General features: G+C 43.9%; 1 protein-coding gene across 2 annotated transcripts; it reads right to left on the bottom strand.

Annotated features, from left to right (window-relative positions):
* Window positions 1–4,307: 4,307 nt before the first annotated feature.
* Window positions 4,308–51,432, bottom strand: TEX9 (testis expressed 9). Of its 2 annotated transcripts, XM_056572383.1 has the most exons (12): window positions 51,308–51,432; window positions 51,048–51,139; window positions 46,498–46,561; window positions 41,036–41,115; window positions 40,367–40,412; window positions 31,334–31,413; window positions 31,072–31,250; window positions 28,297–28,379; window positions 27,992–28,165; window positions 13,834–13,968; window positions 12,080–12,214; window positions 4,308–5,816 (listed from the first exon to the last, which is right to left on the bottom strand). In XM_056572383.1, exons 1-12 carry the CDS (start codon window positions 51,344–51,346, stop codon window positions 5,739–5,741), a joined length of 1,185 nt encoding a protein of 394 aa, XP_056428358.1. In that variant the 5' UTR covers window positions 51,347–51,432; the 3' UTR covers window positions 4,308–5,738. The 2 variants fall into 2 exon arrangements, with proteins under 2 accessions (XP_056428358.1, XP_056428359.1); XM_056572384.1 differs by lacking the exons at window positions 31,072–31,250; window positions 31,334–31,413; window positions 46,498–46,561; window positions 51,048–51,139; window positions 51,308–51,432 and having other exon boundaries at window positions 41,036–41,103.
* Window positions 51,433–59,901: the final 8,469 nt, after the last annotated feature.

Raw genomic sequence — 59,901 nt, 5'->3', positions numbered from 1 at the left:
ATAACGCATGGCAACTAGAGATGAGCGAACTTACAGTAAATTCGATTTGTCACGAACTTCTCGGCTCGGCAGTTGATGGCTTTTCCTGCCTAGATTAGTTCAGCTTTCCGGTGGGCTGGAAAAGGTGGATACAGTCCTAGGAGACTCTTTCCTAGGAATGTATCCACCTTTTCCAGTCCACCGGAGCACCTGAAGGCTGAACTAATTTACATAGGATAAGTCATCAACTGCCAAGCCGAGAAGTTCGTGACGAATCAAATTTACTGTAAGTTCGCTCATCTCTAGTGGCAACACATTTTACACACTCGCATATACCAAAAAAGAGACATAACCCACAATTTTCAAGTTGGAATTCCATAATAGGGTATTTAAAATGTATATTATAATCTCAGACAATACCTATATAATGAAGTTATTTGAGTTTTAATAATCTTTGTGTATCAGTTCTTCATTACTTCCATTCATCTGTCCCCCTCATATGATTTAAAGCAGTGGTCTCCAAAGTGTAGCTGTTGCAAAACTACAACTCCCAGCATGCCCGGACATGTTTTGCAACAGCTATTAATAAAAGTCTGGTAGCAGCTTTTTTGTCTCTCTATTTAGAACACATGTACAAAAGTGCATATGCATTGGGAGGGAGAATAAGATTGCTACTGAAAGCTACCTCACCCTATGTATATGGACCACTATAAATTTGTGCAACCAACAAAAACTCCATCAAGCGTCTCCATCTTTACACTGTAGATGCCAGTACAGTAGCTACATCAGTGAGTGCAATGATGTCCGCCTGTAAACCCCCCAGATGCCATGATCATGAATATGCAGCACTTTAAATGGATGATCGGATCTCCAGCGGCACAGCCACAGGGATCCGATCATCCAACATGGCGGCTGGAGGTCCCCTCACCTGCTCCGGCCATCATTTTAAGGTCTCTGGTCTGACATCGAGCAGACCGGAGAAGATCACCGATAATACTGATCATAATCATGCATAGTAATGATCAGTATCATAGTCCCCTATGGGGACATAAACAGTGTAAAAAATAAATGTGAAAGCCACAATAAAGTGTATCCCCAAAAAGCATGAAAAAAATAATCAATAAACATATTGTAATTGCTTTGCTTTGGTCACATCACATTCCCCAAAAAAATAATAATAAAATGCGATCAGATACTCAGAAATATGCAAAAGTGGTAAAAAAATAAAATAAAATACAGATCACAGCGAAATAAATGAGCCCCCATACAGCCCCGTATACAGAAATTTTTTTTTTTAAAGCAGAACAATAGAAAATTATGTAATCATTGGTATCATTTTATTCGTATTGACTCACAGAATAAAGAAAACATGTCCTTTTTACCGTACAGTGTACAGCGTAAAAATGAAACCCTCCAAAAATTTCACACCATTTCTCCCACAAATAATAATTTTTTGGGTTTGCTGTCCATTTTATGGTAAAATGAGGTGTCATTACAAAGTACAATTAGTCACCCAAAACCCCCTCATGGGTCTGTGGATGGAAATATAAAAGAGTTATGATTTTAATAACGGAAATGCAAAGGAGGAAAAAATGGAAATACAAAAATAAAATTGGCTCGTCCTCAAGGCTAAAATGATCTGTGTCCTTAAGGGGTTAACACGAAAAACTTCAATTCTCGAAAAAGTGAGACATCTAATTGTAAGACATCTAACACATACAACATAACAGACCCGAGTGTATCAATCTGAGGACAAAAGCTGTCAGATTTGCCCACAGCTCAGTGTTCATTTTGCCAAAGCAATCTGAGAAATTAAAGCTGACAAAATGGTTGCTATGGACAAAATACGGGATAAATCTGGGCCATTGTCTTGAGGCTAGAATTCCACTGAGGCCTTTCATGCGAAAATGCCGATAAAAATGCCCATTTTGCCGCACAGCGTTTTAATGTTCGCTGCAAGTCAATAGTGAACTGCAAAATGCCAGATCCACTTGGCGTTTATTAATCCTTTGAGCGTTTTTAAGCTCTTTTGGGCTCAGAGGCTGGTTTTAAAAATGTCCTCAAATTAAGAGTATGGCGTTTTTTTGGGGAAACTCTTGGCGCTTTCCTCCCATAGAATTCTATGAGAGTGAAAAAAATTTCAAAAAAACGCCATGTGGGTTTTAACTTTGGCATTTTTGCAGGCGGTTTTTATTCATTTTTTGGACTTAAGCGATCCAAAAAAGTGATGAAGATACCTTTTTTTGTTACATTTCGTAGGATACCATTAAAAAAAATTTAAAAAAAGATACAGTAGTGATGGAAAAAATTGTATTTAATGAAATTTATATTTTTAGAACAATATTTTTTACAAATTTTTAAACAGGCATCAATTTATGTGGGAGGGCAGAGAACTAAAAATCTAGCACACTTCTCCGCTCCACTGCCCGGCACTATACTCCGCTGTGATGTGAAGTTCTCGGCACTTCACTGATTCATATTTCCCGCTGAGAGCTGTGATTGGCCAGATTGTGTTGGCCACTCACAGCTCTCAGCGGCATATATGTATCTGTGATGTGAAGAACCTCACATCACAGCGGAGTATAGTGTCGGGTAGGGGACCAGAAAAGTGCGGCTGCTGCCCGCTTCTATAGCTTATACCAGAGGATCACAGCGGGTGTCAGGAGTGACACCCTCTGTGATCTGACCTTAACTGCAGGTACTACTACTCCCAACATGGAGCACACTCTGCTTCATGCTGGGAGCTGTAGTACCTGCATTAATAGACAGATTGCAATGGGTGTCAGAAGTGACACCCGGCCATCTGTCTATTAGGACAGATACTACAGTTCCCAGCATGAAGCAGAGTGTGCTCCATGTTGTGAGTAGTAGTACCTGCAGTAAGGGACAGATCGCAGCAAGTGTCACTACTGACACCTGTTGCGATCGTCCTGATGTGAATTTCAGGACTCAGCTGTGCCCACGGCTACAGAGCCGGAAGAACAGCTGATGCTGAGCAGTAGATATAAGTCGTATATCTACTGCCCAGCAAGAACTTACAGTGAGTCTGCAATGTGTATACATTATAAACATTGCTGGCTCACTTAACCCCTTGCTGAGCTGTACACTATGTGCCAGCCTAGCAAGGAAAGAGTTGACTTACACTGCTGGACAGTGTAGGTTAACCCTTTGGGCGGTATACACTATATACAGCTATCTATAGATAGCTGTAAATAGTGTATACAGAAGATTAAGAAGTCCCCTTACCTCCGTCCAGTCCTGGCTGGGTCTGTGTAGCTCCACCCTTAGTGATGATGTCATTAGGGGGTGAAGCTACATACGGAAGCCAGGCTGGTAAGGGTGTGAGGCTCTGTTCACAGACAAGGAGACTCCAGCTGTTCCTAAACTACAACTCCCAGCATGCCCAGACAGCCAAAGGGTGTCTGGGCATGCTGGGAGTTGTAGTTTTGCACCAATTGGAGGCTCCCTGTTTGGGAAGACATTGCAATGTGGGCACTCTCCCCAATGTGTTTTTATTTTTCTCTTTTCAGATCCATATATGCAGAGGATTATGGCAGATTCGGAGGACTACTGCAGATGAACTGGATTTTTTTTTCTTTTAATAAAATGGATAACAAGGGCTGTTGGGGAGTGTTTTTTGAAATAAAATATTTTTTATAATGTGTCCTGTTTTTTTTTTTAAATGGAATTTTCAGGCTTAGTAGTGGAAGCAGTCTTATTGACGGAATCCATTGCTAAGCCAGGGCTTAGCGTTAGCCCCAAAAACAGCTAGCGCTAACCCTCAGTTATTACCGCGGTACCCACCACCACAGGGGTGCCGGAAAGAGACAAATTATTAAGGTCAGGGAGGGCCAGTAAAAATGGTCCTTGCCCACCCTGGTAATGTCAGGCTGTTGCTGCTTGGTTGGTATCTGGCTGTGAATAAAAATACGGTGAACCCTATGAGTTTTTTTCCCCATGAGTAAATAAATAAAAAGAATGCATAGGGCTTCCACTAGTAAGGCCTCTTTCACACTATGAAATAGTTCCGTTTAAGAACTTCCGTCACCAGTTCCTTTACTATATCGGCGAAACCCGGCCGTTACAAAACCCCTGACGGCCGTGACTAAATCGCATTGCAGCCTATGGGGTTTGGTAACTGCCCGTACTGCATGCAGTAATTTTTCTGCCACGATGTCCCGTCACTGTATAACGCCCGTAATGAATTGCGGGCATATACGGGTGCAAACGGGCAGTTACAAAACCCCATAGGCTGCAATGCGATTTAGTCACGGCCATCAGGGGTTTTATAACGGCCGGGTTTCGCTGATATAGTGACGGAACTGGTGATGGAAGTTCCTAAACGGAACTATTTCATAGTGTGAAAGAGGCCGAAGCCTAAAAATTCAATTGAAAAAAATAAAAATTGGAAACATTTTATTTTAAAAAACAAACAGCCCTCGTAAGCCATTTTATTAAAAGAAAAAAAAAATCCAGTTCATCCACAGTAATCCTCTGAATCCACCGTAATCCTCTGCATACACGGATCTAAAACAAGAAGAAAAAAAAAACCACAAAAAATTGTTTAGGACATTTTTGGCACTCTCCGCTGGGGAAAGTGCCCATAATGCAGTGTTTTCCCAAACAGAGAGCCTCCAATTGTTGCAAAACTACAACTCCCAGCATGCCCAGACAGCCTTTGGCTGTCTGGGCATGCTAGGAGTTGTAATATAGCAACAGCTGGAGTCTCCCTGTCTGAGAGGACACTGCCAGAAGGGTCTGTTCACATTATACAAAATGGACAATGTGAACAGAGACTCACACCCTTACCAGCCTGGCTCCCGTCTGTAGCTCCGCCCTAATGATGTCATCACTAGGGGGCAGAGCTGCATGGACCCAGGAGGGACAGGGAGTGAGGGAGGTAAGTGGACCTCATCTTCTGTATACACTTTATACAGATATCTATAGATAGCTGTATATACTGTATACCGCCCAAAGGGGCTATAGGAGCAGGGAGTCCTGTCAGTCTGGTGACAGGATTCCCGGCTTCTGTATAGTATACACGGGTACACTATGCCCCCCTGTATACTATACGGCCAGGGGAGCTGAGTAGTGATGCTATACATCACTCCTCATCTCCTTACACTCTGTGCACTGGGCGCTCAGCATCCAACCCACAGAGTGGTACCTGAAGACAGTGAGAAAACTGCCACAGGGGACAAATTTGGCTGTTTCCATACACATGAAAAACACCAGTAAAACTGCCAAAATGCAGGAAGAAGCTGTGGCAGTTTTTCCTGGCATTTTTGCTGGTGGGAAAAAAACCTCAGTGGAATCCTAGCCTTATGCTGAGCATCGAATTGAAAATTCTTTACAACTTTAAAGGAATAGTGCAGTGAAATATAACTTATCCCCTATCCAAAGGATAGGGGATAGGTTATAGATCAACGTGGTCCAACCACTGGGACCCCCCGTGATCTCCTGAACGGGGCCTTGGCAGTCTGTTGTTCCGACCCACCACAGGAGGCCGAGGCCGATACGCCCCTTCTGTGTATCTCTATGGGATACATGGAGAGAGTGTGTCGGCCACCGCTCCGTGCGGGCGTTGGCACGCACCCTTCCAGCAGACTGCCGGGCCCAGTTCAGGAGATCGCAGGAGGGTCCCAGTAGTCTGCCCCCCCCCATCTATCCTTTGGATAGGGGATAAGTTATATTTCACTACAAAACTCCTTTGAACAAATATGTTATGTACAGTTCAAACATTTCTATGTGCTCAGACTTCAGGAGACCCCCCACTCTAGTGCCTTCATGAACTCTTCTTCTGTAAAAGACAGCATCTTGGCTGATTCAATGTGCATCTGTAAAAGACAAATGAGAAAAATATATAATATAATTCAGTAACATATAAGGGATAAGCTTAATTGTAAGCCAATATCTAGCAAAATGAAAGGTTCCCATTCAAGTATATGTGACATCATTTGAGAAATAAACACGGCCCAGCTACTGGACTCTTGACAGCTGACTATATGTTTTTGGGGCTTCTTTTTTCTTCAGTCTGAAGCTTTTAATACTCAATTCTGCCTCTGTTCACATGAAACAAACATTTAGACATGTAGCAGGGCTGTAAAATGATCAGTGTGTAAAATGTGGTTTACAACTCGATTATTCCGGTCCATAGAGCAGCATAAAACCAAAGTTATTTTAGGTTTCAGAGACCTCTGGGATTTGGTTAGGAGAGCAAAATGCCTCATGGACCAACTTGTTTGTAAAAGATATATTTAGTGGACGATAGCAGTAAATGCATAATGCACCTGAAATTTAACAGGGCCTTTTACTTTCTCAGCCTCATTTCTAGCAGGTGTTACTTAACTTAAAAGGCCTCAAGGGGGAAATCAGTCGCCAGCCATATTAAATTAAACTATCCAAGAAAGAAATCTACACAGCCTCTAACTGGACTGTGACAAATAGGTAATTGATAACATTTAGGAACACTTCACAATACATATGTTGATTTTACACTCTGAGGTGGTCAGTCTGTTATAGAATAGGTACCTTTGTACCTTGGAGTTCCTGGGTCCACGCACACAGCAGTATCCTCCAAGTGCCCTTAAAGGGGTACTCCGGTGCGCCAACATTCTGAACATTTTGTTCAGAACACTCGGAGCCAGAGCCTGTGATCGTGATGACGTCGCAGCCACACACCCTCGTGACGTCACCCCCCCATTCATGTCTATGGGAGGGGGCGTGTCAGCAGACACGCCCCCTCCTATAGACATGAATGGAGGGGCGTGGTCTTGACGTCACAACCACTGCCGCAGGAACCCAGCGTTTGTTTAGAATATCAGGTGCTGCAGGAGATCGACGGGAACCCCCGCGATCAGACATATTATTCCCTAAACAAGTGAGTGATCCAGCTCACCTTCCCTGATGTACGGTGCTCGGACCGATGCCCGGCAAGGCATCCAATATTGAAAAAAAGGAGATTTTTTAACACTTACCGTAAAATCTCTTTCTCGAAGGATCCATTGGGGGACACAGACCGTGGGTGCATGCTGCTGTCTCTAGGAGATGTGACACTATGGCAACAAAAACAGTTGGCTCCTCCCAGAAGGATATACCCGCCTTCAGGCTCTGAGCCAATCAGTTTAAGTTCCAGATCAATAGGAGGAGACTAACAGGTCAAGAAAAACCCCAAACTGTCCGAGAACCAGAAGAAAAAACATAACTGAACACACCCTCGGACAGAGAACCAAGGAAAATCCCAAAAGGGTGGGAGCTGTGTCCCCCAATGGATCCTTCGAGAAAGAGATTTTACGGTAAGTGTTAAAAAATCTCCTTTTCTCTATCGGCTCCATTGGGGGACACAGACCGTTGGACGTACCAAAGCCGTCCCTTGGGTGGGCAGATAAGCAGTCAGGCAGAAGGCCGTTCCACTGCCGCCTGCAACACTTTACGGCCAAGACTAGCATCAGCCGATGCGAAGGTATGAACTCGGTAGAACCTCAAGAAAGTGTGCAAAGACGACCAGATAGCCGCCTTGCAAATCTGCGAGGCCGAGGCTCTATTCTGGAGAGCCCAGGATGCCCCAACAGAACGGGTAGAATGAGCCACAACCCTGAAAGGAGGAATCTTCCCCTTACAGCGATAGGCCTCCGAAATGGCAGACCGAATCCACCGAGAAATGGTGGCCTTGGAAGCAGGTTGTCCCTTGCGACGGCCTTCCGTAAGGACGAAAAAGGAATCACACTGACGAAACGAAGAAGTGATGGAGAGATAAGATCGAACAGCCCGAACTACATCCAGCTTGTGTAGTAAGCGCTCCTTAGGATGAGAAGAAGCAGGACAAAAAGATGGGAGGACAATGTCCTCATTGAGATGAAAGGCCGAAACCACCTTAGGCAAAAAGGAGGGATCTGGCCGGAAAACAACCTTGTCTTGGTGGATCACCAGAAACGGAGAACAGCAGGAGAGAGCTGCCAATTCAGACACCCTCTGGATGGTGGTGATAGCAACAAGAAACGCCACTTTCCAAGAAAGGAGGCGGAGAGACACCTCTCTAAGGGGCTCAAAGGGTGCACCCTGGAGGGCACTCAGAACCAGATTCAAGTCCCAAGGGGGAGAGGGTGACCGATAAGGAGGAACAGCATGCGTCACCCCTTGAAGGAAAGTCCGGACATGAGAATTAGAAGCCAGGGGCCGCTGGAAAAGAACAGTAAGGGCCGAAACCTGACCTTTAAGGGAACTGAGAGATAACCCAAGTTCCAACCCCGACTGCAAAAAGGAGAGAAGACGGGGAACCGAGAAGGTTACCGGGAAGAAGTCTTGAGCTTCACACCAACGAAAATAAGACCGCCAAGAACGGTGGTAAATTCTTGCAGAGGAGTACTTACGAGCCTTGAGCATTGTGTGAATGACTTGGGAAGAGAACCCGCGGGCCCTCAAAACCGCGGTCTCAACCGCCACGCCGTCAAATGCAGCGACTATAAATTGGGGTGGCAAAGAGGACCCTGAGAGAGCAGGTCCGGACGGAGCGGAAGGCTCAGTGGAGTGTCGTCCAGGAGCCTGACTACATTGGCGTACCACAACCTTCGGGGCCAATCTGGAGCTACCAAAATGGCGGGGACGTCCTCTGCCTTGAGCTTCCTCAGTACCCTGGGAAGGAGCGGAAGAGGAGGGAACAGATAGGGTAGGGCAAACCCGCCCAAGGAATCACTAGGGCGTCCACGGCCAGAGCCTGAGGGTCCCGGGACTTGGACACAAAAGGAAGGATCTTCCGATTGTGCCAGGATGCAAAGAGGTCCACGTCCGGAATGCCCCAGAGGTCGCAGAGTTGTGCGAAGACCTCTGGATGTAGAGACCACTCGCCGGGGTCGGGTGAGGTCCGACTGAGGAAGTACGCTTCCCAGTTGAGCATCCCGGAATATGAATCGCCGAAATGGCCGGAACCTTGCTCTCCGCCCAGGTGAGGTCCAAAATTGGACGCACAGAACCGTCTCTCTTGGGAACCACAAAAAGATTTGAATAGAAACCCCGAAACCGTTCCCCTGGAGGAACGGGAACAATAACCCCCTGAAGAAGCAGAGACTGGAGAGCCGCTCGAAATTGCTTCGCCAGAGGAGGAGACCGGGGGGCCCGGGAGCGAAAAAAAAGCGATCCCTCGGAAGGGAGGCGAATTCGATCCGGTACCCGTCGGACACCACATCCCTGACCCAAGAGTCCTGAATGTGAGAGGTCCAAATGTCTCGAAAAAACGAGACGACCTCCCACCCGAGAAGAAACCGCGGGTGGGGGCCTCACTTCATGCAGAAGTGGGCTTGCGGTTGCCTGATTTGGGTGCAAAGTGGCCGGACCGGTTGGAGTCAGACTTCCAAGATGGGCGTGGCCGGAACAAGGGAGCCTTCCTGTCCCGCGAGGGCGCCTGCCCGGACCTTTGCTGGAGCCAGAGGTCCGAAAGGACCGAAAGGAAAAGGGCTTCCTTTGGGAAGTAGGGCGAGCCTTATTTTGAGGTAACAAGGAACTCTTACCTCCCGTTGCCTTAGAGATAATTTCATCAAGACGTTTGCCAAAAAGACGGCCGCCCGTAAAGGGAAGCTCAGTGAGAGACTTTTTGGAAGCGGCATCCGCATTCCAAGCTTTAAGCCACATAGAGCGGCGGAGAGCCGCTAGGTGACCCACAGCAAAAGCAGAACAACGGGCTGCCTGCATGGAAGGTGTGCACAGGAAGTCCCCAGATTTAGAGCATTGGAGAGCCAGAGCAGATAGATTCTCCGGGGGGGGGATTCCGCTAAGATATCCTGATGGAGCTTTTGGAAGCCTCGTCCACCAGTTCACCAGGGGAATGTGAATGAGTAGAGGCAGTCCTGGAGGGGGGCGACCCTGACCGAGTACGCGGCTCTGGCGTGGCAGAGCGGCGACTCCGAGAACGTCCTCTAGAGGAACAACGTTTGTGCCCAGATGACCGGGGGGGGGGGGGGGGGGGTCGGGACCCACGAGGGGAACGCTCACATCTATCTGAAGACTCAATGGAAGAGTCAGACGAGGCACCCCTAGGACGCTTGTGAGAGCGTGAAGCATGTGAAGACGAGGAACGGGCCCTTCCAGAGGTCCTGCGCAGGGAAGACCCCTTCAAGGCGGACACCACTTCCCGGGAGGCCTCAGCCACCGAACGGGAGACTTTGGTCAAGTCAGCCATGTACTGGGACAGGGAAGAAACCCAGGCTGGTGGAGAGGCTGAACCCACCGGGACCGAAGGGACATCAGGGGGTACCAGGGGGTCTGGGGGAGCAGTGGAGCAGGCAGGGCAAGTGGTCTCAGCAGAGCCAGACATCTTGGTATTACAGTGCTTACAGAGATAGTAAGTCACGGAAGTTCCAGGTTTCTGTTTAGAGGAAGGAAGAGCTCTGGATACGGACATAATGTAGAAAGAAAAAAGGAGATAGGAACTTTCACCACCCTAGTCTGTGTCCCCTGTCAGCTGCAGTGAGGAGAACTCGCTCTGAGCAGCTAGAAAGAGAGTGAACAGGCCAGCCAATAGGAAGAGAGGGGCGTGCCTGAAGCAAGGCCCTCACTAACTGACCCCTTCTAACTGAAAATCGCGCCCACGCCGCTTATTGGAGGCTGCTTAGCGCCTCTGAGAGCTCCTAGCCCTGTGGACGGAGCTATAGACGACCTTAAAGAACTGTCATGGCACCCGCTCCTTGTCCCAAGCGCACCTGACGGCCGTTTATGTGCCCAGGGGAAGAGAATGGGCGGACAAAGCGCCGGCAGAGGCTGCCGGTGAAAGAGAAAGTAAGCCGGCACTGAAGCGCCCGGCTCACGGCAGCGCAGCGGCTATCAGCCGCATATAAGGCACTGCCAACAAAACGAAAGTAAACCGGCGCTGAGAGCGTCCGGCCCGATACAGCGCCGCGGCTGACAGCCGCATATAAGGTGCTGACATGGTAGAACAAGCACACACACACGCACACACACATAAGTGAAGTGCACGAAGCACACACACAAACACACATAAGTGTAGTGCCCCATAAAAAATGCCCCCCCAGGTGCCACTGCTCCCCCAGAATAAAGTACAGCCCTTGCATAGGCTAGCCCATAAAGTGTAGGTGGGCCAAAACAGGGGTCTCCAGAGGTTGCGAGTTCGTACCTATGGAGAAAAAAGGGGGGAAAGTACTTAGCTCAGTCAGAAGAACTTACCTAAAGGAGTCTTCAGTGAAGTCTTCAGTCAGCTTTAGTTACCTGCATCACACCTGGCTGCTATGCACGAGCGAGGCGAGCAGGTAAATAGGGGGACCCGGACCCATGAGGTACCACCCAAGCGCTGACCGTTGGCGAGGGGGGGTTAAAAGCGCATATACGCAATGTCTGTGCCCCCTCACTCGCAATGGGGAAACTGGGAACCGCAGTCCCTGAGTCCCCACCTGAAAACAGAAAAGAAAAGGAATAAAAAACTAACACGTCCCTAACTAGGAAAACAAAAAAACAGAAGACTTGGTCTGGAGCAGTCCAGATCATGTCCACCTCCTTCAGACACTAAGCTTAAACTGATTGGCTCAGAGCCTGAAGGCAGGTATATCCTGCTGGGAGGAGCAAACTGTTTTTGTTGCCATAGTGTCACATCTCCTAGAGACAGCAGCATACACCCACGGTCTGTGTCCCCCAATGGAGCCGATAGAGAAAGAATGTACGGAGGGTCCAGCACTTCGTTGCAAGCAGCTTTATTGAAGATACATCACACCATAAAAACGACAGTCAGTCAGACATGTTTCGAGTGCAAGCGCTCTGCCTCGGTGACCACCTGGTTACCGAGGAAGAGTGCTTGCGCTCAAAACATTTCTGACTGACTGTCGTTTTTATGGTGTGATGTATCTTCAATAAAGCTGCTTGCAATGAAAAGCTGGACCCTCCGTACATTCTTTCATCTTATTCCCTATCCATAAGATGCCTAGTAATGGAGTAGGGCTTTAAATTGTTTTAGATAGGTGTAATGCAGCCACATTTTATCATTCACCGCCACACAGGACATCTAGGTCAAAATGCAGATGCTAACGCATGTTCACATTATGGACAACTAAAACCAAAATGTAGAGCTGCTTTCTATCTAGTATGGTTTTACATTGCATACCTTTTGCCTTTTTAAAATATCAATAAGCTTGAGTTGTTTTTTAAATCCAGCCATCAATTCTGCTTTCTGCTTCTCAAGCTTCTTATTTTCAAGTTTCAATTCTTCAATCTTTTTCCTCTCTTGGTTAGCGATATCCTAGTACAAAGTCAGAAGCATTCGCTGTATTACTTTTATATCAATCGATTCTCTTCAACAAAACATAAACCAGACACCCACACATGAGACATAATGAGAATGTTCTTGATATATGGTTATTTGATATGATCTAGCCCAATCAGCAGTCACATTAACCCCTTAAAGTAGTATTCTCATGTGAAGAAATTACCCCTATGCATAAGATAGAGGATAACAAGGCGATTGGTGGAAGTCCAACTACTGGAACTCCCCCTGATTCAGAGAACAGTGACAAAATTGTCTCTGGAATGAACAGAGCATGCCATAAGTGTGTGGCCAGCACTCCATTCATCCTCTGTGGGGCTTCCAAACATTGCCAAATCCCACCAATCATGTGAATAGGGGCTATATTCCTTTTACTGCATAACAAAACAAAAAAAAAGTGAATGTGAAATGTGGAAGAAAAAAAATGCAAATTTAAAAACTTGGGGGTGGGGGCTATGTTTTTATGCTGTTTACCACGTGGAAAACCTGACATGTTCTCTTTATTTTGCAGGTGAGTATGATTACAATAACAACTTAAAAGGCCTCAGAAAAAATAGAGAAACAATCTGATTGGTTGCTATAGGCAAGTGGTCAACTTTTTCTCTACACAGGCTTTAAATGGGCACTGTCAGATACAAAAACTTTTGATATGCTGTAAAGCATGCAAAACCAATAGGTTTTTCAATTGCTTTAATTAGAAAATTTCAGTATTTCATACTGAAAAAGCCAGTCAAACAACTGCCCCCCCCTGCCTGCTTGGACACATACTTGTCCTGCTGTGTCCATGAGTCATCACCTATGTCATGGACACACTTCCTTGATTGACCGCTGAGCGCAGGGCTCACAGCTGGAGGAAAAATCCTCCCACTGTCAGCTTGTGTTCCGCTACTGTCAGTGAGGACAAGCTGGGAGTTGTAGTTTTGCTAATGCTAGGGGAGATGTGAGCAGACCGCATACTGAGGGAGGGGGCGGAGACCTGCACAGTGAGGCCACGCCCCCTGACTTTGAGAGGAATTCAGACTAGTGAGCTAAATTAAAAGTGTAATAAAAAAATAAATAAAGGTGCTAGACACATAAAAATTAGATGTACACGGTCAGGATTAGGTACTGGGTGATATATATATATATATATATATATATAAAAAAAAATTTGTAGGATCTGACAGGTACGCTTTAATGAATCTCTCTATGTAGTGTAGAATCTGCATGTTTGCTGCAGACTTAGTAACAAGTTTTCTACCCGGTGTAGCAAACCCATTGCCCATTGGATGTGACACCTGTCAATGTACCTTTAGAATGCACCGTATTTTACATAGATCAGTCTGCTATCTGCGCATGATTTGCATTTTGCCAGGATACACTATTATGTAAGTGTGAACAGAGCCTTAGGTCACAGAGTCACTGGGTTGTTCTAAATTGTATGCACATACAATTAGAAAGATGCTAAAGTTTACATTATACAACAGTACATAAAACTCTTTAAAAACATGGTGTGCAATTCAAGATATTGTCCTAATACATATTATATTATGCTACCTAAAAAACAATTTCCATGATGTGTGCGGAAATGAAAAGCCCAAATTCAGTTAAAATACCTTGTTACTTTGTTTAAGTTTATTGAGTTCCATTTTGTATTTATCTGCTTCCTCCATGGCTCTGTTCAGGCGAACCTCGGTTGCACTTTGATTGCTCGCAGACTGTTTCTGTATTCTTTTAACATTTTCCAGTTCCTAAATCAGATAGAAACATGATTAGTCTGTAATTGGCTTATGACAAAGAAACCCAGGTACAGTGGTGCTCTACCTTTGGTCAAGTCCCACTTTTGATTAATCTATGTGGAGAGAATACAGACTCGGCTCGGCATTGCATGATTTGGTGTTTTGTGCATGTCTTGCTGGTGAGTGGTGAGTGGAGGAGCAATAGAATGTAACGGTGGATGGGGGTGCTCTTACTTAGAACAAAAATATGCACTGTCATGAAATCAAAAAATTGATATGTTGTAGTACTTAAGTACTACAACATATGTCTAATATACTTAAATTAAAAAAGTGATTTTAAAACAGTTTAAAATCCCTTTTAAATTCGGCCACTAGGGGTCGCCCTCCTAGTGGCCGAATGCATTCGGCAGTGACGTCACTAATGAATTTCGACTCGTTGAAGCCTGGCAACGAGTCAGAATCAGACAGGCGGGAGCGAGCACTTTGAAGGAAGAGGACGTGCGCAGGCTCCCTGGCCTCGCACGCCGGCCCCGGCGACAGGTAAAATTACTGTTCTCAATGCTTATGCTTTTGCGGGGGGAGTAGTGGGTTTAGCGGCGCAGCAGGGCCAGGGGGGTTGCGGGCTGCGCGGTGGGATGTGCGGCCATCACGGTGTTCACCTATACAGTATGCCTCCAGTTGTTTCCCCACTACAACTCCCAGCATGCCCTGACAGCCAATAGATGTCAGGGCAAGCTGGGAGTTGCAGTGGGGAAACAGCTGGAGGCGCCCTGTATAGGTGAACTACGGGCAGAAGTGTCGGCCCCAGCAGGCATCAGTGACGTGGTGCCTGCTGGGGAAGTCTGCCTGGTAGTGAGCACACTACCAGGCAGACAAAAAGGCATTTTTAATATGTAAAAAAAAAAAAATTAAAGGCAGGGAGGGGGTTAGGGATAGATGGGTAATAGGCAGGGACAGAAAAAAGAAAAAAAAAGTGATGGTGGGAGCTACCCTTTAAGTGAAGTCACACTTTTGATTAACATTAGTTAGAATATAAAGCTACCACAAAAACATAAAGTAGCTTGAAAAAAGGAGATTTTGTTTCTGCAATATATATATATATATATATATATAAATAGATATATATATATATATATATATATACACACACATATAAAACTCTGTGTGTCTTCCAGAATCACGTCCAAACGTCTACACGTTACTTATATGTCAACAACAAATATAGGATAGGTAATTTAACTCTTACCCACCCCCCATTTGCCAGGGTAGGGGTTTTTGTTTAAAGTCCCATACAAGTCAGTGGAAATATATGTTACTGCATAACTTCCAAACGGCTGGAGATATTTCAATAATACTTGGTCACGTTACTTATATTGTCCACTTAAAATATAGGTTACCGTAGTTTATTTAACCTTAACTACCCATTTGTGAAGGTCAGGGTTTTTGTTTAAAATACACATATTACGGGTCGGGATAGGCGGTCTAGATATTATGAGGACGGGATAGGAGGTCGGGATAGGAGGACAGGAAATGAGGTTGAGATAGGAAGTCGGGATAGGAGGGTGGGATATAAAGTCTGGATATGAGGACTGGATATGAAGTCGAAATAGGAGGTCGGGATAGGAGGTCAGGATATGGGGACTGGATAGGAGGTCAAGATATGAGATCGGGATAAGAGGACAGGATATGAGGTTGAGATAGGAGGATGGGATATGAGGTCAAGATAGGAGGTCGGGATATGAGTACAGGATAGGAGGTCGAGATAGGAGGACAGGATAGGAGGTCGAGATAGGATGACGGGATAGGAGGTCAGAATATGAGGTTGAGATAAGAGGACAGAATATGAGGTCGAGATAGGAGGATGGGATAGGAGGACGGGTTATGAGAATGGGATATGGGGTTGGGATATGGGGTTGGGATATGACAACAACATACGAGGACGGGATATGAACTCAAAAGCTTCATCCTTTGTTGATTTTCCTCCCCAACAAGGATTAGGAAGGAAAAACTGGGCAACGCTGGGTACTCAGCTAGTTTAAACTTTAAAATGAAGAATACATAACATGAGGACAGAATATGAGGTCCAGATAGGAGGATGGGATAGGAGGACGGGTTATGAGAATGGGATATGGGGTTGGGATATGACAACAACATATGAGGACGGGATATGAAGTCAAAAGCTTCCTCCTTTGTTGATTTTCCTCCCCAACAAGGATTAGGAAGGAAAAACTGGGCAACGCTGGGTACTCAGCTAGTTTAAACTTTAAAATGAAGAATACATAACATGATGCTACATTTTACACTGGTAGACTAGATAGTCAATCCTCTTTTTAAAATAGTGGAGCTAGTACGTTAATCCACTACTCTTCGGGGAATGCAACATTTTACTCCACATTCATTTTAAAACTGCATTATTAAATTAACCCTTTAGAGTGGTGGCAAAGTGATTTTTAGGCTCTCACTGCTGTAAGAGAACCAATAAGAGTCCCCTCAATTGTGCACAGCTATTTCTAATTCTCTCTGGTTCAGGTGTCAGGAACAAAGCTGGAATGTTTGCTAGTAGTACATACACATGACTTCCTCACTTACTTGTCTGGCTAATGAGGAGAGTACAGCACCTAGTCTTTACTGCTATGCCATGACATAGTGCTGGTGAAAGTGCACTGGACTGAACAGGCTAGTACTATGGTGGTTGATGATTTACAATACACACTTGGAGGAAGCAAGGGTTAAGGATGCACTGGCTTTGCAAGGAGCTATTTGACCAGAAATAAAAGAAACAGCAGCAGCACAGCAAGGAGGGGCTATGATGATGGGTGGGAAGGGAATATTACATTTAATACATACAATAGTAGGAACACAAGGACAGCTGCCCAGAACATGACGGGTGGCCAGACATGAGAGGAAAACCATAATTTACCTTTAAGACATAATGTGGACTCTCTGGAGGAGGCATGCAAGCTAACAGCCAGCCTCCCACATTCTAAAAACATACTGAGATTAGATTGTGAGCCCCAAAATGGATAGAAAAGGATGCGATCTCTGTACTGCGCTGCAAAATAGGTTAGCATTATGTAAATAAAATTAATAAAAATAATAGCATACAATAACAAATCCACTGACAGCACTCCTGGATTTACAAAATTTACCATTAACAGCATTATTCATTTTGGGGAATACAGTCACTTCTACCAAATTAAATCAGCCGGTAGTCTTCTGTGGAAAACTTTGTTCTAGGTCATGAATTACAGACTTCCATTTGTAAAGAGTGACTCCTATTATAACTTTTCTTGCATCAATGCGATCATCAATCAAGGTTTTCCTCTCCTCACTCCTGGAAAAAGCCGCTCCTGGGGCAACGCGTCGGAGTTGTGGTGTGGGGCTGGGGTGAGTCCTGTGGTTATTGTACGAGCCTGCTCTTCTACTATCCATCTTCCTCACCTATTGTAGATTTTATCTGCTGCTAGTTTTGAGAAACTTGCTGCTAGTTGCACCAGCACTTTCTTCCCTTGTGTTTTGCAGATTTACATATATTGTCACTCGTTTCTCATTAATTTTTTGGCACAACATTGCACTTTATCTATTTGATTTTTGTTATGTTATCTCTCATAGAGGGCACTGCATTTGATTTGTTTGCTTCGCACGGTTGTTGTTTACACTTGTATTTGCTGCTATTTCATAGCACTTTCCCCTTATTTGCACTAGCACTTTATATGAGTTTAAGTCAGGATCCTTGCTTTATCTCCCTTGACCTATTATTTTATATTTTTATACCCCCTGCTCACACAGGATCTCTCACCCCAGTACCCCTCTTGTTTTTACAATTTTTTTTAACATTATTTACCTATTGATATTATTATGAATTTAATGAATTGAATAAAACAATATTTTTAACTATATATTGTAGTTGGTTTTACCTTGCTCTGGGGTTTTCACATGTTTGGTGTGGTCTACACACCTTTAGGTGTTATCCTAAATGAGACATAAGTCAGGTCTCCCACGTTACTGATGAGTTTTAGAATACCTGTATGTGCTGACAGCATGTACTAAATACAATATTATCTGACACAATATAGTCCAAATTTAGCGATCTGTCTGAAACAGAAAAAAAAAAAAGTGCCCAATTTTTGGTTCAGACAAACAGCACCAAATCACCGCTCAGCTTTCTTTTTACCAGAGCAATTTTAGAGAAGTGAAAGCTGAGCTGTGACTTGTTGCTATCAGACACATTTTTGCCTTGATAAATCTGGGCCAATATGTGAAATAAGGCACTCCACATTTACAATATTGAAAAGGAGGCCACAAATACCCTCTAAGTTTACACAGCGTAACAAATGTGTGCATATTTTATTTATAAATGTTCAGTCTTTTTATGCTGTAATTGGTCTACTAATCATGTAAAAAAATGACATCAAAATTATAGCTGAAAATTTGAGCAAAAATAAAATATGCACGCATTTATTACACTTTGTAAACCTGGCCTAAGGCATCCTCAATTTGTGCAAACAATACATATAAAACTTTCCTCTTTTTCTCATTTGCGTTTCACACGGCAGAATTTCTGCTCTGATTTCTGCATGAAAAATCTGCAGTAAGTTATGCAGAAATTAATTTTCCATTCACTTCAATTCCTTCAGCAGAAATTCTGCTGTGTAAATGGGACAGAGGAATCCCATCAAAGTATCTTTGCTATATATTATTCAGATTTTTTTTATGCGGAATTCCATGAAGAAATTCTGGTGTGTCAACATAGCCTAATAACTCTAAATGTTTGTTACCACGGTATACTCATTGGCTGACATTTATCATTGTCTTTAGACAGTTTTTTGTGTCTCGAAAAGGCTCAAAAAAGGCTAAAGCAGGGTTTATTTGTGCCTTTTTTGAGCCTTTTGGTTTACACATTTCTGCTGATTTTGAGTTGCAATCCACTGATTGTGGCAATACACGTGATATGGAAGGGATTTATCAACTGCGCCTTTTCGTGAAAAGGTGCAAAATAGGCGCAAAGCCACTGAAAATTCTCTAAAATGACACCAGCCCAGACTTAGCTTAGCTTTTTGGTGTATGTGAAGAGAGAAATTTCAGAAAAAATGTGACCTGCACAAAATTTATCATATGCTCTGAGACCATTTAATAGATTTGGTGCTCCTACACATAACCAGCACACAAAAAAGGTGTAGAAAAATGCTTCACTTACACCTACAATGATGAATGCCGGCCATTGTGCCATCAGAAAACTACCTGTTGCTTAAATCAGGTTTTTATGGCAACCATTTTTATTTTATTTTTTACAGAATTTGTGGTGATGTTTTTTCTAGTTTTTCATTTTTCTATCTATATTTTATAGTAATCCTAAAATCTTGCAGTTTTCATTTTGGCTAAAACTCAACTGTACAGATAATTTCCTAGTAAAGACCTTCTTTACAGCACAGACAGAATTACTGTAAAAGGTGACACCAGTAAAGAGATATTCATAATTGACAGCAGAGATCAGCATCCCTCCTCCCCTGTAGATTGACCTGAATGGGACAGGCCCTGTCCATTGTCGTTTATTTCCATGGGTCCTGCTGTAAAGCATATCGCAAAATGCTGTTAAGAACAGCTCTGGCAAGCCCGGGTCATAGACAGGGTCAATTTGATTCTATTGAACGAGAAATTAGCTGCTATTCGGGATGACTACTATTTATCGCTTTACTATTTTGTGGACTCCTTGGATGTCATCTTCCCATTACTCTCCACTACAACATTGTATGTCTCTCTATTAGTTGAGCACTGGTTCTTTTGTGGCGAGGGGTGACCATCCATGCCCCCTTTTTTTTTTTTTTTTTACACTGTCAAACAATGTTTTTGATGTACTCAGTCTTCTATTGACATTTTTTTGCCTCTATGCTTTACGCCCGTGTGACGGGCTATTTTTATTGTTCAGTGTCCTCCTTACTTTTTTGGGATGTGTGGCGGCCCATAAGGGCACAGTTTCAACTTTTTACTCTGGTTTCTTGTAATGCTACTTACAGCTCCAATAAAAGCTTCATGGTTTGACTATTAAAAAAAAGCTCTGCAGAAAAGCTTCTTAATGCAGAGTTTCTGTGCTCTCTTTTATTTAGATTGCTCAGTCCCTTGGTGCCATTTTGGGAGACATTTTAACCAGGCCCATTTAAGGCAGCTGTAACATAAGTGCAGTTCTCATTGCTAATTTTAATAACTATCTAATAACTATCTGTGTAACTGGCATTGCCCAATCTTCCTACCTAATCCTTGTGGGGGAGGAAAAGCAACAATGACACTCTTGTCCTCATATCTCAGGGGTGTGGAAATGTGATTAAAAAAAAACTACTTGTCCACAGGACTAAAACGGAGCAAAATCTAATTGTCCTTCATGACGATCCACTTGTCCGGGCCAATTTTCAGTTTTACACTCTCGTTTTTTCCCCCCTCGCCCTATAATAGTCATAAATACCTACTATAATGATACCTTTTAATTTTTCAATAACATATGCTCCGAATCAAAAAAAAATAATAATTATATATAAATTTAAATAGTAAAAGATAATTTAATTTTCCATGTCTGCACAAAGAAAGAACACGTTCATTCATTGTGGGAGTCCGCATGGAATGCATAGCTGCTGTTTGCAGAATGTCGTGTGAACATAGCCTTATAGTGCACGTGAACCGGATTAAAACTATACAGAGTGTATTAGCTTCTGTTGCTAATATGTACATGCAGATTTCCACTTCCAGCAGAGTCCCATTGTTTTAAATAGGGTTTTGCTGCTCTGTGCAAACTGTGGAATTACTGCAGTGAAATTCTGCCAGCAGAACAGACGTCTGCTTACGGAATGAACATGTTCATTCTTTGGCCAGGAGTCCGCCAGACTGAGGCACATGTTTATGCGGTCCTACTGCCGGTGATGTGTGTAGCGCCTGCTGCAAGCAGACATTTAGCCAACGGACTGGTAGGTTGCTCAACCCATCTAATTATTAACTGTGCAGAAAATATGAACCAAATCAATTATATTTATTCATACAAACTGGAATTTTTTTTGTTTATTCAAAATAAAAGAAATTTGACATCAACTGATTGCAATTTTATTATGTGTTCTTAATATGAAAGCTTATGAGTGAATTGTATATATTCACTCTATATATCTATTTTCATAAGAGGTCTGTGTCTGTTTACAAAGAGGTTAGCACTTCTCTTTTCCATTGTACAACTGATTATTTACTATGCCTATGTTATATTTATATTTACCATTTTTGTACAATACCAGGAGATAGCATAACAACTGCCACAGAGATGTCCCCTGACACCAAATCTCCTAATCCACCCACCAATCCTAATACTTGTCTATACAACAACATGTATCTTTTTTTTTTTACACTGCTTTAATAACCCCTTAAAGACCAAGCCCGTTTTCAACTTAAGGACCAGGCCAATTTTATTTTTGCATTTTTGTTTTTTCCTCCTCGCCTTCTAAAATCTATAACTTTTTATATTTCCATCCCCAGACCCATATCAGAGCTTGTTTTTTGAGTGACCAATTGTACTTTGTAATGACACCTCTCATTTTTCCATAAAATGTATGGAACCCCCAAAAATTCTTTTTTTAGGGAGGAAATTTTAATGAAAACCACAATTTAGCAAATTTTGGAGGGTTTAGTTTTCACACTGTACACTTTACCGTAAAAATTACATATTTTCTTTATTCTGTGGGTCAAAAAGATTAAAATGATACCCATGGTTACATACTTTTCTATTATTGTACCGCTTAAAAAAAAAAATCGCAAACTTTTTGTTCAAAATCAGTATGTTTAAAATCACCCTATTTTGACCACCTATAGCTTTTTCAATTTCCGTATATAGGGCAATATGAGGGCTCGTTTTTTGTGCTGTGATCTGTACTTTTTTTTTTGATACCACATTTTCTTATATAAAACTTATAAATCACTTTTTATAAAATTTTTGGGGAATAAAATGTTACAAAAAAGCAGCAATTTTGGACTTATTTTTATTTTTTACCTTTACGCCATTCACCGTACGGGATCATTAACATTATATTTTGATAGTTCGGACATTTATGCACGCGGTGATACCAAATATGTTTATAAATGATTTTTCTTTTTTACGCTTTTTGGGGGTAAAATGGGAAAAAGGGACAATTTCCATTTTAATTGGGGGAGGGGATTTTTCATAGCACTGATCAGTGTTATCGGCGATCTTCTGCTCTGGTCTGCTCGATCAGAGCAGAAGACCCCAGGAGACGGCCGGAGGCAAGTGGGGGGACCTTCGGTCGCCATCTTAGATAGGCGAGCCGATCATCTATTTAAACGTGCGCATTGCCGCAGATGCCGTGATCTGTATTGATCATGGCATCTGAGGGGTTAATGGTGAACATCGGCGTGATCGCTGATGTTCGCCATTACCGGCGGGGCTCCGGCTGCTGATAGCAGCCGGGACCTGCAGTGCATGATGCGAGCACCGCTCCGATGCTTGCGGTCATGTACAGGAGGTAGATGTACATCCTGGTGCGCGAAGTACCTCCGCAAAAGGACGCATATTTACATCCATGGTCGTTAAGGGGTTAAAGGGGTTCTCCGGTGCTCCCTCGTTCTGAACATTTTGTTCAGAACGCTGGAGCTGGAGGCAGTGATGGTGACGCCAAGGCCACGCCCCCTCATGATGTCACATCACGCCCCCTCCATTCATGTCTACGGGAGGGGGCGTGTCAATGACACGCCCCCTCTCATAGACCTGAATGGAGGACATGGCGTAAAGTCACGAGGGGTGTGGTCGTGACGTCACGAACACTGCCGCAGAAACCCCGTGTTTGTTTAGAACGCCAGGTGTTGTGGGAGATTGTGGGAGGCCCTAGCAGCGGGACCACCACAATCAGACATCTTATCCCCTAGGATAGGGGATAAGATGTCTGGGGCGGAGAAACCCTTTAAAAATGTTCTTTATAAAGAATATATATTAGGCTGTAAAAAGAAAGCTCTCACAGTTTATATCAGAAGCTCTGTGCAAAGACTTGGCTACAAACTGCCTAATCTTCCATCCTGCGGTATAGAATAGTTTTAATGTCCTCCACCGGCACTGTCTCTGTGTACTACAGTTTCCTCAAAACACCCAAAATATTCACTGTTAAATTAGCCTCCTATGATAATAGCGACAGAGCCTTAGTGCTTGCAATTAGACTGTAAGGCCTGCTGGGAGGCACTTTCTGTATAGTGCATCAATAGTTGCTGGTGCCATATAAATAATGGGTAATAAATACTGCGAGAGTAAAAGCTGATATAGAAACCAAGAAGAGGGGTATTTCTAAAATCTGAAGATAACAATTTCCACCTCCCCGACAAAATGACTTCCACCAATCTGTATTCGCTGCATGTTCCCTAGGTACTGCAAGAACATTGTGGACATTATTACATCATCCCTTATTAGCAAGTCCTACAGAGTCTCTTCCAAGGTCCTACCTTGGCTAATATTTCAAAAGCAAGAAAATAGAAAATGACCTCATATCCCTCCTCACCCCCATCCCTGAGGGAATGCATTGCTTTTAACCTTCATCTGTATTGTGATATTTAACTTCTTCAACAGTACATGGCGCTATCAGTGCTGGAAATGAAATATGAAGGTTAACCCTTTGTACCCAGCAGCTGGCGTGAAAGGGAAAAATTTCACAATTAGGGTACAAACATTTCTAGCAAAGACATGGCAATGTACAGTAAATGATTCCGGGCTGTTCTTCTTAACATTAAGACATCATTGTTACCTGAGCATTTTTCTTCTTCATATGTCCTCCATTGCCAAACAATATCATTGCAATAGAATGTGAATGTAAATTTATATTATATAATACATTATTTTATAGCAGGAGCTGAGAGTAACCAAACACATTCTTAAAATACTATATACTGGATATGCTTTAACATAATAAACATTATGCTATACCTAGTCTAAATAGATCACAAGAGCATAGAGATAGAGCATAAAAGTAAGCCACCCAACCAAAAGCAGTGACTAGATTCATGTATTATTAGATACAGAATTACATTGTTTTTTTTTGCTTAGCACTTAGGAACCAAAAGGTTTCCATTCACTGCTATGTATGTTTTTATTCATCACATTGAAAAAAACAGGCCAGTCTTTTCTCATTTTGCTATTAGGAGTCCAGTGGGCAGTCTTAACATTGACTATTGTGTAGGACAGCCCACTGCACTCCTAAGCCCAAGATAAACAAAGTTTTAGATGAATTATTTACTAGTTTATTTTAATCTCTTCCCAAGAAAATACATATCTGTTTACTCATTTCTGGATTTTGTTTAAACACTAACTGCTTTCCAACAAATTTATAATCTGGCCTATGGTCTCCCCAATGTGCTCTCAATACTGTCTTGTCCCCTTGAAAAAGCATGTGATACGTGAGCTAAACCGGCAGAATGATTCCCCATGTAAAAGACCCAACGATCAGCTGACACATGAGCAATCACTTGTTCGTCAGCTGACCGCTGGGAAGGTGCGGCCCTAAAATATTTGTTGGCCAGCAGCACATCTCTGTGTAAACAGGGGTTGTTCTGCTGACATAGATGGCGTTCAATCATTAAGGCGTTAAAAGGCTCATTAAACAAGCTCAGATCTGCTAGATCAGTGCATGTATCAGGCATGGATCTGCCCGTATAGGACGCTTACTCATACACTCACTTTCCGTTACTACATACTGTGTATTATTTATAGGTTGTAATCCAATTATTCCCTTAATATTTCTTCACCATATGTGTGGATTTATAACATACCGAATCTGCATTTTATACATTGATTTATTGCTGCCAGGCAACATTTATGGAAATGAGCATGAAGATCTAAGACGCATTGTGATCAGTGTGTACACGCTCATTTGACCCTTTATGGTGACCTCATTAAAAGTAGGTCCCTATACTCATAGAAGTAGCCCAGTAACCCAACTGCACCCCAACTACTGAATCTTTTCCCACAAAACTATATATAAATTTGGAATCTTAGCTTTACTTTCTCCGGGGAATGGGTATCTTTTTGTTATTTATTTATTTATTTTTTATGCTCCTTCACTTGGTGTTTTAAGTGGCCTAAATGCTTTATTTTTGTTATTTATTATGCCCTCTACATTATAATTTAACCACATTGGTTTTCTTCTGTTCCTGACCCTTTTATTCCCATAAGGTATGTATCACTCACAGTAAGAATTTAAGATACTTTTAAAAATATCTTATGTCTTGTTTTTGAGGACGATTTCCCAATGGCTTCTGTAAGCTGATCAAACTTTGTATTCATGAAGTTCAATGTTTTTGTGGCTCCTGACCTCTACTTGTGTAATTGCCCTCCCCCAGTACCTTTAAATACTCATCTAACCCTCTTGCCATCTTCTCCCCGAGTTCAGCTGCATTCTCCCAATATAGGTGCAACCTGTCCCTACTGTAGAGCCTGTAGCAGACAGAGAAGTTTTCCATTAATCCAAACCTCTCCTTCCTACACCAGTATTTTAGCTTTTTGTTTACCTCCTCAATATCCCGCTGTCTCTCTGACGTGGCACGTGGCATAGGTAGTATTACTTACTGCCTAAGTCTCTGAAATAATTTTAAGGGCCTACCTCTAACTTTGTAATTGGTGCCAATGGCACCATGACCACTAGGTCTTTACCAGACAACTTACTCTGCAGTGCTGTACAGAGATTGCCATTGCTCACACTGGTCCCTGTCCCCATTGCGCAGGGCCCACAATCAAAATACCAAATTTACTACTATATGATAGTGGGAATGTGGGATAAAACCAATGCAAACACAGGGATAACATACAAATTGCATGCAGATGTTGTTCTTGCTGGGATTTGATCCCTAGACTTCAGTGCAAGGCAACAGTGCAAACCACTGAGCCACCACCCGCATGGTAATTATCAGCCCCTGGTCTCCTCCACATCATGCTGCTCTTAGTGCTGCAGCTTCCATTGTACTCATATGTTAGCTCCACCTTGGGGGGCGGAGGTAAATCCATGTGAAATTCCAGCCAGCCCATTAGAGGGATGCCTGCCCCCATCCATCCTGTGACATCACATTCACTGGAAGGTATAGGAAGTAAGAGCAAATGTGACATCACAGGAAATAGAGAAATTTGAAGCAGATCAGCTTTGTGATCCAGCACAAGAACAAATGAGGAGTTCTGGGAATAAAAAATGAAAATGTGTATACAATATACAACACCCACAGAAGTCCCAGACAACCCCTTTAAGCGTGTATTTGCATGTACAGTATCCTGTGCATCCTTGATCTGCAGGATTTAAAGCTGAACACAGCATCAAATCTGCAGCTTCAAAACCTGTACATCAAATATGCGTGAATACACCCTAAGGGTACGTTCACACGTGCAGGATCTGTTGCATATTTTCTGCAGCTGATTTTGTTACCCATTGAAGTTAATGGGTATCAAAATCAGATGCACAAAATATGCAGCACATCCTGTATGTGTGAACATACCCTAAAGTAGTATATACACAGAAACAACATAGCCTTCATCTACAGATCATGCACAAATGTTTATAGATGCATTGTTTTGCACCCTGATAGAAATCACACATTATGTATGGAATGCCTTACATCCTAAAGCTTTAATGCATTTTGCTGGTAACATACAACATGCTCAATAGAAACCTAACATCAATTTCTATTTTGTAAAGTGCAGACACATTCTACCAACTGTAGCTACCTCAAGGGTAAAACCATCATATCTCCCACTTCTGTAAGGCAACTGCTCACAACCATTATATAAATGACAAAATCATCTAGCATAATACCCCACATCCCTGAGGGTTAATGTCATAGCCTGTGACACAAGGTAAAGCTCTAATGTCATCTAAAGAGGATTTACTTTCTAGGAAAAGAACAAATGGTTCTAAATGGTTAGTGAAGGAAGACAGATTATGTTGCATTGCTCATATGAGTTGAAGAGAATCACCAGCCTATATTATGACCAACTAACTAATAAAACAAGCATTACAAACATTACTTCCATCAAGAAGAAGATGTTAGCAGAACAGCAATAGTAAAATATGGGCATTATGCAATGCTATATTTGTCCTTTCAATGATGAAATTGCATAGATAAGACAAAAAAACTAAAACAAACAAACATGGCTGCTCTTTGGATATGAGAAGCTTTGTAGTTTAGATATTTATAAATACATGTCGAACGTACCCATAATTCTATTGGTCAATGCAGCAACACCTATTTTTAGACTTTATTCTGTCACTTACAATTTTATGTTTATATATTAAAAGTAAAATTTTGGGGGAATCTTGGGATCTCTGGCTTAGCTCTTGGGGTATTTGTGAGATTACTTTCTAATGGTACACTCACACAGTCGGATTACCTGCAGAATTTCCGCAACATATTTGCTGCGGAAAATCTGCAGCGAATTTTGCTACCATCGAGTTCAATGGGTCCAAAGGAAAATCTACAAATCTGCCCCTATTGAGGATTTTCTGCTGACCCATTGAAGTCAATGGGAGCAAAATCCGCTGCAGGTAATCCACCAGTGTTAATGTACCCTAAAACATGACATTTTAAATGGGCATTGTCAGAAACAATAACTTTTGATATGTTATAAAGCATGTAAAAACTAAAAAATGGCCACTAGGGGTCCCCCTGCCTCCTTGGTCACATACCAGTCCTGCAGTGTCCAGTGGTCATCGACATGTCATGGACACCATAAGTGATTGACAGGGCTGCAGGCAGGTCCAGGGCCCTCTGAGTCAGAGCAGAGTGAAGGAGGGGGAGGAGTTATCACAGTGAGGAGAAGAGAGGGACACGCCCCATTGCCTCTGCATGAACAGATTCCTCACTGAGCAATGATGGCAAGTAAATAAAGGTAATTCTGAGAGAAATATAGGTCGTACACACATAATTAGATGTACGTGATCAGGATGAGGTACTGAGCAACACATTACATTTTTTTTGGGGGGGGGGGATTTGACAGGTACCCTTTAAGAAAAAGCAGGAGCATGCAACACACCTTCTCTAATGCGGAAAGTTGGTGTTGTAAGCCATCACTCTTCTTATTAGCTTCTTCAAATAGAGCTTTATATTTGTCTGCCTGGGTCTGCTGTATATTGGCTGTTCTCTGTAGCCTCACACGCTCCTCTTCAAGGTCTTTTACCCGAGACGTAAGGCTGCGGTTTTCATCGTCCTGTCAATTACAAAAAACATTAAACGTGCCCATCGGTTTGTGGAAAAATAAGTGAACAAGGGACAAAGTGGACTGAAATTCCTCAGAGTTGCTCCTTAATGAAAGTAAAAAATAAATAAATCAGGTTTTACCTTCTTATTGCATTCATGAGTAACGCTGTCCAGCTCTTCCTGCATTACTCGTAACTTTGCTTTCAGAAATCTGATCTGAGCCTCTGCAGAATACAGAAAACCTGTTATAGCTATTCATAGTAAAACAGTGCAGTGTAGTACATCCTGCTAAAAAGAAGTTCCCAGTTTACGATTTTATCTCACTAGAAAATGAGGTAGGAAAATACACACTAGATATGAAAGGGACGTATAACACAGATATCACTCAGTATAAATAAGTATGGGATTACACATTAGACCAAAAACATGACTGCTAATTCAAAACTAAAGAGCTGTTGCTGAACAATATGTATCTGTATTTTTGGCAGACAAACAGCAGCTTGATATGGAGTGATCCCCTTAATGTCATTGTATATTGTCATATACATCCCATTTTTTTTCTTTTTATTGCCATACTTTCTGCCATGTATAGTGAATTTTCTGTCAGCAGAGAACACTGTGGTCAGGCAGAAAAGAAATTAAAAAAAGAAAATAACTTTCTCTGTAGTATACAGCAGCTGATAAGTACTGGAAGGATAAAGATTATTTAATAGAAGTAATTTACAAATCTGTTTAACTTTCTTGCACCAGTTGATTTAAAATAAATAGTTATTCACCGGAGTAACCCTTTAAGAAAGTCAATCGGCCTATTTTCCATTATTATATGTATATACTTCCCTTTATTTTACATTGTCACATCTTTGGACTTACAAATATCCCATATTGCTACTCTTTTGGCTATGTGACATACTGCATGAAACATTTATTTCCGCTGTACTTACTTGTGATGACATTTTGTTCAGGACAATCCCACTATAAAATCTTTAAAATATACTTACTAGAACGTTTTACTTAAATAGAAATGCTTGTTTGTGGAAATAGTGACAACTACTCTAATCATTTTACAGAAATTCAAAAGCAACAATAAAAGGGTTAAACGTTCTAAATATCATATTTTTCTATTTGGCCGCTATTAAACCTCAGTAAGATACTTATGGTGGATATGTCACCAACCCTTGAGGCTTTTACAAAAATAAATGAAAAAGTGTGCGTATAATGCTTCCCTTACAACTCATAATGCCTGTACAATGTGTCAAATATGTGACGCTTGACTCAATGTGACAAGCATGCAGAGCTGCGGTAGAAAAAAAGGATGAGTGTCAGCAACCAACAGGACAGTCAGACCTAAGCCAGAATTAGATATGACAGAATATCATGACCTAATATTACTTTCTGGCATAAAACAGACTTTTAAAAACCTGAACTTATTACAGACTAATGCTTTTAGTGAAATATTTCCTTGATCACTGTTCCGACACAAAAGCAGAGTATTATATGCATCATTTGCCAGCATTGTCGGCTCTAGGTCTGAGGTTCATGGTCTCACTGGCTCATACCCAATGCTGACACTGTAGCTCAATATCAAGGGAGCAAAGAAGTAGTGGAGGTGACAGACATCCTTTGGATGAAGCAAATACATTACTCGCACTCTGACAATTCACAGCCGCATGGGCTTTGCCTTAATGTTGTCAAAAAACTTCACACCTTTAGCACAAATGCTACACCGGTCACCCACCGTCATACCTGTTAATTTCACTCCAGTCAAAGAAAACTGCATAGTTAAAACTCTACAATGACCCACAAGAGGAAAAATGTTAGAAAATTAAAGGGGTACTCCGCACCTAGACATCTTATCCCCTATCCAAAGGATAGGGGATAAGATGTCTGATCGCGGGGGTCCCACCGCTGGGGACCCCCGCAATCTCCCTGCTGCACACAGCATTAGTTTAGAGCATCAGGTGCAGCGCCTCCATTGAGGGGACGTGACCGTGACATCACGAGCGGGCGTGACTGTGATGTCACAAGCCTCCGCCCCGCTTCGCCAGTCATCCGGCACTGAGCGAAGTTCGATCCGTGCACCGGATGTCTGGGGTGCCGCAGCCGAGATCGCGGGGTCCCCGGTGGCGGGACCCCCACTATCAGACATCTTATCCCCTATCCTTTGGATAGGGGATAAGATGTCTAGGGGCAGGGTACCCCTTTAAGATAATATCTGGTCACTTGTAAAATGGAAAAAAAAACATCTCTAGAGTTATTATTGCTTGCTCTCTTAATAAGTGCTGTATACTGCAGGTATGCACTATATGGCAAAACATTTAAAAATGTAAAGTCTGAAAAAGAATATACACAAACTGAAATGAAAGAAATTTTTACAATTTTTATTTTTACATTCTATTTTATTTATAGCATTTTGGGGTAGCAATCTTCTCAAAGTTCCTGCAACACTAGCTGGGAAATTGACTTATATGAGAGTTATAAGCATGCTCTGTGGCATGTGCAGATTGCAAGAAGGAGGAGGTGTTGTATTGTTAGTGGTAGATCCTTTGTTACCTATATTCTGGTGTCATCTTTTATTGTAATCCTGCACATGATGATAATGATGAGAGTGTTGAAAAGTTTTCTACAGAAAGTGTCAGATTATTATTAGGCTCAGTGGCCATTCCCAAGCACCTCTTGTAAATGGTGGAACCTGTGTTAAGTTTTGTTTTCAGAACTAAAGAGGTGGATTTTTGTAAAACTTAGCTGCTGGATTTTTGCAGCAGTAATATTATGGAAGATATCTGATTGGTTGGTTACTTTAAATAGAAGCACAGCACTGCCTAGAGGACACAACAACATATATTACTAAATTTATGTTGCAACATTTTCTACAAGAATAAACTAAGATGCATCCTGGCTAATTGAGGACTAAAATACCTGCTCCAATTTCATTGTTTATTCCTGGAATGACGTCATCTTCAGCGTTTTCAGGCAGTTCGCCCTCAGCCAGTTTGCTTTCAATCTTGCTAATGGTTTTTGCAAGAGAGAAGTCTGCAATATCTGCTGGGATTGCAACGTCATTGGCAATACGTGTGTCGGCTGTTTTAGGTCGAGGCCTTGAATTAAATAAGATATATTCTAGATCACAGGGAACTAAATCAATAAAATGTTTACTGTGTCAATTTATCTGTAGAATTACCTTGGTACTTGTTTTTTTGCAGAGGTTGCAGTATGTGGTCTGTTCCGCGCTGAAGGTTTTGTGTCTGTTTTACCATCAGTCTGTAAAATTAAAACCTTTAGTTTAGATACACAATAAGTGACTTGTAAAATGGAGGCACAATCACACCCCCTTAGCAATTCATATCTGCCATAGTCTCTACAGAATGCCCCTATAAACCATGGTGCAATTTATCTTCAAGCCAGTCTAAGTTCTGGGCTAAAGTGACAAGCCATATGGGTGTCATTTGTCCACCCACTGGATTTATCACAAAAACTAAGGAGCTCTAAGTCAAGGTAATATTCCACCCAGCACTTTTTCAGTACTTTAAGAAATTGAAGCAATAATTTTTTTTTATTAAACTAACTTTCATTGGTTTTAATCTTTGGAAAAGCAGAGGGAAACAATTATCATTGCTTTTTCTTTTCTACTGCATTCCCAGTACATTTTTTGCACTCTATTGTTACATTAAAGAAGTTTTCCAGGTTAACAATTAAAGCGTTACTGTTGTTAGAAAGAACTTTTTTTATTTAATACTTCATTAAAAACTAAGCATTTGGACTTCCGGTTCCGTACTGGCCGCCACAAGGGGTGCTTACCTCCCCATCTTGCAGCCAGAGGTTCAGGAGAGTGTCGGGAGGACCGGAGGCCAGCATCCCCGTTCCGCCGGAGGCGGCAGCAATAACACCTCAGTGGTCTCTCACAGCTTCCCCCTGAGGGCCGCTATCTTCTGCATGAGCTCGGACACATACACCCGCAAAAAGCACCGAGGTACCAGACGGGGGCTCTCACAGGAGTCGGGGGCAGCTTTTTCAGTGACAGGCAGCCCCAGAGCTTATAAGGGGCTGCCATTAAACACGCTACCGCTCCGGCCATGCCACAGAGAAGACGGGGCACACCTCCTGCACGGCCTCCTCACGCTCTGCACCCCCCATCTGTCTCCATAACTGCCTGAGTGACAGACTGCACCCCTACCATACAGTGCTCATAGGCACTGAGAGGATTTGGGGGCCCCGCTACCTCTCCATCCACGTTCCTGTTAACAGCGATTGTTTGCAATTTTAGCTGGCCCTGCCTCATGGACCGGTATCTCAGTAAAGGGTCCCAACACGGGGGTTCTCCAGCCATAGCGTCGCTTTTCACTCAAATACCGGCTCCAGCTTCTACCTCAGCGCCTTTCAAGGGCGCACAGAACCCGCGTGTAGAAATGGATGTTGTCAGCAGCCAGTTGCTGTTTGCACCTCAGGAGGGTACCCCTGAGCCACATGCGCCCCTTCAGCTCCCTCCCTTGGGGGGCGCCTCGGAGGTCTCCTTTTCCTCACCTATGGATCTTCAGACACTGGCGGCAGCCCTGGTAGAGCTTATTATACCTACTATACAGTCGACCTTGAAAACACCATGCGCTCCACGTTAACACAACTTCAGACCGATTTGGGCATTCAAACGGTCCGTCTTTAGGCGGAACAGCGCATTATAGCTATGGAAGATGAAAATAGCAGTCTTGCTACCAGACTTAGCCAACCTGAAACGGATATTGGAAGACATGAAAAACAGGTCATGCCAGAACAATCTGCGCTTAGTGGGGCTCAGCGAATCTCTCCTTCCTTCTGATTTGCAAGACTTTTGCCCAAGGCACATGGACTTGCACACAAATGCAGAGTGGAAAGAACTCATCGTGTGGGCTGGCCCCTAACTACCTCCTCTCAGCCGCAGCAAGCTGACACCTCCCGCCCCAGGCAAGTTATTTTCAAACTGTTGGACTACAATGATAAAGTGCAGCTCCTGAGGGCCTATCATAAACGTTCATCCCCCACTTACTTTTCGCAATAAGAAGCTATTGATTTTTGTGGACATTTCTGCTGATGTAGCCAAACGTCGGAGAGCCTATGGCAAAATTTCCACCGATGGAAGGCTCCTTTTCTACCTACACAAATCCGGCAGCAGCAGAAGCTACAGCAAATCTCGAGGGAGCCTATTCGTCACCCACGATCTCCTCGTCATTTTCCGTCTCTCTCATGGAATCCTGTCTTCTCACTCATCGAGGCGCAGGAGCAGACACACGAGATCTCCAGGTGATTCCAGGAAACGCCGCAAGTCAGCTGGAAGACGTAGCAGGAGTAGAAGCAGCCGATCCTCTTCTCCAGACTGAGTATTGTTTTTATGCCTATCTATTGCTGTTCACAGAACTAGTGGAGATGTATTGTCTCTCCGTTGTTTCCGTTGCTCTTGACCTGTAGGGTTATTCTTCTATTCGTGTTTGGGGGTCAGTCCATGTTGTTTACCTTATGGAGTGACTACCCCTTCTGATGGGATTACCATTACTGTTCTAATATGTAATTGAGCCTTCTCTGTTCTCCTTCTTATGTTTCCCTTCCTCCCAAGTTGTAGCCGGGGACGGGTACAAGTTGTATTTTAGTACTACTATTGAGCCATTTCCACAGATTAGCTCAACTATACTGAACATTGCTAGGTTTCTCACTTGGATTAGCGGGTGGGGGTTCGGGGCTTATCTCTCATTTATTGTTTTCCTAATCGTTCCTATGTAGTGTACAAGGGGCTCCCCTCCCTGTCATTGGCTGACCGGTAGTTCCTCTAGGTGTCTTGCTGTTTCCAGAGGGCCTGATTATTGTCTTTTGCTATTCCGGGCTCCAGTGCCTTACTCCCCAGCTGTATAGGAGGTCCAGGGTGGGAGTTCTGACAGCCCACATGCCTGAAAAAAGTGAAGTCCCTTACCCACTAGACGGCCGTCCTTTTTCTATACTAGGGATCGGCCTGTCCTGGGCTTTTTACGTTGATGATTTTGTTCGACTTCTGGAATATTTTCTACCGTTCCATGTGTTGGTTGCCCTCCCCGGGTCGCATATGCAACACGCAGTCCACATGTATTTCGGTCTCCTAGGTTGTGGCTGTTTCCTAAGATGGCACCTCCTCTCCCTTTCTTACTATTCTGTTTGTGTCCCTTTGGCTCCTTTCTTTGTACCATCTCCTATACGTACTCTATCCAGTCTTGTCCACTCCTCCTTGCCCCCAGGGGTTTATTTGGCAAATATGTGTAAGATTGTGACATGGAATGTTAAGGGACTACGCTTCCCTCAAAAACGCATGAAAGTTCTGCATTTTCTGAAGCGCCTGCATCCGGACGTGGTCTTGCTCCAGGAGACCAACCTTACGCAAAAGGACTTTCAGAGAATGCAGAAGTTATGGATGGGTAAGGTGGTGGGCAACTCAGCAGTGAAAGGCAAATCTGGAGTATTGACATTAATCAATAAATCTTTCGCTCACCGCATTCTCTAACATGACCAGGAAGAGGAGGGTATTTTCACAACTACAGCTGCTCCACGATGGCAACACTTATATTTACAATGTTTATGCTCCCAATCTTGATAACTCCTCCTTTTTCCACTCTCTAGCAGATACAGTTATTGGTCCGTTTACCATCCTGGGTGGAGACTTGAATTCGGTGGTAGACCAGCTAGTGGATCGTAGACGAATGACCCCTCCGACTACCTCTCTGCATCAGAGTGATAGAGTCCTTCCCCCTTTTCTGACGCAAACGGGGCTATTAGATTCTTGGCGGCACCTACATCCGGAAGGGGCGTGAGTACACACACTTGTACACATGTACACGTTTCTTGGTCTCGCATCAACTATTTCCTGGTTAGTCCCCTGCTGTGCTCCCGCTTGGGGGCAATGGACATACAGGATCTGGTCATTTCGGACCATGCTCCGGATGTTCTGGAGCTTCTACCATCGTGCCCCAAGGGCTCTGATTTCTTATGGTGGTTTCCGTCTTATCTAACAAAAGATGAATCCTTTCTCAGTCTTCTCAGGGGTTGGTGGCTGGAATTCCAGACCGACATTGCATCTCATATAGATAATCCCTCCCTCTATTGGGAAACCGCGAAGGTGGTCCTTAGGGGTAAGATCATGTATTATAGTAAAACGGTTAAGTGCAAAACTCTGGAAAGTCATGCAAAGCCAAGCGCATCCCTGTCAGAGGCATATTCCTGTTTTCTAGACTCCCCCACTACAGCCCATAAATTTCTGTGGCAGAAAGCGAAGACCTCATATGAACTCTGGCTAGACAGAAAAGAAAGGGTCTATAGGTCTCATTTTGAGGCGGACTTGTTTTGGCTTCTTGCGCGAATGGCACACATTCTAGATTTGCGCAATTCGACGAGGCACATAACGCACGAACCGCATTTGATCAACTCTGTCTTGGGATCCAATTACGCTGCTCTTTATTCCTCAACCCCTACTCCTACTGACGAGGGGGCAAGGTTTCTGGAGGGAATGGCACTTACCATCCTTATCCGATGAACAGAGTCAGGAGCTCAATGCAGATGTGACAGTGGAGGAGGTGGCAGCTGGCATCCACTCCCTAGCCAACAGGAAGGCGCCGGGACCAGATGGTTACCCCAGTAAATTTTACAAACTCCTTCTGGATCAGGTGGTACCCTCTCTGACAGCATACTTTAATGAAATATTGCTCACGGGCGTACTATCTCCAGCATCGAAACTAGCTTACATTAACCCCTTAAGGACGCAGCCTTTTTTCACCTTAAGGACTGAACCCTTTTTCGCAATTCTGACCACCGTCACTTTACAAATTAATAACGCGAAAACGCTTTTACCGAATATTCTGATTCTGAGATTGTTTTTTCGTGACATATTCTACTTTATTTTGGTGGTAAATTTTCGGCGTTAATTGCATCCTTTTTTGGTGAAAAATCCCAAAATTTCATGAAAATTTTGCATTTTTCTAACTTTGAAGCTCTCTGCTTGTAAGGAAAATGGATATTCCAAATAAATTTTATTTTTCTTCACAAACACAATATGTCCACTTTATGTTGACATCATAAAATGGACATACTTTTGCTTTTTGAAAAAATTAGAGGGCTTCAAAGCAGAGCAGCAATTTTCAAAAATGTCATGAAAATTGCTAAATCTGAAGGGACAGATGTTACAGAACTACAACTCCCAGCATGCCTGGGCAGTCGAGGCATGCTGAGAGTTGTAGTTTGGCAACATCTGGAGGGCTACTGTTTGGGCACCACTGTAACAGTGGTCTCCAAACTGTGACCCTCCAGATGTTGCAAAACTACAACTCCCAGCATGCCCAGACAGCCTTTGGCTCTCTGGGCATGCTGGGAGTTGCAGTTTGGCCCCCCTAGTGGTTGCCACAGTAAAGATCGATTTACTTTCACATTCAATTCCCCCCCCACTGTCGATTCCCTAACTGATCAGGATCCTGCAGGCTCCAGCGAAGATCTCAGGTCCCCAGGCATCTTCTCCTGCAGGTACGGCCTCCATCTTCTTCCCAGAGCCCCTCGACATCCAGGGGCGGGCAGAACGGGGGTTGCCATGGCAACCCCCTGTCCTGCGCTGCCATTGGTCAGAACTCCGTTCTGAGTAATGGCAGGGGATAGGAGTAGATCGCAGCTTTGCAATCTCACTCCAATCCTTTAGGCTGATCGGGGGTGTTGCTGACAACTCCGATCAGCCCTATTTTCCGGGTGATCGGGTCACCAGAGACCCGATCAGCCCGGAATTGGAGAAAATCGCATGTCTGAATTGACATGCGATTTTCTCCGATCGCCAACATGGGGGGGTCTCAGGACCCCCCTGGGCGATGTGCCAGGGTGCCTGCTCAATGATTTCAGCAGGCATCCGGCTCCGGTCCCCAACCGGCTAGGGTGGGGACCGGATTTCCCACGGGTGTATGGATACGCCCTCGGTCCTTAAGGACTCGGAATGCAGGGCGTATCCATACGCCCTGCGTCCTGAAGAGGTTAAAGGTAATTCCCAAGCCTGATAAGAGCCCCTTAGATTCTGTGTTTTATATCCTCTACAAACACTCCCGCTCCTGCATGCTGATATTACGAGCCTCAACTCTGCCTTCCAACGCTTCCTGTAGAAAGGCAAGCTCCCGCGTGTAGCCTTGCAGAAACTAATGCTTGGTAAAGCGGAGGGGAGAGTAAATTTTCCCAGTATCAGAAGTTATAACATAGCATGTCTTTTTCGCCATAGCTTGATTGGCTCCACTAATTTCTCTAATTTAGCGGGGGAAGAGGCTCTAGCTTCCCCTTGGTCGCTGCCGGTACTACTTCACACCTCTTATGCCAAGCTTCCAACCGGGATCAAGTGCGTGACACTATAGAAACCTGGAAGGAGGTACAGAAGGAATCTGGACTTCCGTTCCTTTTATCCAAACGGATGCCCTTGCTCGACCATCCAAAATTCGGTTTCTACATTGGTGCCAGTAGAATTTTTTTATCAGGCTCGCAAGCTGATTGCACAACATTGGCTGAGGTCCTCTACACCTACTCTATCTGAGCTCATAACGAAATTGAACCATATTATTAGGTTGGAGAAGGGTGTCTATCTTAAACGGAAAGCATTGCAAAAATTTGAGCTTATCTGGGGACCCTGGATAGATACTCCAGGTCTGCCTTCCACATACCTGCGTAGGACCCCTATGGTAGTGTTGTTGGGGGAGTGAGATAATCTGTCGGCCTGTCTTGTCTGCTGTCTTCCCGGTGTTACTTTTGTCCTATTTGTCTTGTGGCCCTGTGTTCGTCCAGTGCCGTTGTTTGTTTTGCAGTTGTGAGACTTTTTCACAGCTTCTGAGTAGGGCCCTACCTGTGTTCTTTTTTTGTCATCCCTTATGGGTATGCTCACCCATACCTGCTGCGGACTCCCTAGAGTGGTGAACATACATGCTCTACTACTGTAGATAACTTATTCTTGTTAAGTTGTGATTGTACAATATCTCTGAAATCTTTGAACGGTTCATACATTGTCTTGCACTATTTTTCCATTTTTGAAGTTTTGCCTTAATCCTTTTGGGAGGATATGACACGGGACTTATGGGGGGGGGGGGTTGTTTCTGTGGGTGTGGGGGAGGGGCGGGATGTATGGTTTTGTAATGTTTGTTTGTTTGTAAACTGCAAAATGTTTATGACTATCTATCTCCGATTTATATGTAGCCTTCTGAGGGCGCTTTCTCAAATATGACTCAAAGCGTGTATTCTGTACATGGGAAAGGTGGACTGGGGACACTGACATGGGGGGGGGGGACCGTTTTATATTTTGTTTCTTGTTTTCTGAAAACTTGTTTAATAAAAATAAATATATATATATATATAAAAATAAAAAAAACACTTTCCTTATTATACTTCATTAAAAAAATTTATTGCTAAAGATGTGAGGGGTCTCTGTCTCTTTAATTTTACAAACAAACCATGGTTACCAAGTAATTTTTGGTCCTTGCAACTAGTTATTTTAAACCATTCTGAGGAGTGAGGGAAGGATGTGTGGTTATCTCCCTGCTGTGCCTAAGTGTAGTGTATAATCTAGCTTTCATTAATGTGAGCAGAACACCTGTCTTTTCAGTAAAGGAGCTTTTCCATGCACACTGACAAGCAATACAAGGTTCTAAATTACTATTTATAAGCAAAATTATTTCTCTTTGGTCATTTTATGAACTTATTTCTTGTGTATCTGGACCATATAGGTTTCACATGGCTGAATTAGTGTTATAAAAAGCATGCACTTTAGGCACAAAGATTTGCAAATGTAAAAATGTTTGTGTAGCCCTCACAGTAGTATTTTACTACTTTAACAATTATAACCTTTTTGTAAGAAAATTATTATGCTTACAATTGTCCTGTTTGGACCCCTGGAACTAAGCCCCAAGGGTAATATTTTGCACCATGATCTGTAGTTTTTATCCATGCTATCAGTTTGTTTCGATTGTTTATTTATTTATTTTTTATTATTTATGATAAAAGAAGTGACCAAAAATCAGCAATTCTAGACTTTGATATTTTTAAACATTTACACCATTCACCATGTGGTTTCAATAACGTTATATTTTAATAGTTCGGACATTTCCACAAGCCGTGATACCAAATGTTTATTTTAATATACATTTTATAATTAGAAAAATGGGAAAAGTCGGGTGATTTAAACTTTTATTAGGGTATATGTTATTTACATTATTTTTTTCACATTATATTAGTCTCTATAGGGGATTATTATATGCAATCTTTTGATTTAAGGACTGTTGCCACAGGCATAACATTGATTAGTGTTATCTGCACTCACTTGTTCAGGTGGCTGAGACTGTCTGCACATTTAGAGCTCCGATGGGGCAGCACAGAGGCAGGTAGAGACCCTCCTGCCGTCATCCCAGCTGATCGTGACCCCATGATTACCAAGCAGTGGTCATGAACAGCTCCCGATCGCTGCTGCTTGGCATAAGAGGGGAGTCCTGGCTGCCTATAGCAGCCATTTCTCATACTCTATGAAGCAAACACTGCTCCAGGGCTCACCGTTTTAAGGGGGAAAAATTCCATTACAATACCTTTTCGCATAGTATAACCCTCCCCCAACAGGAATTTTAGCCATGTTTGTAACTCCTCTATTCTAAGAGCTGTAACTTTTACTTTTTCACATACAGAGTCACATGGACTTGTTTTTTGTGGGACCAATGGTACTTTTTAAAGACACCTTTTATTTTACCATAAAATGCACTACAAAATGAAAAGAAATTTGGTCCAAGATGAATAAAAAACGCTGCGCCGCTAAAAATCTTATAAAACAATTATAAGATTCTTTTTACAATTAACTGACAAATCTGCAATATTCTTGTGCAGCCTGCTTGAGACAGCCTGTGAAAGAAGATCCTCCTATGGCAGGTAAGGAGAACTTTAGAAGGCCTTTTGCTGCCATGGTAATCTATCGGTACCCCATGATTGTCTCGCAGGAGTGCCAATCAGACCCCTTACAGGTATTTACATTCTGCATGCTGCGATCACTATGGATCACAGCATGGAGGGGGTTAAACTGCTTGGGTCAGCCTAAAGACAGATGCCAACAGTTGCAGGCTGGTGTTAGCTGCTGACAACTGCTGCATCTAGAGCTTTATATTCAATTACCGCTGTAAAAAGGGGTGTTGACGGTATTAAGAGGTTACGTTTTACAAAATTACCTCCTATACAATCTAATTACCTTACAGGGAAGGGTTAAAGTTGGTACTTCTGGAAAGATCAGTTTTCTAGAAGGAAGGAATGGGGAAAAAAATTAAAACAACCATATAGATAAAAATATCAACAACAGTCAGATATTTTTGGGATCTCATTAACATGGTGATGGCAATCAGAAAACTGATGGAAAAAAATGGAAATGGGTGTTCTTGGTTTGACAGCAAGTGAGCAATGGTCATTTAACTACAATGTATAGTTAAAAGAAATCTGATAGATGGATCACCCACACTAAACCAAATACACAGGGTTATAGGGGGAGATTTATCAAAACCTGTGTAGAGAAAAAGTTGCCCAGTTGCCCATAGGAACCAAGCAGATCGCTTCTTTCATTTTTCAGAGGCCTTGTTAAAAATGAAAGAAGTGATCTGATCAGTTGCTATGGGCAACTAGTAAACACAGGTTTTGATGAATCTCCCCCAAAGTGCACATAAACTTGCTTAAAACAAGGTATAATATAGATCTGTGGTCCCTATGCTGAGATATAGCTAGTATTGCTTATATGTTAAATTTCCTCACGCAATGGAGGCAAGAGCTGGCATTCCGAGCGTCATTGCCAAAAATGTTTGCTTATCCGTGTGCATGTGATTTACTACATAAAAATATTTGTGAAATAGTTACTTTAGAAAAAAAATACCTTAAACTTTCCTCCTCGTCTTCATCAAAAAGCTTAACCTGCGACAGTGCTGGTCGTGATATGATCTTTTGCTGCTCTCTCTGTTGTAGTAAAAAGTCTTAGATGTAAAATTCACCACACACATATAGCACTAAATAATTCATACAATCAACAATAACTGAAGTCAGTTTGTCCACTATTAACAAATATAAATAAGGGAGCAGATCACAAACTTAAAGGGGTACTCCAGTGGAATTTTTTTTTTTTTTTTTTTAATCAACTGGTGCCAGAAAGTTAAATAGATTTGTAAATTACTTCTCAATTGAGTAGTTCTTTTCAGTCTGACCAGAGAGCTCTCTGCTGACACTTCTGTTCATGTCAGGAACTGTCCAGAACAGGAGCAAATTCCCATAGCAAACCTATCCTGCTCTGGACAGTTCCTGACATGGACAGAGTTGTCAGCAGAGAGCACCATGGTCAGACAAAAACACAAATTTAAAAAGAGCATAGAGCAGCTGATCAGTACTGGAAGGATTAAGTTTTTTAATAGAAGTCATTTACAAATCTGTTTAAATTTCTGGCACCAGTTGATTTAAAAAAAAAAAAATTGTTTTCCACCAGAGTACCCCTTTTAACCCCTTAACGACGCAGGATGTAAATGTACGTCCTGGTGCGGGGGTACTTAACGCACCAGGACATACATTTACGTCCTATACATGACCGCGAGCATCGGAGCGATGCTAGGAACATGCGCGGCAGGTCCCGGCTGCTATTAGCAGCCAGGGACCCGTCGGAAATGGCCAACATACGCGATTGCCATTAACCCCTCAGATGCCATGATCAATACAGATCACGGCATCTGCAGTGCTGCTGTCACTAAAATGGATGATCGGATCGCCTGCAGCGCTGACGCAGAGATCCGATCATTCAGAACGGCAGACGGAGGGCCCCTCACCTGCCTCCGCTGCCTTCTACGGGTCTTCTGCTCTGGTTTGAGATCGAGCAGACCAGAGCAGATGATGACCGATAACACTGATCAGTGCTATGCCCTATGCATAGCACTGAACAGTATTAGCAATTGAATGATTGCTAAAAATAGTCCCCTATGGGGACTATTAAAGAGTAAAATGAAAAGTAAAAAAAGTAAAAGTTAAAAAAATGTGAAAAATCCCCTCCCCAATAAATATGTAAATTGTCAGTTTTCCCCCCATTTTACACGCCCCCTCCCATAGGTTTGCATTGAGGGGGGCGGAAGCGTGATCGACAGTAATCAGACCCGGAACGAACACGCTCCGGGGACTGATTATAACCGGGTGCGGCATGCAAGATCGCGGGGGTCCCGCCGCTGGATAGGGTATAAGATGTCTAAGCGCCGGAGAACCCCTTTAAGGCCCAAAAGGGCTGAGTCCTTAAGGGGTTAAATGCTGTCTAACTTCACTTTTAATATGTTTTCCTCCCTTTCTAGCCAATGGATAGACAAAATATTATAGAGAAATCCGGCAAAAATAAACTTATCAGCAGCTGATCCTCAGTGAGGAGTGCGTGCCACCTGCAGCATTAATTTCTATGGGAGCTCCGAAAAGACCCGGGTACAGAACTCCGGCATCATCGGCGCTCTCATCGAAATGAATGGAGGGCGTGCCATCTACTAGTAGACTGAGAAAGCCTGGGCCCTGTCCCGAAGATCGCGGAGGGTCCCAGCGGACGGACCCCTCTCGATCAGATACTTATCCCCTATCCTGTGGATAGAGGATAAGTTTACTTTAGCCGGAGTTCTCCTTTAAGCCAGTCAGGTCACTCTATAAGCCAATATGACTGTTTTATGGCCCATCAGCAAGAATATTTTACTTATGTTGCCTTTTCACTTTTGACCCCTCTCCCTTAACAATAAAGTTCTCAGTTTACAGGAAGGGGGATCCAGAGAAGGTAACACCAAGCTCTACTCAAATGTCCATCACCATAGAAAGAATATCCTAAACTCTTTTATTCTGAGGTATCACAATCGTCTACTATAGACAAAGTGGGAAAAAAACGATTTCTTTATGTAAAAGAGACCATGTAGGTTAATATAAGACAGATAGGAGGGATTAAAACTGCACAATTAAAGTATACAGGGTTTTTAGTCTGTATCTGTGGAAGTCTGCATAAAAGCTGCATACACACAACCAAATGATATTTTAATTAAGACTATTTAAAAAATAGCTTTTTAGATTTTAGATGCAACAGAGCTATAGAAAAGGGTGTACATAACAATGAAATGTAATTACAAACACTTACATCCTAAACTAATCAAACCTTTTATAGTGGAGTTCGCAATGAGTCACTTGAGATTTCTTAAAGGCTTATTTTACTCAATCTTACAAAATCATGGCACTCTAAATTGTGCCACCACTTTATGAAGAGAGGTCCCGCTCCTTGGGATGCCATTCATTCAGTAAATGAAGGGTCCTGCCTCACCTCCTAACCAGGACTGCAGCTCCTTCATTATCAGGTTTAATTATAAGTGTCAATACATTATTTTACATGGTATTTAAAGGGATATCCTCATCTTACAAAATGATCGCTTTTGCTAGGATATGCATTACCTTATGACTGATGAGGGTCTAAACTCTAGGACCCCCATTTATCTTAGGAAGGAGCTGATTTAAGGAGAAGCAGCATTACATTTAAATAAAATAAATATTATTTACTTTATTTGATGGAGTTTCCAGAGGTATAAAAGGTTGCTTAAAGAGTACCTGCCATCACACCATATTTTCTAAACTAACTCAGATTATATTCCCTAACTACTCCTAACACCCCTTCTGCCCTTAAGTTTTTTTCCGAGCTTTAACCCCTTAAGGACCAGGGGTTTTTCCGTTTTTGTAAATTTTTTCCTCCTTACCTTTCAAAAATCCTAACTCTTTCAATTTTGCACCTAAAAATCCATATGATGGCATTTTTTCATTATATGAAAAGTGACCAAAAATACACTATTTTGGATTTTTTTTGCGCGTACGCCATTGACCGTGCGGATCAATTAATGATATATTTTTATAATTCAAACATTTCCGCAAGCAGCGATACTACATATTTTTTAAATGGGAAAAGGGGGGTGATTCAAACTTTTATTAGGGAAGGGGTTAAATGATCTATATTCACTTTTATTTTTTTGCAATGTTATAGCTCCCATAGGGGGCTATAACACTGCACTAACTGATCTTTTACATTGATCAATGGTTTCTCATAGGAAACCATTGATCGATGAGTCTGACGCTTGACTGCTCATGCCTGGATCTCAGGCATTGAGCAGTCATTTGGCGATCTGACACCAGGAGGCAGGTAACGGGACCCTCCTGCTGTTCTAGATGCCGCGATTTCACCGCGGCGATCCCGAACAGCCCGCTGAGCTAGCCGGGGGTAGTTTAGTTTCACTTTAGACGCGGCAATCAACTTTGAACGCCGCGTCTAAAGGCACGGCACCGCGATCAGTGCCGCGCTATTAGCCACGGTCCCGGCCATTGTTAGAGGCCGGGCCCGACCCGCTATGACGCCATGGCCCGATGTTATAGAACGGGAGCAGACTCGGGGCGTACAGGTACGCCCTTGGTCCTTAAGGGGTTAAAGGGGTACTCCAGTGGAAAACTTTTTTTCTAATCAACTGGTGCCAGAAAGTTAAACAGATTTGTAAATTACTTCTATTAACCCCTTAAGGACCAGGGTTTTTTCCATTTTTGCACTTTCATTTTTTCCTACTTACCTTTAAAAAATAATTTTGCACCTAAAAATCCAAATGATGGCTTATTGCGCCACCAATTCTACTTTATAATGACATCCATCATATTACCCAAAAATTTACGACGAAACTGAAAAAAAAAATCATTGTGCGACAAGATTGAAGAAAAAACACAATTTTGTAACTTTGGGGGGCTTCCGTTTCTACGCAGAACATTTTTTGGTAAAAATGACACCTTCTCTTTATTCTGTAGGTCCATACGGTTAAAATAATAAAATACTTATATAGGTTTGATTTTGTCGTACTTCTGGAAAAAATCATAACTACATGCAGGAAAATTTATACGTTTAAAATTGTCATCTTCTGACCCCTATAACTTTTTTATTTTTATGAGGGCTAATTTTTTGCGCCGTGATCTGAAGTTTTTAGCGGTACCATTTTTGTATTGATCTGACTTTTTGATCGCTTTTTATTCATTTTTTCATGATATATATGATAAAAAGTGACCAAAAATACACTATTTTTTTTTTTCGCGTACGCCATTGACCGTGCGGTTTAATTAACGATATATTTTTATAATTCGGACATTTCCGCACGCGGCGATACCACATATGTTTATTTTAATTTACACAGTTTTTTTTTTTAATGGGAAAAGGGGGGTGATTCAAACTTTTATTAGGGTTTTATTAGGGTTAATAGCGCACGATTAGCTACGGGTCCCGGCCGTTGCTAGAGGCCGGGCCCGACACACCGTGGCCCCGCTATATAGAAATGGAAATGACTCAGGACGTACCGGTACGTCCTTGGTCCTTAACAGGTTAAAAAATCTTAATCCTTCTAGCTGCTGAATACTACATAGGAAATTATTTTCTTTTTGGAACACAGTGCTCTCTGCTGACATCTCTGTCCATTTTAAGAACTGTTCAGAGTAGAACAAAATCCCCATAGCAAACATATGCTGCTTTGGACAGTTCCTAAAATGGACAGAGGTGTCAGCAGAGAGCACTGTGCTCGCGATGTCAGCAGAGAGCACTGTGTTCCAAAAAGAATTCCCTCTGTAGTATGAAGCAGTTAATAAGTACTGGAAGGATTAAGATTTTTTTAATAGAAGTAATTTACAAATCTGTTTAACTTTCTGGCACCAGTTGATTTAAAAAAAAAAAAAAAGTTTTCCACCGGAGTACCCCTTTAAAAAGCTCTGTATCATGCCTTTCTTCTTGCTCACATTGTGTGAGCTCCCGGCAGGAGAAAGTGGGCGTTCCCCAGCAGTCATGACGTCACTGAAGCCTGCGAGAGCTGTGCCCCGCACGCACTTCCTGGGTTTGGTCTCCTACCAGGCCGAGAGGAGACCAAACTAACTGTTTGACTTGTGCAGGGAACAGAACAGAGCCACCTAGTGGCCATTTTTTAAATCACATTAAAAACATATAAAGATTGAGAATTTTAACAGCAAGTAAATAGCAAAGTCTCTTATAATTGCATAAGGAACAATATATTAAAAGTTTAGTTTGGTGACAGGTACTCTTTAAGAAAGGATGCCATACAATGGGAACAGCCCTTTAAACATATCATAGGAGGTAAAGATGCAAACTATAGAATGTACTGAATAGAATGAATAATGAACAGTTCTTCTATATCCATTTCTAATACTGCAGATATTTCAGAAGTAAATTACATAAATCCTGAAAAATCTTCCTTTCTGGTTATCTAAGGAATTTGTTTTGTACACATTGTTCCACAGAAAACAACACCTGTCTAGCTTCCTCACCATCATCTCTTCAGCTTCACGGACCAGCACAGCTGTTTTTGCTTCTAGTTCAGCATTTAGTCGCCTAAATAAATAAAATACACAAAAAAACAGACAAGATTAGGACCACATGTCTCTGAACAGAATTGTATTGTAAATGAACAAAACTTTTTAAAGGGTTGGTAAAATGAAGCAACAACCTGGCCTACTGGTACCTACATTTTAGGCTTTCCTGAGGATGTTCTTCTGATTTACAATCTGATCTGACCCAAACAGTATTTATACAATAAATATAAAGCCAATAATGCGGCTGTAGAAACTGCGCCCAAAACTACTTTAAGAAAAAACCCTGACTGTTACCTATAACACCCCCCCCCTCCATAAAAAACTAGTATACTAGTTGCAAATGCAGATTCCGAATCAGAGTGTTTAAACCTATTTATAGCCCCTTTAAAGGTTTTTTTGCAGGCCAATATGGTTGATGGCCTATCCTCAAGCCATTATTTGTTGATCAGCTGGGTACCAACACCCAGGACCCCTACCATCCAGCTGTTTTCGTAATTTATTGTTTAGTGGGGGCCCCACATTTCTGCAGAGGAGTTCTAAATGAAGTGAATTGAAGCTGAGCTGCAGCAACACAGTGACACCATTACACAACAAATGACACATGGCTTCCAGCCCCATTCAATGTGTAGTACATGACAACAGACAGCTGATTGGTGGGAGTGCTGAGTGTTGGCACCCTACTGATCAGCGGTTGATGACCTATAATGAGCTTGCTGCTGGATTCTGTATGTAGCTTTCTCTTTCAGTCTCTCCTTACAGTGAACCAGACAGCTGTTTCATGCTGCCTGAATCGGGGGCAGCATGAAACAGAGTCAAGGTTCGGTAATGCAACTATGGACTTACTCTAAAATGCTTGGGCTTTCAGAGAAAACATAGTTTTAGGAGCTGCCATGAACAGGGTAACTAGTCATAGTTGCTGGATACCAAAGCTTTTTCCCACAGGTTGGAGTGACAATGTACCCCCAATACACATATAGAGACATGTGTGGCTCGATGCTAGCAGGTCAGAACGCAGCCACCGGGACACTGCACCAAGTAAATAGTTACCCTGTTTCAGGAGGCATTTGAAACTATGATTCCTCTGAAATGCCCAAGCATTTCACAGTAACCCATAGCTTGCTGTATTACCGAACCCATGGTTCGGGCAGCATAAACAGCTGTCTGGTTGCCTTTAATGCGAGACTGATACAGCTTGTTGCTGAAAGCTGTATGCAACTTTCTGTATGTATGTGCATATACAGCCTCTGCCATCAGAGCTTACATTATGAGGGGGTAGGAGTACAAATGCAGGGGGTATAAATGGGTGGCCAAGCTGTGATTTTTGAGAGAGGATGGGCTGGGGGCGATTATGGTCATAACGGCACCAGGATGAGCTGGAAGAGATGCTTTAACCACTTAGGGACCAAGGGCGTACAGGTACATGGTAGTTAAGGTACCGTGGGAATTCCGGTCCCCACCGCTCGCTGGGATGCCTGCTGAAATCATTCGTGACAACGCCTGGGGGGGGGGGTCTTGAGACTGGAGGCGAATCTGCGGCGATTCCAGACATACGGGTCAAGTGAACCGGAATTAGAAGGTGATCGGCGGTTTACTATACACCTCCAATCACCACCTGTTTCTGGGGGAAGGTGGTGATCACTTCACCTCCCCAGATGTGCTGCTATTGCCCTAATAAGTCCTCAAGGGTCTGCCACACATTTTGCAGCGCTGCATTTGGCCACTTTTTTTTTTTTTATAACGGTGGTTGATACTTTATCACACACCGTTATTTAAAGTTCGCACCAAGCACACACACATACACACTTCCCCGCCCCCATATTCCATATTCAGTGGAGGAGGCATATGGTTTATACTGCCTCCGACTCTAAATCTGCCAGTGAGGACAAGGAAGATCCTACTTTTCTGTGTTCTTCCTTGTCCTCCTCATCATCTAGTTCTGATGATGAGCCCCCTGCACGGCGGCGGAGACATAGCCAGGCGAGCCCCCCCCATGATAGCGACCTAGTTCCCGATACTAGTACAAGTGGCCAAGCCGCTCGTAATAGGAGTCCGACCCCCCAGACAAGCGTATCGGAGCTCCCTTCCAGTGAACCTATCTGGAGCCTGTCGGGGTTAATAACTCATTTATGAATTATGAATTATTAACTATGGTCCAAAAAATATTAACAATTTTATAACCGTTATGAATTGCCAAAAATATACAAACAAAGTAATTCACCATATCTGGGCCCAACTATTTTCCCAGATATGAGTTCTTTGAAGTAGTGGTAGAAGTAACTTTTGCAATATAATAAAATAATAACGCAGTTATTATAAAAATGATATGTACATTTATCGGTTACAATTGATTAACATTAAAGAGCAATAAAACCAGACCACAATATAAATGAAAATATATAACGAATATCAATGACATAAGGTGAGATATAAATCAATGATGTATTAGTATGTTATTTAACAATATTAAACTTAGTCACAGAAGTAGGTTAGTTCAGATATCAATAGATTACTATGTATAGAGATCATCACATCAAATGATATCAAATGGGTATTTCATATATATATAAAATGGGAGTAAACCCCACCTATTTCTAACCACAACTATCTCTGGTAAGATAAGTAACTGTACTAAATATATAATTTATAGTACGCTACTAATTAGGAAGACTTATATTAAGTTTCCTTAATATCTTATGTGGGGGAGCAGAAGAAAATCCCATTTAGACTATGCTAATATGCAATATGCTCATTGCATTGATCCCCATAAGGCTGCATTCACACCACGTTTTTGCAATACAGTTCCCATATCAGGTTCTTGAGGAAAAACGGATTCCTCAAAACCTGACTAAACTGTATCAAAATGTGTGTACAAATTTTTACCCGTATACAGTTAAAAACCGTATACGGTTTTAAAAATGACATCCGGTTGCATCCGTTTTTTAAGAAAAAAAACGCATACGTTTTTAACTTTTCACTCCATTTTGAATAAAGTTTTACTTGTTTGATTGAAATTCCAAGGAAAAAAACTGTGCAAAGTCAAAAACCGTATAGTGAAAACCAGATGGAACTGTATGCACATACAGTTCTGTACGGTTCCCATTGACTCCCATGTTAAAAAAAAAGTATACGGTTTAATGCAGTTTTTCAACCAGACCTAAAACCGTGGTAGACTACGGTTTTGGGTACAGGAAAAAAAACCTGACAAAACCGTACAGGATGCAAAACGGACACAACCTGATGCATCTTTTGGCACACGGTTTTCAATGGAGAGTCAATGCATACGGTTTTCAATGCGGTTCCATACGGTTTTCACATAGAAAACGTATACGGGAACTGTATTGCAAAAACGTAGTGTGAATGCACCCTAAGACGTGCCCCGTTCATCTGCAGTACAAGGGGTGTGGCTTATAAACTACTATTACCATCTCATAATTGAGGTTATCTATAAGCCAGGTCTGCTCGATTTTTTCTTCGATTTTGTCACACAATTTTTTTTTCCGTTTCGCCGTGAATTTTTTGGGTAAAATGACTAATGTCACTGCAAAGTAGAATTGGTGGCACAAAAAATAAGCCATAATATGGATTTTTAGGTGGAAAATTGAAAGGGTTATGATTTTCAAAAGGTAAGGAGGAAAAAAACGAAAGTGCAAAAACTGAAAAACCCTGAGTCCTTAAGGGGTTAACTGCTATCCGACAGCGCAAAAAAGCTGCTGTCGGATAGCAGTTTAAGCATCCCGGATAGGTTCACTTACCTATCCCCGCTGCTCCGGGTCCACTTCGCGATCCTCCAGCGTTTTCTGCATCTTCTCCGGGGTCCGGGCCTCGCTTTCCGGTGTCGTTATTACGTCGCTGCACCCTCCGTCCCGATGCCGCAACGTAATAACGTCACCAGAAAGCGAGGCCCGGACACCGGAGAAGATGCGGAAAAAGCCGGAGGATCCCGAAGAAGACTCCGGAGCAGCGGGACAGCATCGGGAGCGGTGAGGACGCGGTCCGGAGCGGCGGGGACAGGTGAGTATAACTTCCTATACTTTACATTGCGCAAATCCCTCAACATACGATGGATTCGACAAACGATGGGTCGTATGTTGAGGGTACCATCGTATGTTGAGGGTCCACTGTATTAAAAATAGGGGTCTGTCTATTACTTTACTTAACTGCCTTAGAACACGGGGGTGAATACCATTCGTTGCACATGGGCGAGCAGGCAGCCTCCATCTGGAATTTCCCCAGCGGATTCCAAAGCGGAACTGGAAAACCACATCAAACGGACAGCAGATGTGGAATTTTCATAGTGGTTTTAGCTTGTGTGAACAAGACCTTAGAATAGTGGTCAACAAACTGTGGCTCTCTAGCTGTTGCAAAACCGAGTTGTAGTTTTGCAACATCTGGAGGGCCACAGTTGGGAGTCCACTGCCTTAGAGGTATATATCAGAAGTTCCATCACAGGCCCCAAACCCCATGTGAACAGAGCCTTAGCCCTGGTTCACCTACTTAATACCTACTTGTATTCTTCTTCTTTAGCCAGCAGATCATCTTGAGTGGTCTTTTTCACTGTGCCCACTGTAGGGGGTCCAACTCCTTTGTTTTTCTTTACCTATAATAATGACACTGGGTTATATTATATTACACAGCAAAACGCACGTCTGATTTCCTATTCCCAGCTGCACCTAACATCTGATCAGGAGTCTGTGCACGGAGACTGGCAGCTTGGCACAGAACACTAGCGTGTGCCAGGCGTTGTATAAGCCGGTTGTGCCATTACCTTGCTGGACATAGCCGCGGATCTCCGGCTCTCCGCCATCGGACGGGCTTCAGGTTACGTTAAGGCGCCGCATTCTGTTGCTAAGCAACAAAGATTCAGGCTACCGCGAGACCTGCACAAGGCGGTTGATCACGTGACCGCTGTTGTGTTGTTGCACGCTTGTGTCTTGTATTGTATAAGATACAAATGACCTGGTCCTATACCGACATATCAGTACAGTGTTTCCTAACAAGAGTGCCTCCAGCTGTTTTAAAACTACAATTCCCAGCATGCACTGATAAACCGTACATGCTGGGAGTTTCAGTTTTGCAACAGCTGGAGGCACACTAGTTGCAAAACACTGAGTTCAGTAACAAACTCCCAGTGTTTTGCAACCAGTGTGCCTCCAGCTGTTGCATAACTACAACCCCCAGCATGCACAGGCAGCCAAAGGGCATGCTGGGGTTTTTATTAGTATGCCTCCAGCTGTTGCATAACTACAAGTCCTAGCATGCCCTTCGGCTGTCACTGCATGCTGAGAGTTGTAGCTTTTGCAACAACTGAAGGCACACTGGTTGCAAAACACTGAGTTTGTTACCTTACTCAGTGTTTCGCAACCAGTGTGCCTACAGCTGTTGGAAACTGCAACTCCCTGCATGCACTGATAGACCGTACATGCTGGGAGTTGTAGTTTTGCCACAGCGGGAGGCACATTGGTTGCGAAACACTGAGTTAAGTAACAAATGCTCAGTGTTTTGCAACAAGTGTGCCTCCAGCTGTTGCATAACTACAACCCCCAGCATGCATGGACAGCCAAAGGGCAAGCTGGGAGTTGTAGTTTTCACAATGTACATTCACACGGGCGGGGGTTTACAGTGAGTTTCTCGCTGCAAGTTTGAAATGCAGCAAATTTTCCGCTTCAGCTCAAACTTCCAGCAAGAAACCTGCTGTAAACCCCCACCGTGTGAATTTATCCTAAAAACACTACACAAAATAAAAAGTTAAACACTATATATACACATACCCCTACACAGTTAAATGAAAAACGTCTCGTAAGGCACTGTTTCCAAAACGGAGCCTTCAGCTGTTGCAAAACTACAACTCCCAGTATTGCCAGACAGCCATTGACTGTCCAGGCATGCTGGGAGTTTTGCAACAGCTGGAGGCACCCTGTTTGGGAAACCCCACGGTGGGTAGTTTTGGTATCGGAGGCAAGTGTAATTCTTGCATCCAGGTCCGTCCCTATGCAAATCTCTAATTTAGGCCTCAAATGCCCATGGCGCTCTCTTACTTCGGAGACCTGTCGTATTTCAAGGCAACAGTTTAGTTACACATATGGGGTATTGCCATACTCGGGAGAAATTGCCTAACAATTTTTGGGTGGCTTTTTCTCCTTTTACCCCTCACGAAAAGGTAAAGTTGGGGTTTACACCAGCATGTTATTGTAATTTTTATTTTATTTTTTTACACTAACATGCTGGTGTTGCCCCATACTTTTCATTTTCATTAGAGGTAAAAGGAAAAACAGACCCTTAAAATTTGTAAAGAAAAATTCTCCTCAGTACAAAAATACCCATTATGTGGGTGTAAAATGCTCTGAAGGCGCACAACAGGGCTCAGGATGGAGTGTGCACTATGTACATTTGAGGCCTAAATTGGTTATTTACACAGGGGTGGCTGATTTTACAGCGGTTCTGACAAAAATAAATAACCAAATGTGACCTCATTTTGGAGACTACACCCCTCACAGAACGTAACAAGGGGTATAGTGAGCCTTAACACCCCACAGGTGTTTGACGAATTTCCGTTAAAGTTGGATGGGAAAATTAAGAAAAAAAATTTTTTTCACTAAAATGCTGGTGTTACCCTAAATTTTTCATTTTCACAAGGGAAAATAGGAAAAAAGCCCCCTAAACTGTGTAACCCCATTTCTTCTGAGTAAGAACATACCCCACATGTGGATGTAAAGTGCTCTGTGTGCGCAAACTACAATGCTCAGGAGAGAAGGAGAGCCATTGGGCTTTTGGAGAGATAATTTGTCCGGAATTGAAGGCCACGTGCATTTACAAATCCCCCATGGTGCCAGAACAATGGACCCCCCCCCCCCCCCACATGTGACCCATTTTGGAAACTACACCCCTCACATAATGTAACAAGGGGTGCAGTGAGCATTTACGCCCCACAGGTGTCTGACAGATTTTTAGAACAGTGGTCCATGAAAATGAACAAAGTAATTTTTCATTTGCACAGCCCACTGTTCCAAAGATCTGTCAAAGCCAGTGGGGTGTAAATGCTCATTGCGCCCCTTATTAAATGCTGTGAGGGATCTAGTTTCCAAAATGGGGTCACATGTGGGGGGGGGGGGGTCCACTGTTCTGGCACCATGGGGGATTTGTAAACGCACATGGCCCCTGACTTCCATTCCAAACAACTTCTCTCTCCAAAAGCTCAATGGCGCTCCTTCTCTTCTGAGCATTGTAATTCGCCCGCAGAGCACTTTACATACACATATGGGGTATTTCCATACTAGAAATGGGGTTAAAAATTAGGGGGGCATTTTCTCCTATTACCCCTTGTAAAAATATAAAATTTGGGGAAAAAACTGCATTTTTGTGAAAAAAAAATTCCATTTACACATCCGACTTTAAGGAAAAGTCATCAAACACCTGTGGGGTGTTAAGGCTCATTATACCTTGTTACGTTCCTTGAGGGGTGTAGCTTCCAAAATAGTATGCCATGTGTTATTTATTTATTTATTTATTTTGCTGTTCTGTCACCATAGGGGCTTCCATATGCGAAATGCCCCCCAAAAACCATTTCAGCAAAATTTGCTTTCCAAAAGCCAAATGAGGTATTTTGTCCTGAAAAAATACTGCTATGTCAGGGCCAAACACAAAGAGGCAGACGCCCATAAACATTCTTAACTATAATGCAGAAAATACACAAGCAATTTGACATTTCTGATAGTTACTTGATATCTGAATTGTTTCTTATACAGGAAAGAGTGACACAATAAACTTACGGTGCCGTCACATATATACAGTAATAAGAGTGTGAAGTAATTATGGCCAGTTGTTGCTCTTTCATTTTGTCTAATGGATTTGCAGACACATGGGGAAAATGTATCAACCCAATGCATGGCAATATTCTGGTATAAAAACTAACATTACGGTAAAACTAACGTGTTTTTTGATGGTTTGTGCCTGTTTTGCATTTTTCTTGTCACTTTTTAAAAGGGGCAAAAAATTGGGTGGGGCATTGTCACTTCTGCTAGAAATTGTATACATCTACGGCTGCTCATAGCGTATGTTTCTTGGCACATTCTACTCCAGTGTAGTTAGGATTATGACTGGCCTTCCCAGAGTACAGGATGCTATAGCCACAAAAGGAGCACAATTTCATGTAATGTCCATACTTTTAGACTATTCTTGGACAAGCTTCTGTCAGTGCACACACTGTTTAACCCCTTAAAGGGGTGCAAAACAAATATTTTTTAATCAACTGGTGCCAGAAAGTTTTACAGATTTGAAAATTGTTTCTATTTAAAATTCTTAATCCTTCCAGTACTTATCAGCTGCTGTATGGTTGTGGAGTTCTTTCCAGTCTGACCACAGACTGTAATACTTGATACCTCTGTCCGTGTAAGGAACTGTCCAAAGCAGGAGCAAATCCCCATAGCAAACCTTTCTTGCTTTGGACAGTTCCTGACATGGACAGAGGTGTCAGCAGAGAGCACTGTAATCAGACTGGAAAGAACTACATAACTTCCTCTGGCGCATATAGCAGCTGATAAGTACTGGAAGTCTTAAGATTCCAATTTTGAAACTTTTTCACAGTGCACTTTTGTTTTTACACAGTGCCCTGACATTTTATCTATATTCTGTGGGTCAAAGGATTAAAACAATATTGTATTAAAAAAAAAAAAAAAAAAAAAAAGTTTTTTTAAAGCCCCTATAGGGCCCCCATAGTCATTAGATTGCAGGCATCGGACCCCCACATACAGTATATGTGTTAGGGGTTCAGGCAGGGGGCTTGCAAAGTGGCTCTTAAGTGCAGTGATCCCTATTGATGATGGCACTTAACGGATTATTAATTAAGTGATTCCGCCCAGTGGCGTACCAAGGGGGGGGTGGGAGTCTGGGCGGCCCGCCCCGGGTGCCACTCTCAAGGGGGGTGCCAGGGGCGGACTGACCCGCCACCGCCGCTGCTGAGGTCCGGGACACTCGTCCCAGATCCCCAGCAGACAGCGGTGCCTTCTCCTGTATGTGCGATACACGCACATACAGGAGAAGGCGTCCCCCCTGTGTGAGCTACATCTGCAGCTACACAGAGGAGACGTGACCTCCTCCCCCACGCAGCACGCAGTACAGGCGCCGGTGACGTCACTCATCGGCGCCTGTACTGTGGAGGGGAGAAGACGCGGGCCCTGCAGCTGAGGAGATCGCTGCGTGGGAAATCAGGTGAGCATCCTTTTTTCTTTATTTTTTTTGCTCTACATTTACCTATGGGGAAGGGGGGTTGCTCGGCATTTACCTATAGGGAAGGGGGGGGGAGAGGGGGGGTGCTCTGCATTTACCTATAGGGAAGGGGGGGAGAGGGAGGGGGTGCTCTGCATTTACCTATAGGGAAGGGGGGGGAGAGGGAGGGGGTGCTCTGCATTTACCTATAGGGAAGGGGGGGAGAGGGGGGGGTGCTCTGCATTTACCTATAGGGAAGGGGGAGAGAGGGGGGGGTGTGTGCTCTGCATTTACCTATAGGGAAGGGGGGGGGGGGGTGCTCCTGCATTTACCTATAGGGGAGGGGGAGGGGGGGTGCTCTGCATTTACCTATAGGGAAGGGGGGGGGTGCTCTGCATTTACCTATAGGGAAGGGGGGGAGAGGGAGGGGGGGTGCTCTGAATTTACCTATAGGGAAGGGGGGGGAGGGAGGGGGGGTGCTCTGCATTTACCTATAGGGAAGGGGGGGAGAGGGGGGGGTGCTCTGCATTTACCTATAGGGGGGATGGGGTGCTCTGCATTTACCTATAGGGGAGGGGGGGTGCTCTGCATTTACCTATAGGGGAGGGGGTGCTCTGCATTTACCTATAGGGAAGGGGGGTGCTCTGCATTTACCTATAGGGAAGGGGGGGAGAGGGAGGGGGTGCTCTGCATTTACCTATAGGGAAGGGGGGAGAGGGAGGGGGGGGTGCTCTGCATTTACCTATAGGGAAGGGGGGAGAGGGGGGGTGCTCTGCATTTACCTATAGGGGAGGGGGGGGTGCTCTGCATTTACCTATAGGGGAGGGGGGGGTGCTCTGCATTTACCTATAGGGGAGGGGGAGGGGGGTGCTCTGCATTTACCTATAGGGGAGGGGGTGCTCTGCATTCACCTATAGGGAAGGGGGGAGAGGGGGGGTGCTCTGCATTTACCTATAGGGAAGGGGGAGAGAGGGAGGGGGGGTGCTCTGCATTTACCTATAGGGAAGGGGGGAGAGGGGGGGTGCTCTGCATTTACCTATAGGGAAGGGGGAGAGAGGGAGGGGGGGTGCTCTGCATTTACCTATAGGGAAGGGGGGGAGAGGGGGGGTGCTCTGCATTTACCTATAGGGAAGGGGGAGAGAGGGGGGGGTGCTCTGCATTTACCTATAGGGAAGGGGGGGAGAGGGAGGGGGTGCTCTGCATTTACCTATAGGGAAGGGGGGGAGAGGGGGGGGTGCTCTGCATTTACCTATAGGGAAGGGGGAGAGTGGGGGGTGTGTGCTCTGCATTTACCTATAGGGAAGGGGGGGGGTGCTCCTGCATTTACCTATAGGGGAGGGGGAGGGGGGGTGCTCTGCATTTACCTATAGGGAAGGGGGGGGTGCTCTGCATTTACCTATAGGGAAGGGGGGAGAGGGAGGGGGGGGTGCTCTGCATTTACCTATAGGGAAGGGGGGGAGAGGGAGGGGGAGTGCTCTGCATTTACCTATAGGGAAGGGGGAGAGAGGGAGGGGGGGTGCTCTGCATTTACCTATAGGGAAGGGGGGGAGAGGGGGGGTGCTCTGCATTTACCTATAGGGAAGGGGGAGAGAGGGGGGGGTGCTCTGCATTTACCTATAGGGAAGGGGGGGGAGAGGGAGGGGGTGCTCTGCATTTACCTATAGGGAAGGGGGGGGAGAGGGGGGGGTGCTCTGCATTTACCTATAGGGAAGGGGGAGAGTGGGGGGTGTGTTGCTCTGCATTTACCTATAGGGAAGGGGGGGGTGCTCCTTGCATTTACCTATAGGGGAGGGGGAGGGGGGGGGTGCTCTGCATTTACCTATAGGGAAGGGGGGGGTGCTCTGCATTTACCTATAGGGAAGGGGGGAGAGGGAGGGGGGGGTGCTCTGGCATTTACCTATAGGGAAGGGGGGGGAGAGGGAGGGGGAGTGCTCTGCATTTACCTATAGGGAAGGTGGGGGTGCTCTGCATTTACCTATAGGGGAGGGGGAGGGGGGGGTGCTCTGCATTTACCAATAGGGGAGGGGGGAGGGGGGTGCTCTGCATTTACCTATAGGGGAGGGGGAGGGGGGTGCTCTGCATTTACCTATAGGGAAGGGGGGAGAGGGGGGTGCTCTGCATTTACCTATAGGGAAGGGGGGAGAGAGGGAGGGGGGGTTGCTCTGCATTTACCTATAGGGAAGGGGGTGAGAGGGGGGGGTGCTCTGCATTTACCTATAGGGAAGGGGGAGAGAGGAAGGGGGGTGCTCTGCATTAACCTATAGGGAAGGGGGGGGGGAGAGGGGGGGTGCTCTGCATTTACCTATAGGGAAGGGGGTGAGAGGGAGGGTGCCCTGCATTTAACTATAGGGAAGATGGGGGAAAGGGGGTGCTCTGCATTTACCTATAGGGAAGGGGGGAGAGGGAGGGGGAGGGGGTGCTCTGCATTTACCTATAGGGAAGGGGGGAGAGGAGGAGGGTGCTCTGCCCTATACCTCTAGGGAAGGGGGAAGAGGGGGGGGTGCTCTGCATATACCTAGGGCTGGGCGGTATGACCATATATGTGTATCACGGTATTTTTTAACTTACGGTGGCTCCACGGTATATAACGATAATTTCCCCCCCCCCCCCCACAAAATCAATTGACCCGCCAGCGCTGTTCAGCCCCCCCCCCTGCCCCTATCATGTGACCCCGCGACGCGGTGTTCGACTTCTCCACCCCCCCCCCCCCCCCCAAAATCATGTGACCCGCCAGCACTGTTCTGCTCCCCCCAATTAATGATCAGCCCCAGCGGGGTACTGCTCACGTATGTCAAGCACTGCTGCCCTCCTCCTCTTTGTTGGGGGGCCCGCCAGCGATGGAACTCACTGTACGCCAGTGGTCTCCAACCTGCGGACCTCCAGTTGTTGCAAAACTACAACTCCCAACATGCCCCGGGACAGCCAACGGCTGTCCGGGCATGCTGGGAGTTTGTAGTTTTGCAACAGCTGGAGGTCCGCAGGTTTTGAGACCACTACTGTACGCTGTATACGGCTTCATATATGACAGTGGGCTCAGCCTATCACTGGCAGGGCCATCGCTCTGGCTGGTGATAGGCTGACGGCTGTCCGGCGTTCCTGTCCCCAGCGACGTGGGTGAGTTAAAAGTTTATTTTCTGTATCTTTTGCAGCCCGGGCATAGGTATACAGCGTACAGCAGTGGTCTCAAACCTGCGGACCTCCATCTGTTGCAAAACTACAACTCCCAGTTTGCTGTTCGGGCATGCTGGGAGTTGTAGTTTTGCAACAACTGGAGGTCCGCAGGGTGGAGACCACTGGCGTACAGAGAGTTCCATCGCCGGCTGTTCGGGCATGCTGGGAGTTGTACTTTTGCAACAACTGGAGGTCCGCAGGTTGGAGACCACTGGCGTACAGAGAGTTCCATCGCCGGCTGTCCGGGCATGCTGGGAGTTGTAGTTTTGCAACATCTGGAGGTCTGCAGGTTGGAGACCACTGGCGTAAAGTATAGAGTTCCAGCGCCCGGCGGCCCCCAACAAAGAGGAGGAGGGCAGTGCTTGACATATGTGAGTAGTACCCAGCTGGGCTGATCATTAATTGGGGGGAGCAGAACAGTGCTGGGGGATAACATAGGATTAGTTCCCCGATGTGGGGACAGCGCTGTGCTAGGCTGATAATACATTCCCGAGGGGGAGGGGCCCAACCGGTATTGCAGTATGGGGGAAAATCCATATTGTGCAGCCCAAAAAATGTGGTATTCGGTATGAACCGGTATACCGCCCAGCCCTAGATATACCTATGGGAATGAGGGGGGGGGGGGTGTAGCTCTGCATATACCTATGGGAAAGAGGGGGGGTGTAGCTCTACATATACCTATGGGGAAGAGGTGGTGGGGGGTTTAGCTCTGCATATACCTATGGGAAAGAGGTGGGGGTGTAACTGCATATAACTATGGGAAAGAGGGGGGGGGGTGTAGTGTAGCTCTGCATATACCTATGGGAAAGAGAGGGGGTGTAACTCTGCATATACCTATGGGAAAGAGGGGGTTACCTGGCTACCTACCTACCTGCCCTTTTACTGTGCAGGACACCAAGGAGGGCATTATTACAGTTTGTGGGCCTATAGATGGGAAGATTGTGTAGAGGAAGGGAGGGCACTGAAAATATGCAGAGTCTGACATGT

The sequence above is a fragment of the Hyla sarda genome, chromosome 4, assembly GCF_029499605.1.
Source record: "Hyla sarda isolate aHylSar1 chromosome 4, aHylSar1.hap1, whole genome shotgun sequence".
NCBI lineage: Eukaryota > Metazoa > Chordata > Amphibia > Anura > Hylidae > Hyla > Hyla sarda.
The sequence above is the reverse complement of the archived record's forward strand: the minus strand, read 5'-3'. Positions and strand labels throughout refer to the sequence as shown.

What these genes read in the sequence shown, in the direction of transcription:
- TEX9 (XM_056572383.1), bottom strand. Translation starts at nt 51,346, where the DNA reads ATGGCGGAGAGCCGGAGATCCGCGGCTATGTCCAGCAAG. An exon ending in CCGCGGCTATGTCCAGCAAG is followed by an intron (nt 51,140 to 51,307) that starts GTAATGGCACAA and finishes TCATTATTATAG; the next exon opens with GTAAAGAAAAACAAAGGAGT. An exon ending in CTCATGAATGCAATAAGAAG is followed by an intron (nt 28,166 to 28,296) that starts GTAAAACCTGAT and finishes TGTAATTGACAG; the next exon opens with GACGATGAAAACCGCAGCCT.